Source organism: Peromyscus maniculatus, chromosome 21 (assembly GCF_049852395.1).
Source record: "Peromyscus maniculatus bairdii isolate BWxNUB_F1_BW_parent chromosome 21, HU_Pman_BW_mat_3.1, whole genome shotgun sequence".
NCBI classification, from domain to species: domain Eukaryota; kingdom Metazoa; phylum Chordata; class Mammalia; order Rodentia; family Cricetidae; genus Peromyscus; species Peromyscus maniculatus.
In genome coordinates, this window is record NC_134872.1 from 52,328,254 (window position 1) to 52,383,704 (window position 55,451).

Here is a 55,451-nt window from a genome sequence, read left to right on the forward strand (position 1 = left end):
AGGAATTGTGTCTGGCCTCTATGTTTTAAAAAAAATATAGTATTTGCATGAATTCTTTGAGAGTTTCATACAATATGTTTAGATCATAGTCACTCTGTACTCCTCCACACAACTCCTCCCAGATCCACCCCTCCCTACCCCCACCACTTCATTTCCTCTTTTTTCTTTCCTTCCTTCCTTCCTTCCTTCCTTCCTTCCTTCCTTCCTTCCTTCCTTCCTTCCTTCCTTCCTTCCTTCCTTCCTTTATTTTTCTTCCTCTCTCTTCCTTCTTTTCTTTCTTTCCTTTCTTTATTTTTCCCCCTCCCTCCCTCCCTCCCTCCCTAGCGCTCTCTCTCTCTCTCTCTCTCTCTCTCTCTCTCTCTCTCTCTCTCTCTCTCTCTCTCTCTCTCTCTCTCAGATACTATCTCCCGGCAGCCATCCTAGTCCTCTGGCTCTCACCATCCCCTTTTCCGCAATGTCCCCTGGGCTTTGGGTGTCAGAGCTGTGTTGTAAACTGGTTGGTGATGGGCACCCATGAGTCTGTTCTCTGCATTTTGACCAGTTGTGGGTTTCTATGATGGTCTCTGTTCCGCTGCAAAAAGAAGGTTCTTTGATGAGGAGCAGGAGCTACCCTTATCTGTCGATAAAAGGATAAGCTGTAAGAAGGAAGTGAGAATGGACACTCGTTTAGGAATGTGGCTTTTCTGAGGCCCCTGGTGAGCTCTGACTGTTTATACCTAAGAGCAGAGTACAGAAAGCTGACCGGGCATCCTGGGGTGGAGTTTGACAACTCTTGCTTCTCTCTGGGATGATGTGGATGAAAGATCATCATTACCTGGTCAAAGTCAGTGTCTTTGGTATTTTCTCCTGATAGAATTAGACGTTTAGAGATGCTTGTCTGGACTCTTGCCTGGAAAGTGTGAGACTTGCTTCTCTGTGAGTGTTCACTTGGTCCTTTCTTTTTAGGGTGATAATCCTTCCCTCAGTTACTTCCTCTATCTCTTGGTCCCAGTGGTCCATCTTTTCTAACCTATTCATATAATCTACTTCCAAGATTTGGGGGTGCGGGGCACAGTTGTCCAGACACTTGGCTTAGAGAGGGACCCGGGACTTTCATTGTTCTTTGTTTTTAGAAAAAGTCATTAATTACGTATTAATTTATTGTGCATACATGCGTGTGTGTGCACGGACTCACACATGTGCCGTGGTCAGTGTGGGCAGTCCAGAGAACAAACGACCTGTGGGAGTCAGCTGTCTTTTTCCATATGTGAGTCCTGAGGACCTAACTCAGGTCCTCGGTGTTAGTTATTTAGCCGCGCTGTGTTCTTACCCTGCAAGGAAGTGTCACGAAACACGACAGAATCCGCTTATGAGAGTTTATTAGAGACAAAGGGATAGAGAGTGCACAGGCCTGTGGGAGAGACACGTGCATGGAGAAGAGGAAGAGAGGAGAGAGAAGAGAGAACTGGGAATATGGCGCTCCGCTTTAAAAACCAGCTGGGGGCGTGGCCAGGTCACGTCACTACTCCATGCGTGTGCGTAGATCACATGGTCACGTTGCGCGCTTATGTGGCCATGAAACATCACGGATCCTGGTTATGCGAGACGCCTTGACCTGGAACTGGCTAGGCAGAGGTGTCCAGGTCTGCCAGGTATCCTGGTTACGAGAGACGCCCTGACCCAGAAATGCCTATCCTGACCTGGAATTGGCTAGGCGGAAGTGTCCGCCTGGTATATGCAACCGTGGGGGCATGTTGTGAACCCTTCACTCGGGCAGCCTGTAAGTTTTCTTTCTTTCTTTCTCTCTCTTCTTCCTTCCTTCCTTGCTTCCTTGCTTCCTTGCTTCCTTGCTTCCTTTTCTTGGGTTTTTTTTTTTGGTTTTGTTTTTTGTTTTTTGTTTTGTTTTTCAAGACAGGGTCTCTCTGTGTAGCTTTGCGCCTTTCCTGGAACTCACTTGGTAGTCCAGGCTGGCCTTGAACTCACAGAGATCCGCCTGGCTCTGCCTCCCGAGTGCTGGGATTAAAGGCGTGCGCTACCACCTCCCGGCTTTTGTTTGTTTTTTTAAGACAGGGTTTCTCTGTGCAGCCTTGGCTGTCTTGGAACTAACTCAATAGACCAGACTGGCCTTGAACTCAGAGATCCACCTGCCTCTGTCTCCTGAATGCTTGCATTAAAAATGCCTTTTTGCCTTTAAAAACCCTATTGACAATAAATTCTATGTACTGGTTGCATGTGATGTGCAATATGTTTTGATGGGTAGATGCATTGACAAGTCATTTCAATTGACAGTGAACATGTATTTCACTTTATAGAGGAATGTATATGCTCCTTTACTATTCTGTTTAATTCACCCACCTGACCCTACCTTAAGACAACCGATTTGCTCTCTTTCTACAGACCACCTTGTTGTCTAGGGTTCAGGATGAATCAAAATATATACTGCATTTGGGGTGGGGGCTTAGAGTATTTGCTCCGATAGTCGAGTAGGTGTATGGTATTATCCTTCCCCGCCGCCCCCGAAGCTGAGGCTCGAACCCAGGCCCTTGCGCTTGCTAGGCAAGTGCTCTACCGCTGAGCTGAATCCCCAACCTGTACAGCATTATCTTGTTGGTGTTTTTATATCCCTCAGGGTTGGACATATTGACTAGGGGCTTTGGGGGTCACTGTCACGTCTTCCTGGATTAACAATATGTGTTGTTTCTTTGCCCACTTTGTAATTAATATCATTTCTATTTAATTTAGGATAAAGGAGGCAGGGTTGAACCACTAAAGTCACCTATTTTGTTGGGTTTTTAAAAACAGATTATTTTATTTCATGTATGAATGTTTTGTCTGCGTGGATGTCTATGCACCACGTGTGTGTAGTGCTCATAGAAGTCAGAAGAGGGCAGTAAATCCTCTGGAACAGATGGTTGGGATCCACCATGCGGGTGCTGGAACTGAGCCCAGGTCCTCTGCAAGAACAAGTGACTTAACCACGGGGCCACCTCTCCAGCCTCAGAGTAATCAATTTGTCCTCAGACCCCTAAGCCACAAAATCTCTTCTGATTTGCGCATGTCTTCTCTGCTGCGTGGCTCCGAAGGACGTGTTTCTCAGAGAAAAATCTGCCCTTGCTTGTGACACACAGCTTTATTCCGTGGATAAAAACTGGGTTAATGTGATCTCATTGGACGAGTCTCCAGTGTGAGAAAGCGCATACATGCCTGAGGGGGAGAAGAAGACAAGGTAAGTCACTGCTGTTGTTCTTGATTCTAATATAAAACAAATCGACAATGGGCCTAGGGGATGCCTTAAAGTAGGGCTAGGTCTAGCATGGCGCTGAGGAAAACTAGAGAACGTGCTTGGTTGGGTGAGAGGGACAGCCCTTCGCTGAGACCACAGGAACTTGCATTCGTCAGCTATCTACCCCCGTAGATGAATAGACATTGTTTCTCAGTTACTGCTGGAAAACGAGATAGTGTAGACTTCAACTCAATGTATAGTTTACAGGAAGGGGCCCTGGAAGTGGTCTGTCTTTTTCTCCCCCTGACTGGTGAGGAACAAATGTCTGGAAAGGTGGAGATCAAAACCCTCTGTCTGGTTGGAGGCTGTGAAAACAGGAAGGAAGGGGCTGGGGTCGGCACTTTTTCCAACACTTGAACTGAATCTGGAATTTAAGGTTTTTTTTTTTTCCTTTTTTAAAACCGTTTTACTGTTTTGAGAAATTCATTCCTACAAATGATGTATTTTGAGCAAATCCTCCCATTCCCACCCCAAAATTTGTCCCCTACCCTCTCATTTTCTCTACCAATTTCATGTGCTCTTTTTTCAAATCTACTGAGCTCACTAGGTACTCTGTGTATGTGCAGGGATGTAAGACCATCTACTGGACATGGGTAGTGTGGTGATTTGAATGAGAACGTCCCCCATAGGCTCTAGTGTTTGAATCCAGTTGTTGGTGGTGTTTGGGAAGGAGAAGGAGGTGGGCCTCATTGAAGGAAGCGTGTCACTGGAGGTGGGCTTTGAGAATGGAAAGATTCATGCCAATTCTAATTCCCTCTCTCTGCTTCCAGATGTGGTTGGCAATGTGATTCCCCCACTCCTGCTCCCAGCGTCCACTTCCTGCCACCTGCTGAGTTCCTGGACTCCGCTCTACCATCATGGACTCTAACCCTCTGGACCCATAAGCCCCAAAAAACTCTTTCTTCTGTAATTTTCCTTGGCCATGATATTTTGTCACAGAAATAGAAAAGTAAAGGCAGCCTCTCAAAGACCACGCCTCTAAGAAAAACTGACTCTTCAGTTAGGGATTTCCCTCAATCCATTCCTCGTCTATGCTGAAAGTTTGGCTGGATTGATTTTGTGCAGGTTTTATGCATGCAGTCATAGTCACTATGAATTTACATATGTGATGACCCCCCTCCATGTCCAGCAAATACTGTTTGGGGAGAGATACCCACTATGTCTGATTCTTATAATCATTCTACCCCCTCTCCCATGAAGATCCCTAAGCTTTTAGAAGAGTAGGTATCATATAGATGTCCCAGTTAGAACCAAGCACTCCTATGGTGATATTTTATTTGTATTAAAATGTTATTTGTATGTTAATAAATAAAGTTGCCCGGGGTCAGAGCTATTAGCAAGCCATAGCAAAGCCAGGTGGTGGCGTACGCTTGTAATCCCAGCACTTGGTAGGCAGAGCTAGTTAAGTCTCTGTGTGTTCAGGGATACAGCCAGCATTGGATACACACAATGAGAAGGCAGAACAGAAAGTCTTTATAAAGACTTTAACACAGGAAGTAGCTCTCTTTCAGAGAGGTAGGACCACCGCAGGAGGAAGGGTAAGGTTTTAGCTCTTAGCTCTGACCTCTTAGCTTTCTTATTTGCATTGGTTCTGTGTTTCTTATTTAACAAGACAGTTGGTTACATCTACACACTCCACAGCTAGAATTTAAATAGTTTTGATGAAAACCTAAAATGTACTTAACCCTGATGTTGTCATAATTCAATGTAAAATGGGACTGAAGCTTTTCAGTAGGACTACAATGTAACTGGGAACACAATATATCTCTTCTACTTCTTCCTCCATGCCCCACCCTTCCTCCAAAAGTACCGCAACTCCGACATGTTTAAATGTCCAGTGATCATCAGTATATGAATTCAGTGGGAACAGTACTTTCTCAACCTCCTGAGTTGTCACACCTCCCTCTTGCAGGTCAGTTTAGAAAATAACAGGTGTCCATCACTGAACATCAGCACATCATCCATGCCCTCTGCTCAGCAGCTGGCATAAGAGGGATGACTTCCAGTAGGGAGTTAGCTGGGGCTGGTCTAACCATACTTCTCAGCCCTAGGGCCTTGATGATGAGTGCTCCGGGTGTGTGTGTGTGTGTGTGTGTGTGTGTATGCTTATGAAGATCAAATCCCCAGTATTGCTTTATCAGCCCTGAACACAACCCAGAGGAACTCAGAGGCACGGCCATCTGGTACTGTTTCTTTTAATAGTTACTATCAGATTCTCTTCAGAATCAGAACCTCTCTTCTTACCTCTTACATTCTTTGGCTGTATCGTAACTCACCTTTGTGTTGAAGTATGTTGAAAGGCTTTAAGCATTTGGGCTTGGTAACTGTATCTGAGGAGCTCTGCTGTACAAAGGAACAACAAAATAGTTTGTTAGGTAGCTAGTTGGAAATCAGACTTGAAGGTCATGGAGGTTTGGTTCCTCTTTATAATTATCATCCTTTATAATATAGTTTGGGAACCCATGTCCTATATTCCTGTTAACAGCGTAACTTAAGGACTTACACTTAAGAAGAAAAAAAGCAGTGCAGTGACGAGTCTTTAAAATTTTATATATAACCAGGTGTGATGGCACATGTCTAATCCCAGACTCAGGAGGCAGAGGCTGGTGGATCTCTGTGAGTTCGAAGCCAGCCTTGTCTACAGAGTAAATTCCAAGACAGCCAGAGCTGTTACACAAAGAAGCCCTGCCTTAAAAAAATGTTTTGAAGATAGCCATAGATTGAACCAAGGAGAAGGTGAAGGAGGCTTTATCAGGGGAAGACATTTCCCCCGGGAAAACACAGGTTTCAATTTTTCTTTAACTCCTTTTGGTTTGGTTTTGGTTTTTTTGTTGTCTGTCTGTCTGTTTGGATGGTTGGTTGGTTTTGCTTTTTTGGGACAGGGTTTCTCTGTGTAACTCTGACTCTCCTGGAACTCAATCTGTAGATGAGGATGGTCTTGGACTCACAGAGCTCTGCCTGCCTCTGCCTCTGAATGCTGAGACCAAAGGTGTGCACCATCACACCCAACTTCTTTTAATCTGCTCTATTGCATGATTTTGGTGTTTAGTGGTGTTATTTTGGTTTGGTTTGGTTTTTGAGACTGGGTCTGATTGTAGCTCTGGCTAGCCTGGAACTCAGAGATCTGCCTCTGCCTCTTGAGTGGTGGGATGAAATTAAAGACATGTAGTGCCACATCCAGCTGTCATGTGATCAAAGAACAGAATCTGAAGTTTGTCTTGACTATGGGTGAAGGCATGGCCTTATGGAAACTTACGGAAAACCAGAATATCTTAGTTACTATCAAGCAGGAAGCCTGGTTGTAAATACCATGGTTGTAAAATACCATTGCCCCCAAAGAGTTAGTTAAATCGGGCTTGCCAGTCACTTCACAGTCTTTCTCCTTACCTTTTCAGTCCTTGGACGGGAAAAGGCCCGGCTGGGAAGCCATCAGTCCCAGCAACTTTGTGTGAGAGTACAAAGACTGCAGAAGCGTGCAGGCTGGCACGGCAGTCCCTTTGGGTGCTGTGCACACTTACCCCTCGTGTTGGTAAGCCCTACATAATGGCCTCTCTGGCCATTGTCCATTCACACCCTATGAGAGTGCTTTCTTCAACAATGGTCGCTCTGTCTATTGTCCACTCTCATCCCCCAGGAGTGTGGTCCTCCACAGTGATCTCTCTTGCCCTTCCCCATGCTCCTGATTGCATTATTGTATTGTTCCTTAATGAACTCTGCCTGTCTTCAATGTGTCGTCTTGTGACTCTCTTTTATTCCATGTACATAAGCTAGGATTCTATTTGCAAGAATATAGAATAGTCACTCATTCATCCCTTCGTCTGCCTTTGAAAGTATAGGAGATGCCTGCATTTATCTCCAAATAATACTGTGTTTCTGTGTCTTTACGGTCCCAGGAACCAACTAGGAAGTGGCTTTGAGGGAAACATTACTCCTTTTCATATCCATGCTTATACTTCGCTCATTTGCCACTCGAAGCATTGAAACAAGCTAATATTCATTGTAAACACAGCCCCGGCACAGCTTTGCCTCATTCTTGTACAACTTAGCATTCAGTCCTGTGAGTCAGCCATTGCTTGTTGGTAGACAGACTGTGGAGACTGTAATAATTTAGGGACTGAATCACAGAGCTGGGGAGATAGATGGTGCAGCAGTTGAGAGCACTGGCTGCTCTCCTGAGAACCTGGGTTCAGTTCCCAGCACCCACAAGGTGACTCATGAGGATCTGTATCTCCAAATCAGGGGATCCATGGCCTTTGTGAGCATCAGACATGCACACATTGTACATTCTTCCGTACATGTAGGCAAAACAATCAGAGACATACAATAAAAATATTTTTTAAAAATTGAAACTGAGCCACTAAAGCTGAAATAAAATGTTTCAGGCAAAGAGCAAGCATGTATTAGGAAATATAATAGTGTTTAGATACTTGACACCCTTTTCGATTTGTTAATACTGATTTATTCATTCAAGCTCATATCGAGAGCTTTTGTTTGCTACACACTGTTCCAGGCATTCGGAATGTGGGAAGGAATCCTTTCCATTCCCATTCTCATGCCATATGACACAGACACTAAACCAAGAAAGGAGATGTAGATTCAGCAATGACCACCTCCCAGGCAACCTCTGCAGGACACAGGGTGGATGGATGGTCCTCACTGAGAACATGGCGGCTTCCTCTTCCATCCCTTCTGCCCTATCTCATCTCTTCAGTGTCCTTCTGTAGATCCCTGCCTCATCACATCTTTCTCAAGCCTTCTCTCAGAAAACTCTCAGCCTCATGGCTCTAACCTGTCCCTGCTGCTCACCTTCCCTCATTCAGACGGGCCTTATGTCAAGAAAAGAGGCCACTCTGGTCTTCTTTATTTTGTTTCTGAATCTGTCTCTTGCTTCCTTTATCTTCGTCCGTTTGCTTTCCACATCCCACAGTTCTAACAAGCTCACTGCTTTTGGTCCTGCGTTTATACTTTGTCCCCTTCCATTCTCGTGGTCTTTTCACTCACAAGCTCCTGATCTTTCTTGTTGTTTCCAGTTATGGATGCATGTATATGACTGTGTGTATGTGAACGAGAGTGCAATACTCACAGAGGCCAGCAGATGTCACTGAACTCCCTGGAGTTGGAATCAGAGACATTTGTGACCCACCAGTGTGGGAGGCTGGGAACTGAACTTGGGTTCTCTGTAAGAACTTTAGGAGATCTTAACCACTGAGCCATTTTTCCCCAGTTCCTATCTCTACTTTCTAATAATCCATAATCTGGGTTCTTGGTTGTGTTTTGTTTTCCATTTAAATTTCCTCAGACAGAGACAGACAACCACTATGCTAGTTAGTTTTGATTATTGGCTTGACATATCCAGAACCACCTAGAAAGAGAGTCTCAATGAGGAGTTGCCTACCTTAGATTGACACAGAGGCATGTGAAGTTCCATCCTAATTAGTCTTATCTATAAAAACCTGGAGTCAAATAGCAGAGTGAGAGCTGAAAGATCAGAGAAGCAGAGCAGCAGCCACTAGAGACTTCTTACCCCTATGAATCCTCAGACTGAATGGGGGTGCAGATCCTGTCTCCACCCACCTTATAAGTGCTGGGATTAAAGGCATGAGCCTCCCCTGTGCTGGGATTAAAGGCATGAGCCTCCCCTGTGCTGGGATTAAAGGCATGAGCCTCCCCTGTGCTGGGATTAAAGGCATGAGCCTCCCCTGTGCTGGGATTAAAGGTTTGTGCCACCACTGCTTGGCCTCTCTGGTTAACTAGTGGCTAGCTTCGCCCTCTGATCTCCAAGCTTTATTTGTCAGAACACAAACAAAATATCATACAACAGGTGTGTCTGTGAGGGAAAATCTTAATTATGTTCATTGATGTGCCATCCTTTTCTGGACAGGACATCCTGAACTGTGCACAAGTGAGCACATAAGCTGAGCACAAACCCATGTTCTCTGCCCCAGCCCCCCCTGACTGCGGACTCCTGCCACTTTGAGTGCACAGTAACAAATGACCTGGACGTGTGAGCCAAACGACCCTTCCTTCTCTAAGTTGCTTTCTGCCTGATATTTTACCACAGAAACAGAAAGTGAAGCCAGGACAATCATTGGACCAGACAACCAAAATGGAAATCTAATTTTGACCACCTGGCTTGAATCAAAATGCAGATGGCCACGGATGCGGAAGAAACAGGCCCTCGGTGACCGTCACCGGCTAGTGACCACCCTCACATCGCAAGAGCACTGACAGGACATGTCAGAAACGGAGAAGTGCTGCTGGGCATTGGAGCCTTCGAGTCTGTTTTATTTTCTGTCTTTGATTTTCAATGAGGAAAAACACTGACTTCCTGCTCTGAAGGGCAGGGAGTGCCCCGCCTCATTTTATCCACTGATGTGTATTCTTTTCTGTAACTTCCTCATTTTCCTGAGACTACACAATAGCATCAGTCTCACACCTTCTGGCCCAGAGGTTTGAGTTCAAGACATAATATTAAAATCATAGACCGTAAGAACCTCTTTGAGCCACTGTGAGACTTTGCTCAGACCTGTGGCCAATGGGGTACAAGTCATGGGACATGGGCCACGATGGGTTACTGTTCCTTACATCCACAGCAGTGCTCTGCCATAAACGGAGATCAAGGGAGCTCTATGATGATTTCCTCAATGAGCTGTGATTTATTTTAAGTCTACTTTTTTGTGTGTATATGTGTGAGGATGCCACATATGTGTGGTGAGCACAAAAGCCAGACGAGTGTGTCAGATCTCTTGGAGCTGGAGTTACAGATGGTTATGTGGTACCTGATGTGAGTGCTAGGGACCTTCAGGAAGAATAGCAAATGCTCTCAACCACTGAGCTGCCTCCCCAGTCCATTATTTTAGTTTTGTTTTCATTTCGTATTGCCTATGAGAGCCAAACTCTTTATGTTTCAAGAGCTAGCCTTGAACTCCTGATCTTCTTGCCTACACCTCCCTAAACATTAGGATTATAGTTGTTGTCTTGGTTACTCTGCTATTGCTACAAAGAGACACCATGACCAAGGCAATTCTTATAAAGGAAAGCACTTAACTGGGGCTTGCTTACAGTTACAGAGTCTTAGTCCATTTTCATCATGATGGGGCATGGCAGCAGGCAGACAAGCATGGTGCTGAAGAAATAGCTGAGGGTTATATCCTGATCTATCAGCAAAAGGAGAGAGAAAGAGAGAGAGGGGAGAGAGAGGGGAGAGGGGAAAGGGGGGGAGAGAGAGAGACAAAGAGAGAAACTGGACCTAGCATAGGCTTTTGAAACCTTTAAGCCCACCTCCAGTGACACACTTCCTCCAAAAAGGCCATGCCTCCTAATTATTTTAATCCTTTCAAACAATTCCACTCCCTGGTGATCAAGCATTCATATATATATATATATATATATATATATGCACCAAGAGAGACCATTCTTATTCAAACCACCACTGTGGTATACCTCTATACTTTTTTATTTTAAAATTCTATTGTTTCTTATAAAAATCTCTGAACACTCATGTAAGTTTGTGTGTACAGTTAACTCAGATGACTTTTTACCAAATAGAGACATCTCTACTTTAGCACTCTTGCTGAAAAGTCTTCTACGTCTTGTCAAAAGTCTTAAACTAACATTGAAAGTAGAAAATGTGTATGTGAGTGCTGTGCTGTAGCACACCACCCTCACGGGCACTTTTGTAGAAAGAATGAAACCACAACTCACCCCAACTCCCACCCCACCCCACCCCACCCCCACCTCACCTCCACTCCCACCCCCACCCATCCCACCCCACCTCATCCCCACCCCCCACTTCCACTCCACCTCAATCCCAACCCACCCCTAGCCTACCCTAACCCCAACCCCAAACCTACCCCACCCCACCCCCACCCTACTCCATCCCCAATCCACCCCACCCACCCCACCCCAAACCCATCCTTCCTATGCAAACTCCTCAGGTTCTGGATTGCAGACCTAAAGGCTGTGGCTATCAGGGACCAAAATCAAATGTTTTATCCACTCACAGCAAACAAGGCAGTGGACAAGGGGGATAAGCAGACATGGGAAGAGAAAAGAATCTCCCTCCCACTTCTGGCTGAGAATCAAAGAATCTCATGAATGACATTTACCGGCAAAGTGTCACGTCACAGTGAGCTATGTGTACTAGGGATTTCTTTAATAATTTTTGTTTGTTTGTTTGTTTGTTTTTTCAAGACAGGATTTCTCTGTGTAGCCCTAGCTATCTGGAACTCGCTTTGTAGACCAGGCTGACCCCGAACTCACAGAGATCTGCCTGCCTCTGCCTCCTGAGTGCTGCGATTAAAGGCCTACGCCCCCACTTCCTGGCTCCTTTAATTTTTTTAACCTCTATTTTTAAGTCACCTATTCAATGCACCTCAAGAAATATCTTACCATCTTGCTTTTTTTTTTTTTCCGAGACAGGGTTTCTCTGTGTAGCTTTGCTCCTTTCCTGGAACTCGCTTTGTAGACCAGGCTGACCTCGAACTCTCAGAGATCCGCCTGCCTCTGCCTCCCGAGGGCTGGCATTAAAGGCGTGAGCCACCACCGCCCAGCATTGTTTGTTTGTTTGTTTGTTTGTTTGTTTGTTTGTTTGTTTGTTTAAAGTTCTTAGTTAAAAATAAGTTCACCAGAGTATTATTTTTACCTAGTTTCTAAAATCTTTCAGACAGTGTAACTCCAAAGTCGCCGAAATTGTATACGTAGCTATGGCTAAGACACTAGAATGTGACTCTCTTGAGAAGCGGCCCCACTGTGTGCCACTGTCCCCCTCTAGCCCTCCCTCCCCCGTTTAATGTCCATGCTTAGCATGTTTTCTTAGTAAACTCTAACCTTGCTTCACACTGGCCCGCCTTGAGATTCTTTTCTGCATTCTCTGTCAAGAAGACCACCTTAATATGGAGCTGACACAGTTTCTGAACACTCTGGCCACTGCCAGTGGCTGGTGGCAGCATAGAGACCCATCTCGGGCAGCCCTGATGTGGGCGCCATGGGCCCTGGCCCCCGACTGGGAGTGGCTGTGGCCTTGCTTGCTTGACCTTGATCAGATGTCCTCCCTATTCGGATTCCCTGCCGGTATCCACCCTTCTGAATGCTTAAGGTAAGTTCCTTGTTGTGTATCCTGCATTTTGGGCGTTAACTAACATTGAGTCTGGAATGTAGACCATTGACAGCGAACTTCTGCCCTCCGGGGGTTCCTCCATTTGTGCTGTAAGCCTGTACGTATTTAAGGTTTCTCCCCTCTTTCAATAAACTTCGACATCCAATCGTATGAATGACTCGCTGTCTCTTGTCTCTATTTTTTAATCCGCAGCCCTTCGCTCAGACATGGTGAACGGTTAGCGGTAACGCGGGCGCTACCGCTACACCCTGACACAGCACCAAAGTCCTGTAGGTTTCAAGCCTTCCTACACATTTGTCCAGGCCTCCTTACTTGTAGCTCTTTATCTATCCGTCAGCCCTGGCCGGGCACCATACCAAGTAATGATGCCGGAAAAACAAGGGCCTTCCACGGAAGTGAGCTAGCCACAGGTGATGTAGAGGGGAAAATGCAAAGCTCCTACTTCGTGCCTTGGAGCTGGAGGACATTACCTTTGATGTTTGCTTCCGTGAGCTTAACAGAGTCAACTTATTGGACAGAAGTTGCCGCAGCTGTCAGGACATCAAAAAAAAAAAAAAGGTGAAAAGAGAGAAATAATCAGGTGTCAGCATATTAAAAAGAAAAGCACCCTTTAAAACTGTTAATTAGCAATATCACTTCTAAGCAACACATGTAGACCATTACACAAACGTATAGTAGATGACTCTCACAACCTCACTTCCTAGAAGGAAAACTAGAATCCAACATGAAACAAGAGTATCTAATGCACAAGCATCTGGCAGTCATTGCTGGGGTGAAGTTTATCTGTGGAGGGAAGGGTCTGGTTTCCTAACCATGTGCCTGGTAGGAAGGAACATGGCAATCGTTAGAAAACTGCCTGTAAATGGGTGGTAATATGTGGCAAATGAGTTTACAATAAAATCTTTTCTATTTTTAGTATTATTGGTTGATTGATGTGTATGAGTATTTTTGCCTGTATGTATGTCTATACACTATGGGTGTGCCTAGTGCCTGTGCAGGTCAGAAGAGGCGCTGGTGCCCTGGAATGGGAGTTACAGGTGGTTGTAAGTCATCGTGTGGGTGCTGGGAACCAAATCTGGGTCCTCTGCAGGAGCAACTCCAGCCCCCATAATAAAACCTTGTTGTCGTCTTACTGAAACATCAATTGCTGCCTCTACTGTAGTGGGTAGCCATTCCAGCTTGGTTCTGGAAGTTCCAACCCCCATTGGAGATTGACTGTGCAGAGCTCCGGCACCGAGAGAGCGCCCAGCGAGGCGCTCGCCCATCCAGCTCTTGGTTCCCCAGGCGCCTCCTCTCGCCCTGCCTCGTAGGCGTGACAGTTGCCAGAGTCTCAATGGGGGTTGGAACTTCCAGAACCAAGCTGGAATGGCTACCCACTACACTCTACTCTCCACATAATTGCTTGCTACTTGGGAGGGAGAATGGAGGGGCACGGTTCTTGACAGGTTTTTTTTTTTCTATTTATCTTTCACTAAAACTAATAGTCCTTTGTTGGGAACTTTGTTTAATGTGAGAAACTACTTAGCATTCGATAGCCTGGAAATGTGGAAGTTGTGTCCTTCCTGCATATGTTAAATAAACGGGCAAAGGAATTCAAGGCACAAAACAGAACTCATCCCCTCAGAAAGCAATCTGACCTTGACCCATTGCCAGAGCATAATTTAAATTAGAAAGCGATTCTCCTGCTTGCTTTGGAGGCAGAATCTCACTCCTCTTGCTGGTCTGGAACGCTTTGTGTACCACAAGCTGGCCTGGGACTTGTAATCCTTCTGTCTCTGCCTTCTAAGTTACTGGGATTCCAGAGATGTACAACCACACCAGGCTTAGAAAGATTAACTAGAAAAGTCTCTCTCTCTCTCTCTCTCTCTCTCTCTCTCTCTCTCTCTCTCTCTCTCTCTCTCTGCTGTGATGTTCACTTTACTTGCTATTGAATCTATATGCTTCATCAGCAAGGATGGCTTAGGTCCTTCGTCTCCTGGATGAGTCTGTCTTTTGTAAAATTATAGAATTTTATTACCTAAGTACCCATCATATGTGTAAAAAAGGCCTTGGAACTGAAGGAGAGGTTTTTAAATATGCCTGCATTACATAATGAAGGAAGAAATAAATATACACATACCTTATTATCCAAGAGAATTCCAAAACAGAAGATAAAAAATCCCTTTAACAACCAAAAGCAAAGAGTAAATCATGTGTATTGTATTATGTTTTCTTCTCCAGAAAAGAAATAATCTATACATTATATGACACAATTCTATCATCCTGTCAACCTTACTATACTCTAATGTTGGTTTTCTTCCCTCTCTTTTTGGAGGTTAGGCCACATTCTATAACCCAGGCTAGCCTGGTACTCACTACAGGCCAGGCTGGCCTCAAAGTTGTGATTCTTCTGCCTCTACCCCTTGAGTGCTGGGTGACAGCCAAGCACTCTATGCTCAGCTTGAGCTTGTTTTCTTGTCTGCCCCCTGCTAGACTGTAGGCTTCTAGAAGGCAACAATAGTGTGAGCTCTACAGTGCCCGGCACATCACCAAGGGCTCACAGCTTGTTTTTCATGAGTGTGTTAATGAGCAAATGATTGAATGAATGAGGTTGTAAACTCATGTGGAATTTCATCCTCTACCGTGGTGCTATTCAAAACCCCAGATAGCTCCCAATTAACCATTCTTTAGACCAAGCACTTCATAAGCATTTATCATGTATGTGCGATGGCGGCAGGCCCTGAGCTTCAGCATCCCTGTGACCAGGAGGAGGAAGATGGTCTCTGAGGAAACTTCTCTTCAAGTATGTCTCCTAGAAAATCTTGGCAAAGGCTTGCTTCCTCCCAGTCAGAGACCCTTTCATTCATGCTTGTCAAATAGCACACTGCTCACAAGCCTGCCCTTCCTAGAGCTGTCGAGACTTGTCACCATTGGGTGCGTGATTTCTGTGACTTCATCTGTGACTAACGCCTGCATGTTAACTATGGTGTTGACTGCCGGGTCACCTCCAGGAAACTCTCTCAATATTTACTGAATCGGAGCACTGTGCCAGGTGCTGAATTACCTCCCCTGACCCTCAAATTGTTCCCTCACCATTACTGTGGCCGCTACTCATCAACTGGGATAACTGGTGGACACCGAGACTGAGAACACAGTTGGTATTTGAGAGAAAACACACTTGACTCCAGAACCCAAAAGGTGATCACCGTCTCTTTGAGTCATTGTCCTCGGTGGTCTGGCCCTAACCTGCAATAAACCATGGTTGAAGACTTTCTCCCAGACACATCAAGACCTAAGGATTATTTTTTCCATTTATTCTGAACACTTTCTGACTATGGAATATAAAGGCCACCCTGAAGAGTAAGGATCAGCAATTTAGTCTTTTCGTGGAAAGACTAAATTGTAAGTCTTTGGGTCTTTGTAAGACACATAACAGCTGTTTTAGTTCCTCTGCTTTGGAGAGAAAAGAGCCATAGGTTCTATGGACATTAACAGGCATGGTTGGGTCCCAAGAAAACGTTATTTACAAAATTTGGCTGTTGGTGTCTGGTTGCTGGCCTCTGTTTATTAAATACCAGGGAGTTGTTTGCTTTATATCTGTCAAGGCCAACAAGTACTTTTGAGTTATTTCTCTTTCTTTGCTTTGTCAGAGATTCGTATGAGAGATGACTGCATCAACCACAAAAGAGATAAATGTCAGTTACGTGAACTCTAATAGATTTAAGCTCTGCAGTGGGTTACTGGGAAAGTCTAGAATTCTGCTTTGGTATGACATGAACTTTTGGGGAAAATGGATGGGTTTGTCTTCTCTCTGTTTCCATGCACTTTGTGTTATAGACTTGTTGGAGCCAAGGAGATGAGATCATCTTCATCCACTAACCCTAGTTCTCTATACATATTCCAATGACGGTGTTCGGTTGGAACCTCCAGCTCGCTCCTGCACAGTCTGAGAAGCCCCATTTCTCTCTCCAAACCCTGCCTTCTCACAGAATCTTCAACAAAGAAAAGGGGCCAAAAAGCCCAGTCAGTTCCACATTCTTGGCAACTATGGTGGCTCTTCCCCAGAAGTTGCCCGCAGCCCAAGTCCCCGTCTAACATGTTCAGTTTTTTTACCATACTTGGGCACAAATCCAGCTTGTGGCAGACACATCATCACCCCTCACCTACAAAGCTATATAATCTCCCTGCTTTAGTTTAGGTGTGTGACTTCTCCTGCCTCGATTTCTGGGACTGGAGAACTTACCCAGGAATTGCATTGCTCAAATAAACCTGGTCTTTTACTTTTTCAGTTGGGCTTGATCTGGCTTACTGTGTAGGCAGAGATACCTATTCTCAGGCTACATAAAAGCTATTAGACAGGAGTACATAATACATCATTCTTATTGTTCTTACCTGGAAAGCATTAAGCAAAGCAAAAAGAACATGCCAAGCTACATTCTGGCTGTCCACCATTGTTCCTATGCCGAAGCCCCAGGTGAGCCCTAGCAGAGGGGTCAGAATGAGGAGGCTCTTTCCCATGCGGATGGCAGTGGCCTTGTCGTCCTGACTCAGTCTTTCTCCAACTGCTGGCCTCCAGAGCTTCCTGAGGACCAGCAGCACCACAGCCAAGTTCACGACCACAATTGTCAACGCAGGAACAACAAACGCCAAGAGGGGTTTGCTCTCATCAGACCAGTTAAGCCAGCACACATTGCTCCTTTTGTAGCTGTTGCTAGGTTGGGTGACTGCAATGGTGATGACGGATATAAGGAGAGGGCACCCGTAGCCCAGGCAGAACCCAGTGGCCATCGTGGTAGGCAGAGCCATGTGATGGAACACGAGGATGATTCGATAAGCCAGCAGGGCGCCGAGCACAAGCATCCAGAAGAACAAAGCGAGGTAGAAAAAGTGGGTAAAGAACACGGCAGCTACGCAGACTCCAGAAGGGCTGACGGCGGTATCCACAGTGGCAGCAATGATAAACCAAACATCAGCAATTAAGAGTGACAGGGCGATGTTCACCAGGCAGACATGGCGTGTGTATGAGGTTTGGCTTTTCTTGGTCTGCTTCCAAAACAGAGACTCAATGATCAGGCATAAGATTAGACTTGCAATGGAGATGCCCAGTCCGATGTACGTAATCCATTTCACCACAGGGACAATCGAAGAGGGGACGAAGGGAGACATGAGCACGGAGAAGGAGGTCAAGTGCATACATCGGCACAGCACTGTGCCTGGAGTTTCATTCACGAGGTGGCAGCCTGCGTTGTTCCATTGCAAATGACTGAAATCCCAAAACACACAATGAGGCTGGCTCAGGTTTCCCTTTACCTTGGAAAAGTTTAGGAAAATTTCATTGATGGAATCATTTTGGATAAGTGTGGTTATCACCAGCCCATTGATCCGTGCATTTCCTCCGTGGGTAATGGGTAGAATGTTCCCAAAGGTCAATGAGGCCATGCTGATAATAGTCTTTGGATGGGATTCCTGGAATTGATCTGGTTCAATAAACACGTGGCCTCGGATGGGCAGAGAGGCGTTTTGTTGTAGCATTTCAATCTGATAGTTGTAACCCTGTGTGCTTTGGATTTGGGTCCCTTTCCAGTCGATGGAGTTTTGAGAAAAATTAAGAGGCAGGGCAGTGGGAGGTATGAGAGTGCTGATGTTTTCCAATGTCTCTAGCAGCTTGGAGCTGGCATCCTTTTCTTCTTGCAATAAAATTGTCCAATTAGTTATAGAGGTTGAGTTCAGAATATGATCAGCTATGTTGATGACATTCTGAAACATAAGAATCGAAGTCAGTTTAGGTCTTCTGAGAGAGGGGAGCTAAGAGTGGAAGGTCGATCTTATGAGGGGAAAAGGCCGTAGAATTGGTGAGTTGAGGATCGCAGGAAAACTCGGGACTTCCGTTAGTCCTGTCACTCAATCCAGTACAAGTGTCTGTGTAAAGAAACTTGGGCCAAGATCGCAAGATACCTCGGTGAGTAAGGTGCTGCTGCCAATCCTGGTGACCTGAGTTCAAGTCCCAGAACCCACCTGATTGAAGGACAGAGCCAATTCCCACAGGTTGTCCTCTGGTCTCCATACACATACTACAGTGTATGCAGCCCCACCCCCCCCACACACACAGAATAAATAAAATCCAGAGTGGTCATCCCAAGGAATCTGCAATCACAGTAGCGCTTTTCTTCAGCATGGAGGAATAAGCATCCTACAACACACAGGTGTGCATTCCTTCATCGCTGGCATGGGGGAGGTGACCGCACTAGTGAACAGCTACAGCACAAAGACAGGAGCATGACCTCCAACAGCTTCCCCCTTTTGCTTCTTTAGCTAACGTTAGAATTTGTTTTTGTTTTATCGAATTGTATCTTATTTTATTATTATCTCTTAGGAGCCTGTTCTCTTCTAACAAGAGACCAAAACAACGGGGTGGATCTGGATGGGGGTGGGGTGGGGAAAAGTGGTTGGAGTAGAGGAGGGAGGGGCCTGTAATCAAGATACACTGTATGAAAAACACCTGTTTTTCCACTTGAAAAGGCTTGTAAACTCATGTCACAGGTGCTCAAATTTCACTTCCTGGGGTTGTGTTGTTGTTTACTGCATAAGAATATCCAGCAGTGATCCTTAAGAACCGTGCAGTATTGAACTGTTGCCTGGGGAGATGGCTCAGAGGCTGAGAGCACTTACTGCTCTTTCAGGGGACTCTCTTCAGGTCCCCCATCTTCCTCCTTCAGCCTCTCAGGGGCTGGAACTGCAGGCCTGTGTCAGCAGGTCTTACACTGCCGTTCTGTTTGTTCTTATTCTTAATTGAAAATCATTTTTTTTTCGTAAAGTCTATTCTGATGAATGTCCCCCCTCCAGTCCCCCCACCTCCACCTCCACCCAATTCCACACCCTTTCTCTCTCTCATTAGAAAACAAACAGGCATCTAAATAATAATAATAAGGTAAAGTAAGATGAAATAATAGCAAACAAACCAGAATAGAACAAAACAGACAAACGGGAGCAAAGCCAAGAAACACATAAACACACAGCTGCACACCGACTGGCACACACAGATTGCACACAAATCCCATAAACACACAAAACAGGAAACCACACTGTGTACTCAAAGGACCTGTAAGAAGCACACGGGGGTTGCTCTTAAGTGTGGTTTGTATCCCCAGAGACTCTATTGGATAAAACACATTAGTTGCACTGCCATTCTTATGGTGACCAAATATTATCCTGTCATGGATAAGTACCAAAATTTAAATATCTAAACTAAACCAGCCAGTTCTTACATTGTGCACTGCAAAGGTCAGAATTTACAAAACTTAAGATGATACATAGTATAGATTACAAACACCAAGGATTGAGGGTGTAGTAAGCATTGGGCCTCAGGTTCAGTCCTCACTACGGGGTCCGGGGAGAGAAGAAATGAAATATTAATGCCCATGTTCAATAGTGCAAAAGCTTACCCCATCCTCTAAGCCTGAACCTTCACAAGCAGCCTGTTTGTGGGCAGATTTGAATTTAGTCTGTTTATCCTATGAGTTTATTGTACACTGTGAAAATGGGAAAAAAAAAAAAAAAAAAAAGCTCACACTGGGAATGTTCCATGGCTTCTCTGTTTTTCTTGAGAGTTTCCCCATCATCCATCTTGTTACACCTCCCACAAGATGTAGCATTGGAAGTGAGACCTTCAATCTGGGTGTAGTGGTACAGGCCTGTAATCCCAGCACTCAGAAAGGTAAACCAGGATGGTTTCCAGGAGTTCAAGGTTAGCCTAGCCTATGTCTTGCAGGCCAGGTCAGCCCGAGCTACATTGTGAGATCCAGTCTCGTAAAATGCTAAATTGAAATAAATACAGTGAGCCCTTCAAGCGTAGAAAGACCATACCTTCAGCGTCAAGTTGGACACAGTGAAAGAGTTCTCCAGTGACAGGGATGAAATGTCGCTCAGAAGTGACACCACTGAAGCCAGGTTCCCAGCTGTGGTGGATGAGCTTTCAACGATGGCAGAAAGATTTTGCACCAAAGAAGACACATCTGCCTCTGTGATGTTGCCTGCAATCATGCTGAAATTCTTTTTTAAAAAAATTAAAGGAAGATTAAGTTCTAGGGGGTGGGGAACAGAAATGCTTGCACATCATTAGATTGCAAATCAGATGTCTTGTCCACAGAACAAATAGCGCAGTGTATCAGCAGATAACTATACAGCAGTGGCAAACAGCAATGGCGTGTTGAACGCTTCTGATATTCTAGACCCTGTGCTAAATGCTTAATAATGCTTTATAGGAAATTGTTGATTGAACGTCTTCAACACTCTTTGAAGGAATTAGTGTTATTATTGATATTTTAGCGCTAAGGGAACTGGATCATGAAAAAAGTCTCTGAAAGACCTTTTCAAGTACATCACAATCTCAGTTATAGAAAAATGGATAATGACTGAGATTTGGTGATTTTTGCAAGGAGTACTGGCCTAAAAGTGGTACTGCCAGTACTGAGCTCTGCCAGTACTAATCCTGTACTTCCTGTACAGAGTGAGAAAGAGATGGGCACATGAGTCAATATGGCTACTGGGCTTGGGTCCACCCCACTGCGTGGCTGGGTTTAGAGGATCGCTTCTTCCTTCAGGCTCATCTACTGCTGTTACGCTAGGCTAACTGAGAGAGCGGGGGCGGTGGCGAGCGGGAGTGTTCGCCTCCATCAACACAGGTTGACCCAGGATCCCAGATCCCACCCAACCTCCTTGCTCTCCTCAGCTGACTGTCCTGCTCTCTGCCTGCCCTCCCATCCGGGATCAGCAAGTTCTAACTACTGCCATGTTCAGAACTGGGGCAAGGAAGGAGAGAGCAAGACTAGACTCCAGTGGCTCCCTGCTCTAGTCTATAGGTGCAGGCACAGAGGGCAGAAAGGGGCTGCTAATCGTTCCGGGATGCTTTGTGCTTAGACACGCAGCCTGCTTTTGGTGTTCTCTGTTGTGAGAGGGAGGCCTCTGGCAGGATGGAAGCTCTACTCCATATGGAGGTCTGCGGCAAGCGCAATGGCTGAGCCAGTCTGGAAGACTTTTCCCCCTGTGATTTCATTTCACCTGTTCCTGACCATTTACCTCCTCTTTTCTTTGCTTTTTCTTTTTCTTTTTTTAAATACAAAGCTAGAATGTAAGCCACCGCACTGGAATAGAAATCAAGGAATCAAGGGACCTTGTTTCCAGATCACTATAATTGTTATCACTGGCTGCTTTGTCTCTTGTTTCCTGAAGATTTAGATTTAGATTTTCATTTATATTTATATGCAAGGTTTATTGTGTGGGTCACCACCCCCTCCCCCGTCCAACCTACTCGATATTCCAATAGAAGATATTTGTTGTACATTCTCACTTATATTAAGTACATTACCCTGACTCATGCTTCCCCTTAGTCTTCAACTCCAGGGCCGCTTGGATTTCCAAGTCTACCTTAGTCGCTGTTTAAGCATCTATCATATCTATAAGCATTGAGCGCCTTCACTCTACTAAGACAAAACCATTAACTCAGGCATTTTCGGACTCTGCCCATCTTGCTCACAATCTGTGGCCCAACAGAGACCTCATATTTTTGCACTCTATCTAAAGATACAAATAGTCATATTTGACCCTCTACCTAGGCACACTCTTTGGGTGATGTCCACTGTGAAATTCAAACTGCCAAGCTCCTTAAAATGTATCACCTTCTTCAGTTCCGCCAGCTGAGAGAGCACACAGGACTCCTTGGTGATCTGCCACCCAGAGCTCTGGCACCTGATAGTGATGGTTCCAGTGAAGCCGCTGCTACAGGGTAGAGTATATTCATCATCCTTAGACCCGAATCCAAAGGAGATGCTGTTACACTGGGCTGGAAAATAACAGGTACATGGGGGAAAAGACTCCAGAACATTCTAGTGCTCTACAACAACAACAAAACTGCAGTGTTGAAGTGATTTAGAAGTTACATTTGCAGATTTAAAATCAAGTGGGCATGGCAGCCCACCTTTAATCCCACCAGCACTCAGGAGACATGAGCAGGGAGTTCTCAGATCAATCTGGCTAGACAAACTAGCCGGAAACGATGAGCTCCACATGCCGTAAGAGACCCTACCTGGATATATAAAATGAAAAGCAACCGAGGAAGTCATCCAACATCAACCTTGGGCCTCCACCGGAACCCGTACATATTTGTATCCATACGCATGCAAACCTGATAACCTTGAGGATGCCATAGAACAAAGAATGATAGTGCAGTTGGAATACGGATGCTTGTCACTGCGACATGATCCTTCCTGCCATGTACTTATTTTAAAGCTGCTTTTACTGCATCACCCTTAGAGTATATCCTCCCATGACTGGAACTAGGAGATGGCATTGTCGGAAGCCAGGTCCTCAAGGCCTGGAAACTTGATTCCTTCATTGTCCTGTTCTGTGTCTGACATATCAGATAGTGAGTGCTGGCTGAGTGAATGTTGTTGGCAGACACTGACAGAGGTTGTGACCGGAGATAGCCAAGGCTGAATTTAAAAAGTAAAATGAATACACAACATTTATTGCTAACTGCAGACCTCCTAGTCTGCATCTTCTATTTCTTGCAGACCCAGCCCTGCATTACACACCCCTTTGCATACTCTTTACAACCACTGGGGACCACATGCCATTTCTCGGCTTCTGTGAGATCAATAGATTCTTTTGGACTCCATACATGAGTGAGGACATATAGTATTGATCTTTCTGTGTCTGGCTTCTTTCATTTAACGTAATGTCCTCTAAACTCATCCATCATGCCACAGGTAGCAAGAATCATCCTTTTCAGGGGCTGAAGAGTACTGCATATCAAAATAGCTGGGAAGTGTTCATTGACTGTTTCCATTGCAAGGAAATCATAAATGTTTGAGGTGATAGATGTACTAATTACATCATTACACAATGTCAGCAGCTCGCAAAATAGTACATTATCATCCCATAAATGTGCATGACTATTCTGTGTCTAATTAATTTTTTTTTAATATTAGGCATACTGATGCACATCCATAATCCCAGGACTCAGAAGGCTGGGGGTGGGAGTTTGAGAATTGGAAGCCAGTCTGGGCTACAGAGAGACACTCTCTTTCAAGAAATTGAAGAGAGAGAGGGAGAGAGAGAGAGAGAAGAGGAGAAGGGAGGGGAGGGGAAGAGAGGGGAGAGAGAAGGGGAAGGGGAGGGGGAGGGGAGGAGAGGAGAGAGAAAGGAAAGGGAAGGGAAGGGAAGGGAAGGGAAGGGAAGGGAAGGGAAGGGAAGGGAAGGGAAGGGAAGGGAAGGGAAGGAAAGGAAGAAATGTGTGATATTTGTTTTAACCATCAGCATCAACTGGACACAGTGTAGAATTAACTACCTGGGAAGGGAGTCTATGAGGGCTTGTCTAGATCAGGATGGTGTGTGGTAGGTCTGTGGTGGATTTTCTTAACTGTGTTAGCTGAGGTAGGAGGACCCACTCTGAACGTGTCACCATTCCATGGGTGGGATCTTGGACTTGGATGTGACTGAGACTAGCTGTTTCAGGTCCTGCTGCCTCTACTTCCCCACAAAGATGGACTATAGCCTGGAATTATGAGGCAAATAAACCCTGTCTCCCCCAAGTTGCTCTTATCAAGGTATTTTACCTCGTCAAGAGGAAATGAACTAAGATGGTATTTTTAAAATGTAGAGAGAGGTGGGTGTGCGCACTTTCCCCTTGGGTCTTTAGGTGATGAGTTAAAACTACCATCTGCTCCAAGGCATTTCCCATGTGTCTATCAGCAAAGCGCTGCTGAGTCATGTCCACCACAGCCTGTATGAGTCAGCGCTGCTGAGTCGTATCCATCTCAGCTTGTAGTGGGGTCAGTGCTTCAGCACGTTTACCTGAGATGCTCAGATCTCCAATTAGTAGCTATCAGAGAGTCAGCTGGGGTTGAGTGGTATGGGGGTGGGAGAGGCTGCCAGCTTCTACTGAAAGTAGGGTTTAGAACAGTTCTCTTGGAAACAGGCATCCGCAATCTACATCATGCAGACTGATGAAAGATTGAATCAAAGATGGAAGCCCAGCATTACCTTCCGCGAACACTCGAAAAGAGCCATCTTTAACTGAGAACTGTGTACTCAGGGCCACCAGCGCCTTATCAGTCACCTGCTCCATGGCATACAGGAGCTCAGCTGTGTTACTGGAGCCAGTCACTTCATAGCCAACAACGATGCTTCCTTCTCTGCAGTGAGGAGTGGGAGAAAGTAGAGATTCACTGTCCCTGCCTTTACTCTCTCAGGACAAATCTGTGAGTACATGGTATGGAGTCCACAGGAATGAAGCAAGCAGATTGTCTACATGCCTTCATGGAGCTGAGAAATAAACAAACGCTCCCCCCCCCACACACACACACACGTGTGTGTGCACACATACATGTGCACACATACATTTCTATCCATGCATGCATATGTACATATCATTTGCATGCACATGCATACCCATATTCATCCTAGCATCCATGTGTACACACATGTACGTACATATGCCCACAGTCATTTCTAAATGTTAAATGTTATGAGAGACAGGTAGAGAGTGGCGAGCATAGAAGGCAGAAGGAAATGCCTCACACTCTACACAAGCTGGGTGAAGAAGGTTTCTCGCTGGAAAACATCCCTGGTTTTTGACACAGGCCTTTAAGATGATGTCTTAGTCAGGTCACTATTGCTGTGATAAAACACCATGACCAAAAGCAACTTGGGGAGGAAAAGAAGGGTTTCTTTGGCTTCCTCCTCCAGGTGATGGAATATCACCAAGGAAAATCAGGGCAGGAACTGAAACAGGGCAGGAACCTGGAGGCAGGAACTGAAGCAGAAGCCATGGAGGAATGCGGCTTACTGGCTTGTTCCCCACGGCTTGCTTAGCCTCCTTCTTATAACACCTAGGACCACCTGCCCAGGGATGGCACCACCCACAATGGACTGGATTCTACACCAATCAGTGATTAAGACAATATACTATAGACTTGTATACAGGCAAATCTTATGGACACATCTTCTCCATTAAAAATCCCTGTTCCTAAATTTGTCTCTATCTTGTGTCCAGTTGACAGGAAACTAATCAGCATAGAGGAGGAGACAAGTGATGAGCAGTATTCTTGATGGCATGCACGTATCTATAAACATTCTGGGACAGGCAGATTGTGACCACCTTAAAGACTGGAGTGACTAGTCCAATAACCGCGAGAGAACGGTAGGAAGTAATACAGGGGAAATAACATTGGGAAGAGTAGCTAAAGGAAGGTGATAAGGAAAGCAGGAGGATGAGCTAAGGAGGCAGTGGTTTGGCTTGAGCTAGTTGGCTAACCATTTCTGTGGAAGCATGTAGGTTGAGGTTATACTTGGCAGACTTGCTAGGAAAGCAGGTTTGGGATGTACAAGAAAGAAACCAGTTAACAATAACTTCACAAGGACACCCACAGAACCAACTAATCTGGACTTATAGGAGCTCACAGAGACAGAACTGATGACCAGGGAGCCTGCATGGGACTAGACCCTCTGCATATATGTTACAGATATGTAGTTTGGTCTTAGTGTGAGACTCTGAATAGTGGGAGCAGAGGCTGTCTGTGACTCAGTTGCCTGCTATGGGGACCCTTCCCTCCTACCAGGGTGCCTCATCCAGCCTTAATAGAAGAGGAGGTGCCAAGTCTCACTGCAACTTGATATGCCATGGCTGGTTGATATCCATGGAAGGCCTGCCCTTTTCTGAAGAAAAGGGGAGAAGGAATGGATGGGGAGGAAGAGGGGAGAGAGAGGGGAGGACTAGGAGGAGAAGTGGGAGGGGAAACTGTGGTCAGGATGTAAAAACAAAATAAATAAATACAAAAGAAAGAGAATAATTTCACAGAATGGGAACAAAATTAGTGTGTTTATACAGTGGAATATTATTGGACAATAAAAAAGGTGGAACTCACAGCTACTGGGTAAAACAAGAATGAACTGCAAGGATTTCATGCTGAGTGATGGAAGCCAGGTAATGAAAAAAATTATCATCATCATCATCATCATCATCATCAACAACAACAACAACAACAAAAACCAACTGTCCTTGCATTTATATGACATTCTAGAGCAGGTTAAACTAACCTAGGGAAGTAGAAATCAGCCCTAGTGGCTGCTTCTGGTGGAGAGTGTGGTGGTAGCCATGGAGATTGGCTGCAAAGGAACTGGAGGGATTGGAGACAGTCTGACTGGGCGGGACAGGCTGTGTGCAGCAGGTCAGACCCGATGGAACTGTGCATTGGCAATCTGTGTACAGCGTGATGTGTTCATTACTCCCCAGACAGTAACTGAGAGCGGAGCGTGGCTCAAGGTTTGAGTTCAGCAACTGGGAAGGTCAGGTGAGAAGACAGTGAGAAGGTGACTGATCTGGAGTGAGTGGGCCGGGTGGCCCTGGGTTCGACATGCCCACTGGAAGAACAAGCAGAAATGTCCAGTTGGTGGCTGACATTCAGAGCTCAAGGCCAAGACAGGCGAAGCCGCAGGTACACAGAGGGCCTCTGAAGCCACAAACACACTCGAGAGCACGCACGTGGAGGAAATGAGTCCTGTGGTTAGTCCGAGAGATCAGCACTGAGTCACCTTCACTCCGCGGGCCAGGCTGGCCTGGGATTCACCACGGAACCCAGGCAGGCTGGGAACTTGCAGCAATCCTCCTGCTGCAGCTTTTTAAGTGCTGAGATTCCAGGCGTGAGCCACCATGCCCAGCTACCTCTGTTTTAATGTTGTATTTTCTGACTTTAAAAAGGTATTTATTTTAAAGTGCTGCTGTAATTAAGTTTAAAATACAAATTTTAAAAAAATATAAATATTTTATTATGTGCATGTGGAGAAGGGGGATGTGTGCACACCTGTACGAATACAGGTGTCAGGGAGGCCAGGAGAGGGTACCAGACACCTCTGGAGGTGGAGTTACAGGTGGCTGTGAACCACCTGATATGGGCTCTAGGAACCAAACTCAAGTCCTCTAGAAGACCAGTATGTATTCCTCACCCCTGGGCCAACTCTCCAGCCCCCCAGCCACCAACATTTTAAAGATAAAAGAACACTGACACAGAGAGAAGCCAGGTTAGGAAATGAGAAATTGGTTGGAACTTCTGAAGCCTCCAAATGAGAACTCGGGTGCTTTTGCCCTGATACGGCCCACCCTATTCTGCTTGCCGACTGTTTTCCTACCTATTGTTTATTTTGTTTTACTTTGAAACAGGGTCTCCCTGAGTAACCTTGAATTCACTGTGTACTCTAGTTCAGTTAGGAAATAATGGCAAATCTGCCTCCACCTCCCAAGCACTGGGATTACCTTCATGGGCCACCACGCCTGGCTGTTTTCTCAGTTTTTGACTGTAAAATTACTGAAATTAAATCTCAGTTTCATTTAGTAGTTCACTGACAGCAACGGCAAAAAAGAAAAGAAGACAGAAAGAAGGAAGGAAGGAAGGAAGGAAGGAAGGAAGGAAGGAAGGAAGGAAGGAAGGAAGGAAGGAAGGAAGGAAATAATGATCCATTATACAGATTCAATAGAAGAAAAAGGAAGCCATGTTCTTCTCTGTGTTGGATTTTAAAGAAAATTACTCCCATGGGACTTTCTAAATGACTTTATGGAATAAGAATACATTTATAGCTAGTGTTGCTGAAAATTTCCCATGACTGGTTTGAAGTTAATCGTGGAAAAAATAATGACTCAAGTTCTCTGACCTCTAAGCTACTTCCTCCAGCACATGGACTACAAGTAGCAGGCAGTTGATGCACACATGATCAACTCCAAATAACTTTGAATTGAATCATAAACAAAAGGCTAATTTACTAAATATCTCTTTATTTGCTGTAGACAGTGACTTCTGAATTTTGAACCACAGCCTATACTTGAGACCTGCACAGAAGGACTGTTTTATCCAAGGTTCCCATCGTGACTCCAAATTATACAACATCATGTCTTCTGTAGTAGAAAAATGCTCATCTCTCTACACCCACATCCCTCATGCCACCCCTCACCTCTTCCTGAACCTATCACCATGATTCCCGCTTCCTCTCAAGTTCCTACCTATACCCATATGTTTACAATTCTCTTTTTAATGTGTGTGTGTGTGTGTGTATTCTTTTATGCATTGTGTGTGTGTGTGTGTGTGTGTGTGTGTTCACATGCACATGCATGTGTGTACTTGTATGTGGGGACTAGAGGATGACCTCAGGTTGTCATTAGGAATGCTCTCTACTTCTTTTGAGACAGGATCTCTCACTGGTCTGGATCTCATTAGGTGAGTCTAGCTGGCCAGTGGACCCCAGGGATCCCGTCTCTCCCGCCCCAGCCCTGGGATTACATGTGTGCACTACCATGCCAGGCGTTATTATGTGGGTTGGGGGGGGGGGGTCAGACTTCAGATCTCAGGCTAAGATATCTCCCTAGCATTGACTTTACAATTCTGTCAAGACCAGCAGGAATATCACTGGGCATTCTCAGGACTGGTACGGAATTCTAGAGCAGCCCTTTTAAGACCAGCTGTGACTTACCGAAATTGGGTGACCCGAACTGACTCAAAACCGCGGATTCCTCTGTATGCTTCTTTAAGCTTAGAAAGAAAACAAACGACAGTGTTCCGATCTTTGTCCTCGCACATCAAAGAAACAAAATTGGAGCAAAACACAGATGCAAACAACAAATAAACCAACAGCAGATGAGCAAAGAAAGAAGGAACCCTGGGAAGAAGTTATGTGTCAGAACAAATACAGTTAAAATAACAGCTGAGAACACATGCACACAATTTATTTTTGAGGATGCTAGGAGTGTGTAAATGACTAGAGGCTGGGGAGGTGGCTCCATCAGGAATGAGATTACCACAGGAATGAGGACTTGAGTTCAGAATCCCAGCATTCATGTAAATGGAGTATATAGCCACATACTTCTGTAACCCGAGTGCTGGGAAGTAGAGACAAGCAGATCCTGGAGCTGGTTGGTCAACCAGTCTAGCCACTTGGTGAGTCCAGTGGAAGGCCTTGTCTCAAAAATAATAACAATGATAATGTGTGGACACATTTAAATTAGATTAACCAGAAGGTACTTGACATCTGCCACTGGCCTCCACACGTGCACACAGAGACGGGTGGTGTTGGAATAAGGGGAATAGGGTAAATGATGTGGTAAATGTACCAAGATCTGTGCTCTGGCACACTGACTGGTCTACTTCTTACATGACTTCACTATGAAGTCAAGTTTTGTTCAGTAACTCTTCCAGCTTCTAAGAGATGCTTCTTTATGGAACTAATTAAAATGCTGACGATTGAGTTTAGGTTGTGATCATTTAGTATGTGTAGTTAAAAACCATAAAATAGTCAAGGATCCTTAGTACAGCATTCAAATCAGCAAGAAAAACCAAACCCAAGTCAACTGATAGAATCTCAGGAAAACGCTCAAGGAACATCAATTGTGGGCAGAGAGACTAGGGGCTCTGTAAGAACTCATCAAATATAAGTCACTAAATATGTATTAAGGGACGGAAGAGTTGGCTCAGCAGTTAGTTAGGAGCATGCAGAGGGCCTGACCTCCTCTGTTCCCAATGTCCACCCATAGGTCTAGCTCCAGGGGATCTGACTCCCTCTTCTGGACTCTGCAGGTACTGCACTCATTTCACTCACTCACTCACACACACACACACACACACACACACACACACACACACACACTACAAATTAAATACATCTTTAAAAAAATATGTTATTAAGGGTCTAAGGTGATAATTTAGTCAGTAAAGCACTTGTCTTGCATGAAGCCCCAGGACCTACATTAAAAAAACAAATTCAGATGTGATGGTACATGCTTATAATCCCAGCACTGAGGAGGTAGAGACAGGCAGATCACACAGACTTACTAGCCAGCCCAGGTGAATTGGTGAGCCCCAGGCCAAAGAAATCCCTGTCCAAAAGGGAAAAAAGCAGGAGGAGAAAGAAAGAGAGGGGGAAAGAAAAGAAAACACATTTGAGGCTGTTTTCTCTGTTCCCCAGATGTGCACACAGCACCCACATGGGTGACCCCTATATACAAATATGCACACATATAAAATACGGATTAAATACATGTTCTGAATTGAAGAGCATCTGACATTGTGGTTAGAAGGAAAACCCTCACATAATAAATAGTGCTTATGGGCTGGAGAGATGGCTCAGAGGTTAAGAGCACTGGCTGCTCTTCCAGAGGTCCTGAGTTCATTCAGTTCCCAGCAACCACATGGTGGCTCACAACCATCTGTAATGAGATCTGGTGCCCTCTTCTGGCCTGCAGTCATACATGCTGTATACATAATAAATGAATAAATAAATCTTAAAAAAAAATAAATAAATAGTGCTTACTTGATTTTCAATTTCAGTTGTGTAGTAGGCGTATACAGCAGAAGATGAATTCCAAAGCTCCTTGGTAAAAGTTTCATTAATTTCAAAAGTGCCCCAAACCTCTATAGGAAATGGGGAAAATAGATATAATAAATTTCTAACTTGATTTTATCAGCAGTATAAAATTATGAAAGTACAATTCAGAACCCATGGTAGCTATTTTTATCTATTTATTTATTTGTTTGTTTTTCCATATTTCTCAAGACAAGTCACTCAACACTCTGTGTGTGTGTGTGTGTGTGTGTGTGTGTGTGTGTGTCTGTATTTGTCTGTCTGTGTCTGTGTACATGGAGATGGGATGTTTGGTATCTGTCTCAATTATTCTCTACTTTATTTTTAGAGACAGGGTCTCTCACTGAACCTGAAGCTCACGAATTCTGATAAATAAGCTGGCCAAAGAGCCCAGGGATCCTGGAGTCTCTGCTTCGCCCCGTTTTGAGATTCCAGACATGCGCCACTGTGACTAACTAAAGATCCAACCTCAAGTCCTCATGCTTCCACACCAGGCACTTCATTGGCTGAGTCATCTCCTCCGCCCCAACACAACTTCCAAGCTCTATGCTAACTCTCACAAGCCCTATGCTTACCAGCTCAGGGCCAGTGTTCCTCTGTACAGAGCTGGTCTCTCTGTGGACAGCTCCTGCTCACTCTGCATTCAGGTCTAATCATCAGCTACTCTGGAAGCCCTTCTGTGGTCCCCAAATGCAAAATCCTTCTACCTCTGAATTCCATCACTGCCTTTTCCATCTGGCTATACGTGTCTCCCCAGTACTGGTGGGAAGCCCCTCATGAGTACATCGCCTGTCTGAGCCTTCTTTCTATTTCTTGTGGATGGATCAGAAATAGGTCTTCTTCCAAAATGTGGGCTTTCATTGGAATTTGGTGAAAAACATTCTTTTCTTTCTTATATTACAACCCAGCCTCCCCCACGAGCCTGATAGTTCATACATAGTAAGACAAATGCTTTGGGGCTTCTACAAGGGTCTACTCTGGAACTGGGCATGAAGATGGTCCTTAACAGACACATGATGCCATAACATGAATTGCTGTGTCCTGGGAAGGAGAATTGGCATGCTCAGTTAAACTGGACTGCTTCTGGCTCTTCCCTCAGTATTTCCTCGTACCGAAAACCCAGAGCTTCAAGATGACTAGACCAGTCTTTCGGAAGCTCCTCCTCCTCTTCCTCCTCTTCTTCCTCCTGCTCTTTCTCCTCTCCATCCCTTTTCCAACTCCTCTTCCTTCTCTTCTCTCTTCTACCTCTTTGCAGACAGTGTCTCAAACTATAGCCTAGACCGTCCGAGAACTTACTATGTAACCTAAGCTGGCCTCAAACTTAAGGCAACCCTCTTGCCTCTGTCTCCAGAGTGCTCGGGTTACAGACACGAACTCCCACGCTCGGGGGAATTTTCTTAAAGTTCATTAAGGCCTGGAGTCCATGTCACTAGCCTTATCTCGTTCTTCATAAAACAGAAACTTATGTCAACAGTGATTTCCCTAGTCTCTAAGGCTATATACATTGTGTGTGTGTGTCTGTGTGTGTCTGTGTGTGTGTGTGTGTGGGGGTGTGGGTGTGGGTGTGACTTGGAATATATTTGCTGCAATGCAGAGCAGGCCTTGATTTATCTATCAAGTGTTCCTCCTGCATTCACACATCTAGAATCAATGCTGGGAAAGAAGAGAGCAGAGAAGGAAAGCATCCCAGCTCAGGCAGTTGCCCACTTGGATTACAGCGCATCTTTCTAAATCTCCATAGAATTCTGCAATCACAGAGCCGAGCTGTATGTGTCTAGGGGTTGAAATGGCATCCAAACCATCATCTTGTGGTTGGGGATCTGCTGCTCTGAGGAAGCTTTCACTGGGTCTAGACAAATCTAACAGGGTATCTCTGCCTCACCACCACCCTTCAGCATCAGCTGCCCTCAGCCAGGCAGAGCTATATAATACTGTCTGTGTGACATCCCGGGATGAGAGTATTCCAGCCAAGAGGTACTTACTTGCTCTCTCACAGAAATTAACACTCTGGCTGAGGTCTTTGAGAGGGCAGCTACAGCTTGAGAGGGGTCCAGCTGTGTGAAGGTAGCAGTTCTGGGGATCAAGGCAAGAGGGAGGAAACCACATGTAGCTGTCTTCACAGGCACACTCCGGGAACCCCTTCAGGCTTCTGCAGTCTACACAGAGAAAAAGAAACAGAACACAGTTTCACTGTATCTGCTTTCTAAATCAACTTCTCCTCAGTCTTTGGCTCTGACTTGGAATCCGAACCAAGGCTTTCTCAGCAGAAGCTGGAAAGATGGCAGTGTGTTTAAGATATAGAAGTGTCCAACTCCACAGATTCTGAGGTTGCTGTGGAAAATCCTAGCAAAGACAAAAACCCAAATAGTTTGGCTTCGCATCCAAAACAAGGCTACAGACCCCACCGGTCCCCACTGTGATGGAAGACAGGCAGAAGCGCATGGTCACCACATAGAGTTATTGACAGGGTCTAAAGGATATTTGACTGTTATCTCATGGAGTCCCCATTCATTCACATTTCAGCACTCCAGAGGACACCTTCACAGCCACATGGCAGGGCTGGAGACATGATTCAGGGTTTAAGAACTCTTGTTGCTCTGCAGGGGCCTGAGATTGGTTCCTAGCAATCCTGGTGGCCGACAGGTATCTAGAACTGCCACTCCAAGGCATCTAAAGCCTTCTGCTGGCCTCCTCGGGTACCAAGCATGCATGTAGTGTACATATATACATGCAGATAAAGTACTCATACATGCTGAGTATGGTGGCACACTCCTTTAATTCTAGTACTTGGGAGGCAGAGGCAGGTGGATCTCTATGAGTTCAAGGCCAGCCTGGTCTACAGAGCAAGATCCAGGACAAACAGGGCTACATAGAGAAACCCTGTCTTGGGGGGGGGGGGAAACTAATACACAAAAATTTTAAGTGTTTAAGTGTTTTAAAAGCTTAGAAAGGCAGAATGATTTGGAGGTGGGGTAATGATGAAAAATGACTACCAGTCAATGTTGTGCATTTGTTATTTTGTGTTGGACCTGACATGCCCATCAAAAGCCTTCCATCTTAACAGAAAGGTGAAGGGTGAGGCTGGGCAGGGCCGGGCAGGGATGTGAGGGTGAGACAGCCCAGGATATGTCCAAGAAACATACATGGGAGTGTGTAGTGAGTGTTTATAAAACTTTGACATGCTTCTTGGAGCATTTCACCCCCAGAGTTTCTAATCCAACACATGGACTAAAGAATTTTCATTTTTATCCAGTTCCCTGCTCCTGATGGTGGTGGTGATCTGAATATTTTGGGACTCACAGCTTTAGCCAAGTCATTAAACTTCTCTGGGAACCACTTTCATGGTTTGAGTTACCAAATATTTCTTGCTATCTTCTGGATACACACTGGGATTTTGTATCCTGGCTTCATGAGGCTGGATGGGGTCATAGAATAAATTCTGGCCAATAAGATAGGAACAGAATTAGTGTCTTCCATTCTCAGCCCAAGATTGTCATTGGCTGTAAGATGGTCTCCAGGGTTTCATGTCTTTGTTACTCAGAATAGATACATTTGAAGTAGGATCTCATCCATCAGCTTGTACCTGAGCGACAACCACAGACACAGCTCCTTTGCCAACATACAATGCACATGTCCCATTAAGAAGAAACATTAGGTCTTGATGCCACAGAGCTTGTGTGAAATGATCATTTTTCACAGCACAGCCTGTCCACCCTGACTGGCCCGCCCCTCTCCCCATTTACACTCCCAGTCCCTGGAAAGCTAATTTACATGTGGTAGCCTTCATTCTGATGATCTTGCTGGGCCCATGTAAACATGGTGATGGAGACTTCAAATGCTTCAGAAATCTTTTCAGTTCTCTCTTCTCCCTGGGATCCCTGTATGTCATCTGAAGCAACACTTCATACTCCTGGGCTGGAGGGAGAGAGAGGTTATCAGCAGGTCTCTGTGTGAGGGGAAGATCACTTAGCCGTCATCACGTCCTGCTTAGAGCTCCCAGGCTGTCCCTGACACTGGTCACTACATTCTGCACGTCCAGACGTTGACTTAACACTTGCGCAAGCAGACACACCTCACACATGCCTCATACAGACCTCTCCTCCCACTTCTGCTAGGCCAATAGTTCCCATGCTCTCTGTCCTACCCCAGACTCAAGCGGAAACAGGCTTCAACATCCTACTCACACTTCCGTCATACCTTAGCTTTGGTTTCCTTGAAATATCTCCAACATAAACCCCCCAACCTCACCCTTTCCAAAGAACTTGTTTTTTAAAATGTTCCATTAATTAGTGGGAATTTGGGGATTTGCTTGAAATACAAAAGCAAAACACAACCAGACCTTAGCTTATATCTGTGCACACTTACCTCCAGCTACTCATTTCTGTAAATAAACAATTTTCCTTTCATTCCCCAAAGATGAGCCTTCTGTACCTGGGGCTCTGGTGTCCTGGGCTTCCACATGCCAAACCCAATCTTACCTTGGGCCTTTGCATGTGCTAACTCTGTAGCCAGAATGACTGGGTTCAAATCTTGTCTACAGTTCCTTGGGAGTACCCCCAAATGGTGGGGAACAGGGTAAATGTGACCCTGTTCACTTTCCCAGGAGTCAGTGGTACTGACACCAGATAGGTTGGGTTAAATCCTGACTTATAGGCCCTAGCTCTGGGCACCAGTTTCACGGTCTTTAAATAAAGATGACCATGAACAGTCAAAGTGTGAGTGTGATGGTTTAATTTATATAAAAGAACTAAACACAGCCTGGCATAGTGACAGCCCAATAAATAAATAAATACTTGTTATATTTTACTGTCGTTGTTATTGTTGGGGAGATCCTGTTTGTGGCATTCCATATTAAAGTTATTTTTTGTTTCATTTTCCTGAAGAACTGTAGTCTTGCACTGGGGACATGGTTCATGCCAAGCCTAGCACATGGCCGTATGCCATGTAAGTGTACTTAAATGCATTGCATGCCAGAAAGTTTGTTGTGGACTGCTCTAGAACCTAGCCATCATCTGTGTGGGTCAATGTCTTCATAAGGAAATACATTCAGTGCTCCAAACATCGGGTCTGAGTGTTGACATCCACACCAGGACTCATCCCCAAGCTGAGAGCTCTGCGCATTAATTACATTCATAGGTACAAGAGAGGGTGTGGTGCACGATGCCTATCCCCCTTGTCAGCTCGCCTGGATTTGTAGTCACCTAGGAGACACACCTCTGGAGCGGTATTTGAAGGCGTCGTTTCCAGAGAGGTTTAACTGAGAAGGAAAGCCCACCATGAATGTGGATGACACCATTCCAGGAGCTGAATAGAAGAGGAAAGAGAGGAAGCACACTGAGCACCAGCAACCATCCCTAAGCTTTCTGAATGTCGACATGGTGGGACCAGCTGCCTGCCACTCCTTCCTGGCATGATGGACTGCATGGGCTCTGAAATCATGAGCCCAAATTAACCGGTCCTTCACTGCAGTGCTTTGGTAAGACATCTGGCCACAGCAGCAAAAAGACCAACTAGTACACCGTGTCTTTCTTTAATCCTTAAAAACGTCTTACTCAAGAATTACCACTATTCTCACTTTACAGATTTGGATAATTCCATAATATGCCTAAGATCACCTGGCAGTTGCTGGGGTAGGAAGCCTGTTTGCTTGGCATCAGTGTTCCCAGGACCAGGACCTCTTGCAGGGTCTTACCTGGATGTCTGTTCTCAACCACACTGACATCTCCTTTTGTTTTGTTGTTGCCATTTTTCTGCTAAAAAAAAAAAAAAAGGGAAAGAAGATGGCTGTGGTGAAGCTTTGTGATCTCCAAATCACAAGGCCTGTGGAGTTTCCCAGATGACCTGAAATTGCTGATCTAATACCCAAGCCTAGAGTGATAGGAGATGGCTGAGAGAGGCCTTGCCAAGGCTGCTTTGAGCAAAGACCTGGAGGAAGTGATGGAGTCTACAGGAAGAGGAGGCAATGGAGTCTGCAGGAAGAGGAAGTGATGGAGTCTGCAGGAAGAGGAGGCAATGGAGTCTGCAGGAAGGGGAAGTGATGGTCTTTGCAGGAGGCAGGAACAGCATGTGTGCAGGCCAGAGCTATGAATGAGTCCAGCTGTGATGATAAAGTAAAGGACTGGAGAGCAAGAAGAAGTGAGGGAAGGGAGAAGAGTAAGAGGTGGGGATGGAGTCCACAGAGGCAGGTCACGTAGACAGAGGCAGGGCATGTAGACAGAGGCAGGGCATGTAGACAGAGGCAGGGCATGTAGACAGAGGCAGGGCATGTAGACAGAAGCAACTCGTGTACATCTAGCAGACCACAGAAACAAGATTTTAAGAATTGTAGGAAGGGTTGTTGTTGTTGGGTGGTGGTGGTGGTGTGTGTGTGTGTATGTGTGTGTGTGTGCATGTTGCATATACATGGGTATATTAGTGAGTGCACCCATGTGCCCATGGGAAGACCAGAGAAGTTATTGAATGTCTTCCTCTATCACTCTTTAGTTTATCCCTTGGAGACAGGGGTCTCACTACAGTGAATCTGGTCACTGTTTTGGCTAGACTGCCTGGCTCAGTGTCTGTCTGTTTCCACCCCCCTGTACTGGGGTTACAACCATTCCCAGTATTTTTTTTAAGTGCATGCTGAGGATTCAAACTTGGAGCGTCATGCTTCCAGAACAAAAGATCTTCACCACTGCATCAGTTCCGTAGCCCTGATTTTAGCTTTTACCTGAGAGTGATGCGGAGTTCAGACAGGGGGAACACAAGAAAGATTCGCTCTGACTTACTTTACAGAAGCCTTAACCTTGAAGCCATGTTAAGAATGGACAAGCATTCCCCATGCTGAGTCGCCCAACATGGATGCAGGGGGAGGAGTCTGGTCCTGCCTCAACTTAATGTGCCAGGCTTTGTTGACTCTCATGGGAGCCTGCCCTTTTCTGAATGGAGAGAGAGGAGAAGTGTGTTTGTGTGTATGTGTGGGGGGACTGTGGGGGGAGGGGAAACTGTGGTCAGTATATAAAATAAATGAAAAATATTAATTTAAAAAAGGTCTTTTTTTTTTTTTTTTTTTTGCCTTTTGAAAAAAGAATGGCCAGGCACAGAAGCAATGGAAGCATTTCCGGGGTTACCAAGGTTCTACAGGAGCAAGACAGTAAAGCTGCAGACAGAGGCCGCAGTAGTGGGAGAAGTTAGGAATGTCTGACTGCTGCTGGATATATTTTAAAGTAAATTTTAAAACTGGTCGACAGAGGCGACAGTACAAGATTCAAGCATGGCACCATTTCACCCGGGTAGAAAGTGGTGTCGCAGGAAAAGAAGAGTAGGCTTAGTAAGAAAAGTTCAAGGGTTCAGTTTGGGACATGTGAAGTTGAGGGTGTTAGTGCCCAAATGGATGGTGGTTCCGTGAGTGAAGAGTTCAGGACGAAGCATCCGGATGAAAATCCACACTCAGGAATTGTCAGTGAGTTGAAACCATTCAGACCAGGATCCTAGATGAAACCATCGAGAAATCGAGGAGCCCATAGCCGGGGTGACAGCTCAGTTGTCAAAGCATCTGCTGTACAAGGGTAAGGAGCCACTAGAGTGTGGGTCCCCAGAACCTATGTAAATGCTGAGTAGGCAAGGTGGCCTGCCTCTGATTCCAGCCCTGGAAGATGGACACACAGAACAAGCTAGCTAGAAAGAGTCATCATGTCACAGACCTCTGGGCCTGAGAGATCCTGGCTCAATAAATAAAGTGGAAAAACAGTTAGGAAGGATTTCTGCTATCAACCTCAGGCTTCTGTGTGTGTACATATGCCCACACACATGTGCACACACACATGCAAACATACACACTCATAAATTTGCAACAAATACACACACATAGAAAAAAACCCAAGAAATGTAAGTACATTGGCACTTGAGAGACAGAGGTGAGCAGAAGTGACAGATTCTGAAGGTGACAGGAAGGTGGAGAGGAGAGATGGTTATCAAGGGAAACAGGACATGTGCACCTGGTCTACACAAAGAGTTCCATGCCAGCAAAAACTACATGACAAGACCCTGTCCTAAAAAGCATAAAACACTGGGCAGTGGTGGCACATGCCTTTAATCTCAGCACTTGGGGGGCAGAGGTAGGCAGATCACTGAGTCTGAGGCCAGCCTGGTCTACAGAGCAAGTTCCAGGACAGCCAGGACTACACAGAGAAACCCTGTCTCGAAAAACAACAGAAGAGCATAAAACAAGGGAAGGATGATGGCATACATCTATAATCCTCAAAAGTAGGAGGTAGAGGCAGGAAGATCAGCAGTTCAAAGCCAGCCTCAGCTACACAGTGAGTTGGAGACCAGCCTGAGTTGCATGAGACCCTGTACTAAGCAACAACGGGAGAAGAGAAAGGGGGAGTAGAAATGATAGAGAAGGCCCACGGGTCGTTAGTGTCCACCCACATGGCTTTTCTGTGCCCAAGAGGCCATAGCAGAGAATGTGCTGAACTAGACAAGAGGGTTACATTTTGGGGGGAGACCCTCGTTTGCAATGCAGTCATGCGCACTTCAGCGAGATCAAATAGCTTCCTGAAGACCTCACAGCAAACGCCGGCAATCCTGAGAGGAGAACTCAGGACTTCTTATGTGAAGTCCGCCAGCCTCGGTAGCTCAGCTGCCTGCACAGTGACAGATTCTGAAGGTGACAGGAAGGTGGAGAGGAGAGATGGTTGCCAAGGGAAACATGCACACCAACTCACCTGCAGGAAGTCATCGGTGCCCTTGGTCAGAGTGAAAAAAGGGATGAGCCACAGGAATCCAACTCTCATTTCCAGGAGCTCCTTCTGCCTTCACTGGACTGAACATAGACACCCGTGTCTAGTCACCCGGGAGGCAGCGTACTAAAACAAAAATTATGAGCCAAGACTGTAAACAGGTACATTCAACATCAGCCCCTTAAGTTTTACTGGCATTTTCTTTGTCCCAAGAAAATATCCAAGGGTTCTAAGAAGCACAAACACTATGAAGTGCTTAAACTTAAAGATAGCAATCAGCTAGTCTAGAAAGTTCCCTTCTCATTAGCTGATGGAGTCAGCAATAAATTGTTCTTAAGTTTCTACTTATGCTAAATAATTTGGACAGAATTCAACATAAACATTGTGGTGAGTTAAAAGAAAAATGTCCCTCATAGGCTCTGGTGTGTGAACATTTGGGCCCCAGGTGGTGGCGCCGTTTGGGGAGGTTGTGGAACTTTTAGGAGGTCAAGGCTTGCTGAAGAAAGCACATCACGGGGGGAGGGGGGGTTAGGGGGAGGCAGCTTTGAGGAGTTTACAGGCTCACCTACTTCCAGTCTGACTTCTTGTCTGTGTGTTTGTGGGTGAATATATGAGCTCTTAACTTCCTGTTCCCACTGCCTGCTGCCACGCTTCCCTTACCATTACAGACTTCCCCTCCGGACAGTCAGCTAAACACACCCTTTCTTCCTCTAGTTGCCCTTGGTCATGCTCTTTTATCGCAGCCACAGAAAAATAACTAATACAGACATGGTCACAAAATTAATCTTTTATAGCCGGACTATTTGGTGTCGGAGAAAAATCATGCTGACTTACAATTGTTCTGCCTAATACTTAGCTACTAGGCACTCGAGGCCTCCGCATTTTTTCATTTTAATTAAAATCATATTTAAAATTCAGTTTCTCAGATGAAGGCTGTAGCTCGGTGGTAGAGCACTTGCCTAGCATGAAAGAGTTCAGCTGGCAGGAACACAATACAACACACACACACACACAATCAGTTTCTCAGCTGCATTAAGTATACATATTTTTGTCCTCGTGTTTGAGATAGGATATCATGTAGCCCAGGCTATCCTCTAATTCACTACCAGCTAAGGATGACTTTAAATTTCCTAGTTGTACATCCCAAGTGCTAGGACTGCCAACATGTGCCACCAAGGTCAGTGTATGTGGTTCGAGGATAAACCCAGTGCTTCACATATCCTACACAAGCATTCTATCAACTGAAACGCATCCCTGGCTACTGGAGGTGTTTCTAAGATTCACAAGTCACAAGCGGCCAGCATCTACCAGGCTAAATAGCACATCACAGAATACCTCCACCATTTTTGAAAGTTTAACTGGAAAGCAGTGATGGAAGATAAAGGATTATTTCCCTACAGACTTTCAGCATTTCTTTTACAGCTCCATAGAAAATAGTTCTAAAAATGGTTCCCAGACTCAATAATCCACCACTGGAGTAAGTGTACAGATGAGTCTACAGAGTGGGGCTCTCTCCATCACTTACCTTGCTTCTTGGTGAACTTAAGTCTTCATGTGCACACTGACATCTCCACCAGATGCTGCTCTCTGACCTAGAGAGAAAAGGGTCAGGGCTGGGGGAGGACTACTATACTCACGGCTGGTTTTCTAGGGCCGTGTGGGGCTGCTCAGGAAGTGTGGAACACAGACGACATCTGCATCACCTATCCCCTTGGGGGAATGAATGGTCTTCTCACACCCCACCTTCCCGTTTGCCAAAGACTCCTCTTAGATCTTTGGCTGGATGAGTCTGCAGACGGTAACCTAGGTAACCTATGCTTCAGCCACTCTTTTAGGTCTTGGCTTATCTTCTCTAAAGCCCGCTTGCTTCTGCCTGCGTTCACTGTTCTCCAAGCTAAATGGGTATTTGTCTCTGAAGAACAACATTTCAATTTTTTTCTAGCCTGCAGTAACACAACACAACACAACACAACACACACACACACACACATATTTATCTTTCTGTATCAGCATTTGGGGATTGGTCCAGGGCCACTTAGCATACCAATATCTGCACAAACCCCTCATATAGAACAGTAAAGCAGTGGTTCTCAACCTAAGGGTCGCGACCCCTTTGGGGTTGCACGACCCTTTCACAGGGGTTGCATATCAGATATTTACATTATGGTTCATACCAGTAACAAAATTACAGTTATGAAGTAGCAATGAAAATGATTTTATGATGGGGGGGGTCACCAGAACATGAGGAACTGTGTTAAAGGGTCACAGCATTAGGAAGATTAAGAACCACTGAGGCAGAGTATCTGACAGTGACTTAGACACATCTTCCCACAGAGTCCAGGTCATGTGTAGATCACCTGAACACAGTGTGATGTAAGTGCTACGAAAACAGATGTTATATTGCATTGCTTAGGGAATGACAAAAAAATGTCTATGTGTGTTCAGGGTAGACATGTATTACTATCCACTTGATTGAATTAATGGACATTTTATTTTATATATGTATATATATACATACACACACAGCAAAACTGAATTCTTTCCTGAGATGTACTTTGTATACTCTCTCTGTTTCTCTCTGTGTCTCTGTCTCTGTCTCTCTCTCTCTTTGTGTGTGTGTGTGTGTGTGTGTGTGTGTGTGTGTGTGTGTTCTAGTTTCTCTTCTGTTTCTATGACAAAGCACCCTGACAAAAAGCAACCAAAGGAGAAAGCCTACATTCAGGGTGAGTTTCACCCCCTCATTTAACAGTCAAGACAGTCTTTAGCGGACTCTCCTGCTGGCCAACCCAATTCAGACAATTCCTCAAGTGAGGCTTTCTACTCAGGTGACTCTAAGTTACATTAAAGTGACAGTTCAAACTAACTGCCACGCTGTTTTTTGAGTCAAGGTCTCATGTAGCATGGACCTGTCTCAAACTCACTGTGCAGCAATGGACTGATCCTCCTGCCTCTACTTCTGAATTTCTGAGATAATGAGTATGCATAACCAGACCATTGGATATAGCCAAACCTTGGGTACTTTCCTTAGTTTTAATTTATTTCTATTTAATTGTTAAGCTTTCAAGCATGACTAAGTTAATACTTCAATGCAGTCCAGCCCCAGAGCGAGGGGCCGGGGCTACTCCCTCTCCTTTTTCGCCATTTCCAGGAAGATTCTTTTAATTTGAATTGCTAGATATCCTTTTGCTTGTGACTTGTAACCCTGGAGTTGATGAATAGGATAACAGTCTCTGTGCATGTGTGCCCCATCTGTCCCTTCTCTGTGTGCCAAGGACTAGTACTAAATAAAAGCCCTGGCCATCACGTGATTCTCCACAACTCCCTGCTCTCTCCTACTAAAAGCTCTTTCTCCCAGGTGCAGCCTGAGGCTGTAAAGCCAGCTCAGAAAGCCTGGGCGACTGCTCTGAGCATCCTAAGGAAGTCTTCTCTCCCACCTTCTTATTCCCCTCCCCCTTCCTCTGGACGGCCTCTTGGGATTTTCAGAAATGTTTATCAGTGATGCACGGTTGAGGTTGTGTTGGTTGGTAGGCCAATCGTGAATAGATGACCATAAAGAAAGAAGAGAAAGTGAAGAGGCAGCGGAGGAGACACAGAGGGGAAGGGCTGAGACTAGAAGAGGAACATTTAGAAAACCTAGACATCCATGGTTTTCCTAAAGGCTGTTAAATCTTAAATAGGTCCAGCCTAGCTATGGATATTAGTAAAAGTATTCAGCAATGCTCATGTCCAGGTGGATGTATTTCTGGACAATTTCTACTCTAGGTAAAAGATCTGCACACTTAACCTGGTTCTGCAATAAGTGTCTGGTACACGTTTGGGTACCTGTATTAGTCAAAGTTCTATTGTTGTGACAAAATATCAGAAAAAAAAGCAACTTGAGTAAGGAAGACTCATTTTGGCTCATGGCTTGAAGGTATAGTCCATCAAGCAAGGAGGGCATGGTAGCAGGCGCTGAGTTTTCTGGTCACATTGCAGCCACAATTAGGAAGCAGAGAGAGCCTCATGCTGGTGGTCTGTTCCTTGTCTCTGTTTTTATCCGGTCTTGAACGCCAGTCCATGGAATAGTGTCACCTACATTCAGGGGTCTTCTCACCTCATCTAACCTAATCCAGAAGCTCCCTCATAGACATCAGAGTTTTGTCACCTTTCAGGTTCACATCAGTATTAACCATCACAGCGCCAAAGCCTGAGCTAATCATCTTCCACTCTCTGGTTCCTGTGCTACAGGGTTGGATAATTCATTAAATAAAAACAAGAGACCCTAAGGTAGGTATATCTGAACTTCAAATAAGTAATGAATAACATTTTTAGGATAATTTTGCTCTCTGTGATACTTGGAACATTCTCCAATGGCAGGTAACATGAATTTACCTGAAATTCAAATTCAACTGGGTGTCCTGTGTTGGACAAAAAGTCAAAGGAACAGCAATGGCACCTCCAGGTACAGAGTGAAGCTAAACCCCTTCCTTCGCGTATTGACGTTACAAATGGATGCCTATGACATTCTCAGGCTTTCTGTGTCTTTCTGTATTCACCTTTAAGATAAGAGAATCAGTGTCTAATTCCCAGGTTTCATTTTTCTCAGGTTTGTGGATAAATGATTATAGGGTTAGGGGTGGAACAATAAAATTTAGACTCAGTATTCTCCTTAGGAAAAAGGAAAAGGGGAATGGATAGGTCTAGGATATTAATCAGAACAGCTATCCACTACATGTACGTGTACGTGTACGTGTACGTGTGTGTGTGTGTGCGCGTGGGCGGGCGTGTGTGTGTGTGTGTGTGGGGGGGTGACCACACACATCCTGCTTAACTTTGGATTCTTAGACATAAACCTCACAGCATTTTCATCCATTTCCTTCCAAGTCAGAAGGATCCCAGAAACTCAAAAAAAAAAAAAAAGAAAGAGAGAGAGAGAGAGAGAGAGAGAGAGAGAGAGAGAGAGAGAAAGAAAGAGAGAAAGAAAGAAAGAAGTGCCCAGAATCTTTGTGTAATTCCACAAATGGGTTGTCCTTGTCACTGGAGCATGGGTGTTTACATCACATTTCACTCTGGGGGCAGCTAATGCCTGGCAGACAGCTGTGTTGGCATTACCATCTGTGGAAAGGCTTAACCACAGTGGGGGGATGCCCCTCTACTTCCTTGAATTCATTCAAGTGAATTCATTTCTGATAATCCCTGTCCTTTACGTAACCACAAACAATCATCAAAACTTGCTGTTGTGCCTCTGGGGACGGCGGCACATTGTCTCCACGGTCTTTCAGTTCTGTGTTTGTGGACGCTTATCCACGTGACGCAGACCCGAAACTGCTCACACAGACACCCTCCAGTATCTTAAGCAACCATCTAATCTTAGGTACGGTTGAACTCTGGGCTTTTCTGTCTTCAGCGTTCATGGAGTTATACCTTTTCTTCTGTAAATAGAAGCATTCCCCACAGAATGACCTCTCCCCTCTCGGCCTTAAATTGCAAGCCCACGGGTGTGCACACACACGGGGATGACAGAGCAGGGCTCCGCAGAGGACTAAGAGAATCACAGCGGCTCAACCAGGGTTAGGCAGAGCATGTGAACCAACTCAGCTTTATCTCACTTCTCATTCTGTGGGTTTGGGATAATACTTTTGTGGGAGGTGTCTTTGCATAGGAGTTCCCTCCCCCATCCCTGGGGCTGTTTGCCTTTTAGATAGATTTCCTTGTTTATCCTGAAGTGGGTAGATGTAATAGAGAGAATAGTGGGGGGTGGGGTGGGGAGTTCCCGGAAAAGGCAAAAAATGTTTGGAGAGCCTATCAGATTAAAGAACTAAATTTCCGTGAAAAAAAAAAAAAACAACAACGTAAAATTATCTAAAATTTCAGTGAGTGTCCATTTATATATAGACATGACAAAAAAGAGTTGTTTGTTTGTTTGTTTGTTTGTAGTTGTTGCTGTTGTTTTGAGAGAGGATCTCCTGTAGCCGAGGTTAGCCTCCTGTTCACTATGCAACCAAACCTTGAAATCCTATTTCTCCAGCCTCTACTACCTACGTGCTGTGATCACAGATAGGCAGTACCCTGCCCATTATTAAATCAGGGCTCAGAATTGAATCCCGGACCTTGGACCCCACTCTACTAACTGAGCTACATCTCCAGCCCCCCAACCCAGCCCTGCAGAGTAAAATTTTAAGCACATACTTTATACTTTAACATACCTGTGTGTACAATGTGGAAAGAGAGGCCTGGGTGAGTCAGACCAATCCTTGGGTGTGCTGCTTAAATATAAGGTTTTGTGAACTGTCACACGCTCTCTGGAGTCAGCGTCCACCTCTGTGGAGGGATAACACTGGATCCACTCACATCCACTCAGATCCAGGGTCTACGTGCATACCGTCTACTTTCCACTACAGAACACTCATCTAATTATCCTTCCATTCATCCATGCCAGTCACCAGACGTAAGTCTGCAAGTACTGAAGATGTTCACTGGGCTGGTTTTCTCCTCTCACTGGTCCTTAATCCCTGAGCATCTTCTAGATGAGCTGAGAATTCATGGAAAACTAAGGTCTCGGTAGGGAACAGAGATGGAATTTTACCAGTTCTAAGTCTTAAAGGGTCTAAAGAATTATTTAGCTCAGTTGCCTCTTCTTCATGGACATTTTACCAACCAGACAAACTCTGATTTCTTTTTTCAGCCACGGTGAGAAGAGGGTTGCCAATTTCCCGAACACGGTGAAGTACACTGGCTACTAACAGTATAACTCCCTGGACTGCCGTGTTGACAGCTCTATGCATTAAGAGAGAATCTGGGGGGTGAGAAGATGTCTCAGTGGGTGAAGTGCTTGCTGTCAGTGTGAAGACCTGAGTTCTGATCCCTAGTGCCTATGTAAAAAGTCAGGCAAGGCCACACCTGTCTGTAACCCCAGAGACAGGATGATCCCTGGAGCCCACTGGCCAGTCTAGCCAATTGGTGAGCCCTAGATAGTGAGAGACCTATTTTTTTAAAAAGTCATAAGATGCAAATTAACAGAGGAAGACATCAGAAGTCAACTTCTGGCCTCCAGACATGCACACAGGACATGTGCACTCACAAAACACATATGCACATGCATATAACATACACGGGGCGAGGGGTGTGGCAGAGAAAAAGTAAAACCCCCAGGAGCTATGGTGAAACCCGCTTTCGCAAATCCCTGGGGGATGGGGCTGGAAGGTCTGTGTTGCAGGACCCTGATTGATTCTGCTTTCCTGTGTTGTCCTGAACGGCTGCACCTTCAGAGGCCAGTGTGGCCCTCCTAAGGCTGAGTCCTTTCTATTTCCAAACTGAGCTGGTACACAGCGGGTTTTATAACAGCCTGCACGTCCTCTGCCCTTCACTAGACTTCAGCTGGAAAACACCTTCTCCTGTTGCTGGTGATTTCGAACCCAACACACCGCCTATCCCTTCCCAGCAAGGACAATGTTTCTCTAGCCACCTGCCTGTGCTCTGTCTTAGAAGAGCGTCCCCTGAGGATGCCTCCTTGTTTTTAGCTCATCATTCAGGGTTTCAGCTGGACTCCTGCTAGGGCTTATTTCCCTGGGAAAACACATCCAGTTCAGTTACAATGTGAAAGGCCTGACTGCCAGCCTGGTAGCTTGGTGCTCTGTCAACCACTTGTACCTGAAGATTTTCCTTCAGTGACCTGTACAGTGTGAGTTCCCCCAAGCAGTTACAGGGAGATTAATAATCTTGTGGCCAAGTTTCTTCTTCCATCCAAGTCTTCAGCCTTCATGCAATCCACAAGTCACACCTGGTATCATTTCCATCATGTGACATTGTTGACTACAGTAGGTAAAGCCTACAGGTATGGAGACTGGAGTTCAAATCCCCAGATCCCCAGATCAAAACCGGATGTACAGCACAGCCTCTGTGATCCTGGGACCCCTATGGGGAGATAGACCAGAGACGGAGGAGTTCCAGGCCGTTCACAGCACAACTAGCCTGGTGCATACAACAGAAAACAAGGGGTCCTGTCTCAACAGGACAGAGGGTAATGACTGACAGCTGAGGTTGCCCTCAACCCCCACACCTGGGTAATGGCATGTGTACACCTGTACTCCACACACAGACACACATGCACGCACATACTCACACACACACACACACACACACACACACACACACACACACGAAGAAAAACTCTAATTTACAAAATGTTTCCATATATATTGGGTTTTTTTGGTAACCTTGTAAATTACAGAGAATTGTTTCAATTTCCATTTATGGCAAATGAAAAGGGTAGACCTGAACTCCACTTCAAAGACTGTATCACTATTTCCTTAAATCCCCTTTTCCTTGGACTATGAGTCAGTCAGGTTTCATTTCTTGGAGCATGGTTTTAATAACTCAGGATAACAACTGGATCCCCATCTGCATACCTTACAAACAAGTCCCCTTGCTCAGGAAAAGGAAGCATACACGTTTCTCAGTAATCATCCTAGGAAATGTGAGTGTCTCAAATGCAGGAAGAGACTCTGGTTTACAAGGACAAGGGCAGAAAGCCTGGCCTTTTGGGAAGGCTCTGTAGAGCACGTTGTGCCGGGTCTTTGCCTGTGGACAGTTAGATTCAAGCTGCTGCCAATTCCTCCTGACTGACACTCTTTCTTTACTTTGAGACAAGGCCTCTAACTCACCATTCCCCTGTCTCTGATGGAATTACTGGTGTGTGCCACCATGTCAACACAACCCAATCTGAGACCTATTTAAAATAAGGGTAAAATGAAGGTAACCTCTGACCTCATGCTAGCTCCCTAAATCTTGCCTTGTACAATTGTGTGCTGTCTGTATCACAACTTTCTTAAGAGCAAAAGCAAGTTTTTCAGTCACATCCTCCAAGTGGTCATTCTAGAAACAACTATTGCCCAGTGTCACATTGAACCTGGAAATGCTAACAGCATCCACCAAACCTCAGAAGCCTTCAAGACTCCATGCTATGTGCAGAATCAAGAGCGACCTGGAGTCTCCAACTCCGAAGATCTTCCTTTAAGGGCTCCTTCTATAATGCATTCTCTCACGTACCCAAATCCCAGGCCAAGCCAGGACCTTTCCAGGTTAAGGTGAAGGTGCTGTTCCAGAAGGTTCACGTACATACTTTGAATTCTGATAAGTGTAGTCTGTCTTAGTTGGTGTTTCTAATGCTGCAACAAGACATCATGACCAAAAAGCAAGTTGGGGAGGAAAGAGTTTATCACTGAAGGAAGTCAGGACAGGAACTCAAACAGGGCAGGATCCTGGAGGCAGGAGCTGATACAGAGGCCATGGAGGGGAGCTGCTTACTGGCTTCCTTCCCCTGGACTGCTCAGCCCACCTTTTTATAGAACCCAGGCCCAGCAGCTCAGGGATGGCACACCCACCATAAACTGGGTCCTCTCCCATTGATCACTAAGTGAGAAAATGCCTTACAGTTGGATCTCAAGCAGACATTTCCTCAGCTGAGGCTCCTTCCTCTGATGACTCTAGCTCATGTCAAGCTGACACACGAAACTATCCAGTGCACAGTCCAATAACCCTCCAGATGAGGACCCCATTTTCATGCCCTGGTCAGAGGCAGGGATGTCGTCTCATGACACTGTCACCCATTTTTCTCCTGATTTCTTCTCATGCTTTTATTGTTATAATTTTAACACATTTGAATATTTAGTTCTGGAGTTATTTTGTTTTCATGTCAAATTAGGATTTATTTTCATTTCCTCAAAAATGAATGTCCGCCAACCTCTTTCCAATTCGGACAAACTGGCAAGTGATGTTTTTCATTTTCCTTCTTGAATTTTCAGTCCTTAATTATTAATAAGATCAATCATTTTTCAGATTGCTTATTAGCTACTTTTTTTTTCATAAGCCACTATTCCAAGTTTTCTAGCAGACTGCCCATCTTTCTCTGAAGAACCACTTTGAGACCTTTCATAACGCTGGCTCCTGGTTGCTTGTGCTAGAAATATTGGCTCACGGTTTGCCATTCATCTTTTAGGCCCCTGCCTGTGCTGTTTTGTTGTATATGAAAGCTTAAAATGTTCATGAAATCACTCTTTTCAAACACTCTTATTGTATATTTTGAATGTGAGGCTAAGAATTTTTTTCTATGAAGAGATTGTAAAAACACTTTTCCTATGTTTTCTTCTATTACTTTTATCATTATAAATTTAGTGCTTTGGAATCTTTGGTCCTGGGGGTTGTTTTAGGTTTCCATGTACAATGAAGATTAATTTTCATATCTCTGTGAGTTCAAGGCCAGCCTGGTCTACAGAGCGAGATCCAGGACAGGCACCAAAACTACACAGAGAAACCCTGTCTCGAAAATAAATAAATAAATAAATAAATAAATAAATAAATAAATAAATAAATAAATAAAAAACCAAGAAAAGAAAAGAAAAAAGGTAAATTTTCATTTCTTCAAAAATGAATAGCTGGCTATGCCACCTTCATTATTTGACTAAACTTCTCCTTAAACCTGCCTTGAGAACTCTTTATCAACTTTAAAGTTTACATTTTCATATAATAACAGTCTGACAATTATTTTAATCCTACTGATGTTTACATTGTTTCTGTTCAATAGCTACGGAACATACAAGAGTGTTCTATCCCTGAGCAATACGACAGTAAGTATCTTAACAAAGAGAACTTACTCAAGCATGGTGCTACACATGCCTGTAATCCCAGGACTGGAGATATAAGGCAGAAGGATTGCTGCAAGCTGGAGGTTCGCCTGGTCTACATGTGGAGTAGCCTGGTCTACATATGGAGCCCTACCCCCCAACACACACACACACACACACACACACACACACACACACACACACACACACACACACACACATCCCATTCCTCAGCCTAGCAAGAGAAAAGTTCTGCAATGGGGATGCTGCCACTGTTTTTTTGTTTTTTGTTTTTTTTTAAGACATCTATTGCCTTCTGGAAGAAGTAAGAAGTGTGGGGCTTCCAGCAAATATCACATCCACTTGTGAGTGATGTGAGTGTTCATAACTGAATTTACAGGACTCAGCACGCATCTTCCCATTTTCAATTTTAATCCTCATCGACACTGCATTACAAAGCAAGCCTCCAGCTTCTGAGAAGAAAAGCCAAGCAACTTACTCAAGGCTTCAGGACTTGCCCAGCCATTCTTATCAGAGAGATAGATTTTAATTTCGGTTACAGTTGGGTGAATAGTAAAGTTCTTATAATGAAATTAGGAAGACTATAACAAAAGGCTTGTGTTAATGTCATGACTCATTGTAAAATGTACTCCTCTGAATGTTTGCTGTTTTCTCTTCTGTAATCTCGTGTGTGTGCTTGTGTGTGTGTGTGTGTGTGTGTGAGAGAGAGAGAGAGAGAGAGAGAGAGAGACAGAGACAGAGAGAGAGACAGAGACAGACAGAGACACAGAGACACATAGAGAGAGACACACAGAGAGAGCTATTATCAGATTTTTCTTAATGGGAATTGCCATGAAAAAGCCAAGGCTGCTACTTCTCCACACTCCCTCCCACCTGACCTTCTGTTCATTATTATTATTGTTGTGTGTGTGTGTGTGTGTGTGTGTGTGTGTGTGTGTACATATGTATGAGCAAGAGTGTATGATGAAAGGGGGTACATAAGTGCCACGAGAATGTCTGGAGGTCAGAGTCAACTTTGTAGAGTTGGTTTTCTCCTTCCACCACTGTTTGGTCTCCAGGAATCCATCTCCCACCATCTATCTGAACCATCTCATCTATCTGCTGAGCACATGGCCAGCCCTGGACCTCCTGCTTCCTCTTTCTCCAGCACCTTTCTACTCTTTTGCTCTGACACGAGAGATATTAACACACAATATCAAGGTCATATAAGTGACTCCCTTCCTGTTGGTTAGGATAGGTAGCTCAGGCTGGCTTTGAACTCTCTGTAAAGTCAAGAATGACCTTGAACTTTGGATCCGTCTGCCACTACCTCCCAAGCACTGGGATTACTGGCTTGTGCCACCATGCTCAATTATAAGTGAAATTTTTTTTATGGAAAATAAAAATCATGAATTTTTAAGGCCTGTGAGGTAAAGTGTGGTTGGTATATCATTTTATATTTACTTGAGGAAGGACCAAGGAGAAACAATTGTAAAAGTCCATTGTTTTTCTAGTGGTCACCAAGGGAGTTCATTTGGTAGATAACTTTTGGGCTTATACTGGTTTGGGCAAGACTTCTCATCCTACCGTGGAAATAAACTAATTGTTTTAGCTACTTAGGGTAGCAGCACACACTTCTGAGCCCATCACTTGGAAGGAGGATAAGGAGTTCAAAGCCAGCCTGGGCTACATAGTGATTCTGGGACCAGCCTGAACTACATGAGATCCCACCTTGAACAAACAAACCCAATAAATAAAATCCAATTTAATCTTTTCAAGCATGGTTGGATTTTAAGAGAGTCTGCATCATTGCTTGTTAGATACAGCCAAACAACTGGTCATGTTAACAGGCTTCCCGGATGAAGCTCTCATACACTAGTCAGCTGAACTTCCCAGGCAGATGGTGGTGGCCTGCCCTGTCCTGGATAGAAGAACTCTTGGCTTTCAGCTGGAAAACCTAGCATTTGAGACTGAGAAAAATCGTCTCAAGTTACACCATGAGGAAGGGACAGAGCCCTTTTGTTTCTAATAGCGGCTTCAAGGACAGACACTCTTCCTTGTTTATCTTTTCAGGAAATGAGATGTTGAAATCAGAATATTCCCCACAGAGTAAACCACAGCTTAACCCCCAGAGCGGGAACCCTAAAAAAATCAAACAGTTATTAGCTTACCTGTGACGCTCCTATCTTCACAGCACAGCTGAGCCTTTCTCCAGTGCTCCCCAACCACTAGCGCACTGTTGAGGGGTGGCAGTGAGCAGCTATGGGACCCAGGGCAGTCCGGGCAGCCTCAGGTCCACTGATGCATCAGCAGCTCCGGCCAGGTTACTGCCTCCTCCGCCTGCAAACCCCAGGACACACCCCCTGCGGGAGGAAAGCAAAGGTAGTTTCCACTCTCTCTCCCTCCTCTCAGAGCCAACATCAGAGCTGGTAAGACAAAGAGTTCAGACACCAAAGACTTACTGCGGCTGCCACCAGAGCTGGGAGGCTCAGTATGGGGACAATATGTTCTTGGGCGCGCAGATAGGACCCTACAAAATGCCACTCCCTCGGGCGCTCCTGTCCAGCTTCTGGACACTCAAGCGTCACACCTCATAGAGCTGAAGGAAGGCAGTCCTCCCTGTGGAAGTCCACCACAATGACCTGATGCAGATGAGTTCTGCGGCAGGTAAGACGTTTTCTTTTCCAGCCTCACTCAAGGCTGAAGAATCACCATACCGCTTTCCTGGATGGAGGACTCCCGACCTCCTGTGGCAAAGCGTGGACAACAGAGGATGGCAGGGACACGCCAAAGGGGAATGGCGTTTAATGAGGATTGGTTTCCTGTCTAAAGTTTCATCCGATTTAAAAACTGTGATGGGTCGGCTCTCTCGCATTGATGAGCACACTGGCTCATGAACTGCTTTGTGGTAAAGTAACTACAGATACAAACAGCCATATCTAAATCTCTCAGGGAACATTCTGGGGACACAAATATGCTTCTCCAAAACGTCAACAGAAAAGAGGAAACTATGCCCCTGAACTCAGTGAACTTCCTCATGCCATTTTGCTTTTTAAAAAAAAGCAAATGCACATTCTACAAATGTCTTGAGGTGGTTTACAGTACAAACAGAAGAACAACATAGTGTTGGGCAAAAATAAAGAACCATGAAGTGGGAAAGTTATACACAAGTACATGAACCGTATCAAAGGCAAAGTTTAGCCAGATGTGTTAGCTAATGCCTATAATCTCAGCATGTGAGATGCTGATGCAGGAGGATTGCTATGAGTTCAAGACTATGTAGTAAGCTCCAAGCCAGCCTGAGCTATAGAGTGAGAGCCCCACTCCCATATATATATATACATACATATGAATATACATATATACATATATGTCTTGTACACACACACACACACACACACACACACACATACACACCATGGTGGCACACATCTATAATCCTCAAACTTTGGGGGTAGAGCAAGAGGATCAGAAGTTCAGGGTCAACAGTGGGTATATGGTGAGTTTCAGGCTAGCCTGTGCTATCAAGTGAGATCCAACCTCAAAAACAAATAAACAAATGGATAAATAAATGGACATTAAAAAGGCAAGATCAAAATCACGCAAATGATAATCAGAGTGACTATTATGTTTTATAAATTCAAAATTTCACTCTAGGGACAGAACCCCTAAGATCTGTGAGCAGAAGGGAATGGTTTATACACTTTGTCTCCTGAGGTAGACTGTTCTCCTCCTCAGTCTACCTTGGGAAGTAAACAACTAGTCTAGGAGCAGTGAATTTCAGGGGATATATCTCTGAAAGTGGGCCATATTGCCAATTAGAGTCTACTTAATTTCGTATTAGAGACCATCAGGGTGGGGAGGTATGTTCTCAGCACGGCTCTTATTTCCTAAACAGCTGGACTGCTTCGCCCATATCTTAAGCCTTCACCCAGCCAGTCTAGATCCGTCACAATAGGAAACTTAGCAGGAGAATGGAGCCCATCTGAAGAGCGCCCCCCCCCCCCCCCCCCCCCCCGCTATCCAAGGGCACCAAGCATTGTTCCCTTGTCTATCCAGCAGTCTAGGGGAAAGAAAGAAAACTTACAAGTAAATGGAGGTAATTTCATTCTCTTCTCATGCCTTTCCTGCAGAGTTCTGCCTGCTTCCAAACCAATCAGTTGTGAATGGCACCAAATTTCCACTCAGTACAAACGGCTGAGGACGTCTAGAAATGCGTCGTACCGTGCCACCGGTCCCATACCCAGCAGTCTAGGTTTATAGAAGACATTTCTTTTGCTATTGTCTAGACTAAAGTGCATGGCTTGCAGAAGCACCGACTCCCTGACATCATCATAATAAGATGCTCATAATATGGAGCTAGCCAGCTGTGGTGAGGCACACTACAGTCTCAGCACTCAGGAGGCTGAGGCAGGTGGATTGCATACCTTTGAGGTATGAGCAAGTCCCAGGCTGGCCATGGTTAGATGTGAAGACCCTCTGAAATAAAAATGTACATACAGAAGTAAATAAAATGGGGTTAACAGGCTACGGGTTATTTGGACAGGACAGTGGCGGCTGTGACGTTGGACAGTAGTGATGGAGTGGATGAGGAAGTAATGGAAGGACAGACGGAATGGTCGGTTGACAAGGAGCTGAACGTGACCAGGCTGGAAGCTCCGAGGGCAGGTCCGTCACTCACCCCCGCTTCGTTGATCTCAAGCGTGTGACTCTCGGGACCAGTGGGAGCTCCACCACTTCCTTTTAGACCAAAAGCCTGTTAGAGGATTCTAGAAAGTGAGACAAGCAGTGGCCTTTGGGGATCTCGTGACTCCATTGGTTTGGGAACAGGAGGATATGCATCTGAACCACGAAGGATACTTGACATTTTTAAAATCCCCAAATTGAAATAAAAGGGGGTCAAGCTATGTTCAATATTTAGGTCATTTCAGAAGTAAGGTGCATTTTTTTAAACCGATGACTCACTAATAAGCCATTTGTTTATTCCTTCTGGTTTCCTCATAAAAGCCAGTTAAGACATGAAGCTGGATTCCTCGGTACTTCCTGGTTAGGTCATGGGGCATGATATAGACAGCACACGGGATGGAACAGAAGGAAGTGGTGTGGCTATGGTCCAGGGACTGCCCTCGGTCTTGCCATTGCGGGTCCAGACCTGGGTTAACCTACAGAGGCAGGGCTGAGGACCTGTGCTCGCCAATTTGATTAGAATACTTCACTGACTAAAATGACACACCTGGCCTGAGCAGGAGCTAAGCGTTCACCTGCGTTCCAAAGGCGAGCTAAACACGCATTCACTTGCTCTGCACCTCATAGGTTTGCATTCCACAAATTCCACACACACACACACACACAAAAGAGAGCCCTAAGAT

At 45.1% G+C, this 55,451-nt stretch overlaps 1 protein-coding gene across 10 annotated transcripts; it reads right to left on the minus strand.

The window, feature by feature from the left end:
• Positions 1 to 2,758: 2,758 nt before the first annotated feature.
• Positions 2,759 to 52,992, minus strand: Adgrf1 (adhesion G protein-coupled receptor F1). Of its 10 annotated transcripts, XM_042266233.2 has the most exons (18): positions 52,545 to 52,800; positions 52,254 to 52,445; positions 41,007 to 41,073; positions 39,467 to 39,607; positions 36,451 to 36,511; positions 35,973 to 36,062; positions 34,530 to 34,673; positions 32,741 to 32,914; positions 30,708 to 30,808; positions 28,875 to 28,933; positions 24,399 to 24,550; positions 22,034 to 22,197; positions 20,223 to 20,408; positions 16,752 to 18,116; positions 14,500 to 14,541; positions 12,851 to 12,910; positions 5,539 to 5,602; positions 2,759 to 3,183 (listed from the first exon to the last, which is right to left on the minus strand). In XM_042266233.2, the coding sequence occupies exons 4-18, from the start codon at positions 39,533 to 39,535 to the stop codon at positions 3,110 to 3,112; spliced, it is 2,805 nt and encodes a 934-aa protein (XP_042122167.2). In that variant the 5' UTR covers positions 39,536 to 39,607; positions 41,007 to 41,073; positions 52,254 to 52,445; positions 52,545 to 52,800; the 3' UTR covers positions 2,759 to 3,109. The 10 variants fall into 10 exon arrangements, with proteins under 10 accessions (XP_042122167.2, XP_042122168.2, XP_042122166.2 ...); XM_042266234.2 differs by lacking the exon at positions 35,973 to 36,062 and having other exon boundaries at positions 5,539 to 5,605; positions 52,545 to 52,701; XM_042266232.2 differs by lacking the exon at positions 52,545 to 52,800 and having other exon boundaries at positions 5,539 to 5,605; positions 52,254 to 52,399.
• Between the last annotated feature and the right edge of the window lie 2,459 nt (positions 52,993 to 55,451).

Bases quoted from the DNA above. Each gene is read 5' to 3' on its own strand.
- Adgrf1 (XM_076557832.1), bottom strand. From the start codon at position 39,535: ATGAGAGTTGGATTCCTGTGGCTCATCCCTTTTTTCACTCTGACCAAG. The intron at 28,934-30,707 runs GTAAGCACTATT...TTTCTTTCTAAG, and splicing joins CAACTGAAATTGAAAATCAA to CTTAAAGAAGCATACAGAGG. The intron at 22,198-24,398 runs GTAATGCTGGGC...GTTATTTTCCAG, and splicing joins TTTTCGAGTGTTCGCGGAAG to CCCAGTGTAACAGCATCTCC.